This window comes from Colias eurytheme, chromosome 3 (assembly GCF_061535395.1).
Source record: "Colias eurytheme isolate Ceu_HAF_F1 chromosome 3, ilColEury1 Martin Lab GWU primary, whole genome shotgun sequence".
NCBI classification, from domain to species: domain Eukaryota; kingdom Metazoa; phylum Arthropoda; class Insecta; order Lepidoptera; family Pieridae; genus Colias; species Colias eurytheme.
This window is the reverse complement of record NC_142982.1, coordinates 4667542-4739630: the sequence shown is the minus strand read 5'-3', so window position 1 is coordinate 4739630 and position 72089 is coordinate 4667542. Positions and strand designations below refer to the sequence as shown.

At 33.7% G+C, this 72089-nt stretch overlaps 5 protein-coding genes and 1 long non-coding RNA gene across 7 annotated transcripts in view; 4 read left to right on the top strand and 2 right to left on the bottom strand.

Moving 5' to 3' along the window:
- NaPi-III (Na[+]-dependent inorganic phosphate cotransporter type III) overlaps positions 1–4079 on the top strand; it is a 7797-nt gene extending 3718 nt beyond the window's left edge. Inside the window, exons 8-10 of the mRNA XM_090119537.1 lie at positions 1–143; positions 426–572; positions 3417–4079. The exon at positions 1–143 is cut by the window's left edge and continues 43 nt beyond it. Coding sequence (XP_089975663.1) covers positions 1–143; positions 426–572; positions 3417–3507 — 381 coding nt within the window. The 3' untranslated portion in view covers positions 3508–4079. The remainder of the gene's footprint in view (positions 144–425; positions 573–3416) is intronic.
- A 1274-nt stretch (positions 4080–5353) lies between these two features.
- LOC149909519 (uncharacterized) lies at positions 5354–9880 on the top strand. The gene is made up of 3 exons (XR_016458579.1): positions 5354–5474; positions 5846–5976; positions 9744–9880. It is a non-coding gene; the product is annotated as an uncharacterized LOC149909519 (long non-coding RNA).
- Positions 9881–9903: 23 nt separating this feature from the next.
- Positions 9904–15051, bottom strand: IntS8 (integrator complex subunit 8). Its single transcript, XM_090119536.1, has 9 exons — positions 14776–15051; positions 14494–14700; positions 14190–14287; positions 13779–13909; positions 12098–13691; positions 11715–11877; positions 11255–11603; positions 10771–11014; positions 9904–10279 (listed from the first exon to the last, which is right to left on the bottom strand). The coding sequence occupies exons 1-9, from the start codon at positions 14891–14893 to the stop codon at positions 10040–10042; spliced, it is 3144 nt and encodes a 1047-aa protein (XP_089975662.1). The 5' UTR covers positions 14894–15051; the 3' UTR covers positions 9904–10039.
- A 124-nt stretch (positions 15052–15175) lies between these two features.
- On the top strand, positions 15176–25982 carry LOC149909517 (lipopolysaccharide-induced tumor necrosis factor-alpha factor homolog). Of its 2 annotated transcripts, none has more exons than XR_016458578.1 (3): positions 15176–15319; positions 17609–17801; positions 25741–25982. XR_016458578.1 is itself a non-coding variant. In XM_090119535.1 (3 exons), coding segments are annotated over exons 1-3 (315 nt in total). In that variant the 5' UTR covers positions 16761–16893; the 3' UTR covers positions 25862–25982. The 2 variants fall into 2 exon arrangements, 1 of the variants encoding a protein (XP_089975661.1); XM_090119535.1 differs by lacking the exon at positions 15176–15319 and adding an exon at positions 16761–16894.
- Positions 25983–26322: 340 nt separating this feature from the next.
- LOC149909516 (lipopolysaccharide-induced tumor necrosis factor-alpha factor homolog) lies at positions 26323–30833 on the bottom strand. The gene is made up of 3 exons (XM_090119534.1): positions 30601–30833; positions 29241–29529; positions 26323–27006 (listed from the first exon to the last, which is right to left on the bottom strand). The coding sequence occupies exons 1-3, from the start codon at positions 30611–30613 to the stop codon at positions 26901–26903; spliced, it is 408 nt and encodes a 135-aa protein (XP_089975660.1). The 5' UTR covers positions 30614–30833; the 3' UTR covers positions 26323–26900.
- A 3849-nt stretch (positions 30834–34682) lies between these two features.
- On the top strand, positions 34683–68792 carry Mid1 (calcium-permeable channel component Mid1). The gene is made up of 3 exons (XM_090119533.1): positions 34683–35141; positions 66105–66456; positions 67201–68792. Exons 1-3 carry the CDS (start codon positions 34683–34685, stop codon positions 67527–67529), a joined length of 1140 nt encoding a protein of 379 aa, XP_089975659.1. The 3' UTR covers positions 67530–68792.
- Positions 68793–72089: the final 3297 nt, after the last annotated feature.

Here is a 72089-nt window from a genome sequence, read left to right as displayed (position 1 = left end):
GAGGGAGGTGCGCACGCTCGTGCGGAGACGCCGCTAGGGATCCTTGTGTTTGGTGGCGTTGGTATCGCACTGGGCTTGTGGCTATGGGGACGTCGCGTTATCAGAACCGTTGGCGAAGATCTTACAAGCATTACACCGGATACGTAAGCTTTATTAGATTGTTGTGTTTATTAGATTTTTTTGTATCTATAAGGATGATACACAATGATTCAAACACAGGTTGATTTTTTTAGTTATTTGTTGTAAATGTAGGTAACTATAGATTTAACATATATAGGTATATATATACTTTTGATTAACACTATAAATTTAATTTTCAAGAAAAGCTCTAAATTCACCTTTCTATAAATATTTTAATTCCTACCTTTGTTGGAAGTTGAAGTTGATATTCGTTACTAAATTTATACACCCAAAAAATTTTTCAGTGGTTTTACCATAGAACTAGGAGCAGCTCTCACAGTGCTGGTAGCCAGCAAGGCGGGGTTGCCCGTATCCACCACACATTGCAAAGTTGGTTCGGTCGTTTGTGTTGGATACTCCTCAGAGAAGGCTGTTGATTGGAGTCTGTTCAGGTATGTAGAATACAGGAATATTTAGATTGTGAATTATTACAGTGAATGGAATAAATTAACATTTGTAAAAAAAATATGGAGTTGAGTTTTCGTAATACGCAAATATAACACAAGACTTCAGAAGATAGTACCGGTAAAACCTGCTAGCTTTGCCAACGGTTGCAGACTTTGCCATAGCCAACTTCTGAGGGAAAAAGTGTAGTCACATCTTAATATCAGTTTTTTGTCATTTATGCATGCCTGTATAGTAAAATTTATGAGTTAAATGGCAACACCGAATGAGATGTGGCAGCCCAGCTTGTTTTTGGGATGTCATTTTCGGCGGTTACTTTTTTCGAATGTTGGCGGTATGAAACTTAGTGCTCCGGAACTTTTACAAAAACAAACGGGAAAAGCATTGCCTACGTAAGTATTTTTTTGACTTAGATTACAAAATAAAATACAGATGGAGCATGTCAATCATTCATCGCCCTTGTCAAAGAAAATACGAAATCAAAAACGAATACGTTCCTCCGCTAGTGCTATAGCGATTCTAGTGTCATGCAATACGTCAAAAGGGGTTTGATATTTTAGTAAAAAAATGCTGTCTTGTGATATTAAAACGCTGTAAAACTTGTTCCCGAAAACAAACAAAAAGATAAAACATCGTTTTACAGATTTTCTGTAGATTATTTGGCTTATTTAATTTTGTATACAAATAATAATTCTACAAATACGAAGGAATTCAAAACTTCAACGTATGCTGCCAGTATTTTGAAAATGAATTTGCCATTTTTAGGGGTAAAATGGTTAAAAGATATTCGGGGTAGTGCTGTTGGATTTTTCGATCGTGAATGTGATTATTTGTATAGTGCAATAAAAGTTCATGGTCATTATTAGATTATTTTAAAAAGCATTATACATTTTTTTGTTACTTTTATAAAAAGCGTCGTTTTCGCTTGCGATTTAATTCATGTGAACTCCATGATGGATATGATGAAAATAAAATGTCCCGCATTCTCGACTAAAAACTACCGCTATTCGCATTCATATGTTTTGAAAAATAAAAACTTTTTTTAATGTAATTTATTTAATAAATTTAATGTAATTTATTTAATAAATTTAATGTAATTTATTTAATAAAAATTGAATAAAATTATTTTGTCCATGTATAGCTGATAACTTTAGTAGATACTAGATAGGTGATAAAATAATTTTTACAATATTATAAAATAATATCAAAAACCCGAATTTATATTAAAATAAAAATTAAAACATGACTGCTAATAATTTATGTAGCCTACGTCACTACCACCACAGCTACCTTCATAATTCAGATGATTGCAATGACACCTCACAAGTCACAACTCAAAATCGATCCAACAGTTTATACTGCAGGGCGTGTCAAAGAAATATTATACATACATACCTACACTCGAAAAACATAACCCTCTTTCTTCCGTAGTCGGGCAAAAATTTGGGAAATTTTTCATTATCTGGTAACATAACACGCACACAGAAGCACCGTGTACGTACAGTGCAACGGCGAAATGACAGCACACATAGCTTTATGGAAATGACGATAAATTATTCGGTTTAGTTCGGCAACGCTCCATCTGTCTTTTATTTTGTAATCTAAGTTTTTTGATATTATGTTAACATAATGTTCTTTAGCTAAATAAAAGCTGATTTACTGTGCTACAAGCTACCTTTACTTCGCAATTGGTATTGGTAAATTCAACAACCCCAATCACAACGTCTGTGATGGTGACTTTGCCATGTTTTGTTGGAGGTTAGGGCTGCCACAAAATTTCTGATGAATATTTTAATTAAATTGTCATTGTAAGTACCTACTGACTGGTGAAAAAAAAATATAAATAGTTAGGTAGCTAGGTATGAAATACACAGTGCATGTGCTTAAATGAAGGTTGTTTTACAAAAGGTATTTATTTATTTAATTATTTATTGCACACACAAAAGAAATAGAGACACATAAAGTACAGCTAATAGGAAATAATGTGTACAAACGGATTTTAAAACTTGATTGGATTAGTTCCTATCAAGTTTAAAATAACAACAATTTTTATATTCAATCAAGATCATATAAATAAGAATTTGTCATTGTTTAAATCTTTTAGGAATGTCGTGTAATGTGTGATATTAAAAAAAAAGTTAGTTAGTTTAATGAATACTATTTTTTTGTTTTATTATGTAAAACAATTCAAAGTTAAGAAACTAACTAGAAGTAATTGATTATGTTTTTTTTTTACTTTTACTAAATTGTTCCTACTACGAAAACATTTTTATTTGACAACCCTAACCCTAACTTCTTCTTATATAGGAAATATTTTGGAAAGGTTAGTGAATTTGCCACCTTCTTAGAGAGTTAAATTACCAGTGCTAAATAATATAAAGTTTTTACTTTATTTTACGGGATATAGGAAGAGTGCAAATATATTACTTTTTAACCTCATAAACTCCAAAAATTTCATTTTTTCTTTCATATGGCAAATTTACCAGAAGTGACAGCTAACTTTGCCATAAATGTTTTTATGCTTAAAATATTATAATTTACAAAAATGAAATAGATATTTAGTAATAATGTAAATTTTCATGAAATTTACTACATCTAGGTGCAGGTTACTCATTACGTTTTCATACAATTATATTTTTTTAAAGCGAATCAAACTTTTTGACACATGAAAAAGTGGCAAAGTAAGCAGGTTTCACGGTACCTAACTATATTAGTGAATAACTACTTACACAAACTCTTGTAAAGTAATGAACTGGACAATTCAAGTTGAAAAAAATATACATATAAAACTGTATAAAATAAAGGAACTTACTATTTCTATTGTTTTGCAGGAACATAATTTTCGCATGGGTGGTTACGGTTCCCGCCGTCGCGGCCATGGCGGCGCTATCTATGCTTGCGCTTGAAGCATTTGTTGTTTAATATTTACAATAATTTGCACGGAAACAGTGAAGATTAAATAAAAACATAAGTGATATCTGAAGATTAGAGTCATTAAGATTACGAAAATTACATAGTATCTACCTATTTAGTTTTTTATTCAAGTTTAGTATCAAAATTTACATCCTTTATCTTAAGCTGAGCTTTAAAGGTTCAACTTAATTAATTGTTTATTAAGTGACGTAGTTAAGGAGTACGGAATTCTAGCTATAAACTTTGTTAGTAGGTACATAATTATATACCTACAATCTACATACACAATGTATAATATTATGTCTAAATACAAGTAGTTTTTCAATGACTTTACCTTCATAAAACTTTTATACTTTCATAGAATTGAAAACTTCTTCACTAGTTCAATGCGTCTTAAATAAGGAAATTGTATGCAGTATGGGCCGTGTCACAACACTTAGCCAAGAATTATGATGACACAACACGATTCTATAATTTTTCCAAACTTATATAGAATATAGTCAACACGTCTTGTATAAAATTGACTAAATGCCTACAATGTAGTTGAAAATGTTGTTAAATAAAAAATGCAAATTGCTGTTTTTCCGTTTTTTATTAATATCCTATGTGACAAAAAGCTATACCTATCTAAAAATATAATGTACCTAAGTTATGTTGTACGTAAGTAGGATACGTATAACTTCATTGCATAAATGAATTCAGGCTAGATTCTGGCTTCTCTCGGAAATAAAATGATGTCTAGGTATCTTGTTGGTCCATTTTTTCGAATACTTTTAGTTTTTACATAAAAATATTTTATTTATTATCAATTATAAACCTAAACACTAAAAATAACTTACTACGAACCTATAATTCATTAAAATTATAAAATATTATCTTTCATATCGACAATTGGTTCAATATCCATGTGCATGTCGCTCGATTACATCGATGATTGACAGGTCCGGGATCCGACAAGTGGAAATCAGCTCTTAGTCTCTCACTCTCTTTCCTCTTAGTCTTCACCTCACATTGCCATACTTGATACCAATACGACGAGATATTGGCATTATACCTACATAGTCTTTGTTTAAATTCATACGTGTACCTATATTTGATAGTAGTTCCTTTGGTTGAACTAGCTCTAAGCCTAGAAGTCTAGGCGTATCTGACCGTGCAACGAAATATTTGCTTATCAATGCTAACGCGCGTAACGTCTCACAGACCATAAGATATTTTGATTCCCCCTTAATAATTCTGCGAAGTGCGATTAGCACTTATAGTCTGCCTCTGGACAAACTAAGTATGTAGTAGAGTATACTCTTTTCTACTATATATATTTTTGTTCACGAAAAGGTAACCGTTGAAAGTGTTTTAGATGTTTATATAAACATCATGTATCTATTTACACATAATTATATTACTTTTTTATACACAGATAATGAGTTCATCAAATTCATCCTCGCATGAGTTGCCCTCTCCTCCCGAAACTAGTAAGGTAGTTAACTTTTAATATTATACAAGTAGGTATATGTATGTCACAGTCATCTGGTAAAATCTGTTATTTTTTATTCAATTTAGGAATATCTTTATTTTAAATAGCAGATTCAACAATGTGACGGCGACATGTACAGTATATTTAGGGATCATCCTATTTTCTTGCTCCACTCTTATAAAGCGTTTACTAAATTTAAATTGTGATTTAAATAATTTTACATGTATGAAGGTTTGATGAAAAACTATTCTCTGAAAAGACTTCATCAGAGAGGTTTTCATTGATATCATATTGATTATATTTTTTAAATAACCGGTTTCGTAACATTATCCTCCTACCTGACGTCGCGTCGTAGGTATGAAGGACGATGTTATTGCCAAACCGGTCGTATCTTTTATAATTAAATATTTAACTATCAAAGAGTAGGTAAATAAAACTGGAAAAAGTGAATTGAGTGCTTCATTCAAAAAAGCAAAACTATAAAATGCAATTCTATCGAGAGGTAACAATTCAAATTATCAAGAATCATAATAGTTAATACATATAATAGGTAATTGGATCTAGTAGTTATTTATTATAGTCAACTTAACCCTGGCTTTTCAGTCGTACCTATAACTATTAAAATCGTCAATGTTTGTAAGAATGTATGGATGTATACATTTTTACGCGAAAATCCACTGAACGGATTGTCATGATAATAAATTGGCAACGATGTAGGTACTAAACACATAACCCATAAAAATATGTGTACCTACTTGTTTTTGTCCGGGAAGAAACGAGTTTTATGGCATAGCTAGTACATATAATATAAATTGTATGACAATTATTATAAAGACTGTAACTAGTTATTATAAGGTTTTTAAAAATTTACAGGTACCATTACTGTTAGGTCCAAAAAATGCTCTAGTAACGTGTTTGTTTTGCAATGTGCCAGTAAGGACTACCATTAAGCTTACGACAACTACAAGAACTCATATAACAGCGATACTATTTACATTGGTCTGGTAAGTTAATATTATTTTCTCCATCAAAGCAAAATGAATTTCCTAATTTAGATAAAATGACATAGTTACAGGTATTTTAAAATTGTTTTGGATTGCTAATAGGTATGTAGTTACATACAATATTTGCTTCATTATCAAAAAAAGCTTATATATAAGAGTTTAAGGGCTTGGTCTAGTAGTGCAAACAAATGCATCCTGTCATCCTATATTATGTAAATAATACAAATGTACTAAGGGAAAGTTGCTCCACTTAATTTTTAAAAATTAAATCATTCGTATAATTTAATATTCGTAATAAGTACCAAAAATGACAATTTGAAACAATTTTCGTGAAAATTACACCGGGTGATTTTTTTTATCAGTACACAAAATTTGCGAATACTTTCTATTGATATCTTCAACTTCATGTTTATATAACTGATCAACTTTTACAAAGAAATTTGGACGAAATATAAAAATAGTTTGGAAAATCCAAAAGTGCACGCCTCATAATTTTTTTTAATAATTATTTATTAATTATTATTTTTGTTTATTTAATAACAATTAAACCACATCGAATCAGACCCTGAAAAATGAAAGGGTTCTATTCCTGAGCATACTCAAGCGTAAGAGAGAAAAAAGGACTCGATTAGTAAAGTATTTCGGTCGCTATCGTGTTAACAAGAAAATCCTCCGCACATACAGACACACGGACGTCCAAGACAGAACTTTTTTAAACTGTTTTTTAACTAGTTTAAATAACAAAAATGACTTCAAAAATATCATGAATGTTAAAAATAGTGTTTTTTCTTAATATGTGTGTGTATGTATTATCTTACAAGTACAATGTATGATACATAAAGACATTTTAAGTTTGAAAAATCAGATGTTTTGCGCGAAGCGACAGTAGTACCCACCTCAACGCTTCGCTCATGAGGCGTGCAAAAATAAGCTTTCCATACAAAATGCATAACTCTATACATTTTTTTCGACCTAAGTTTCTTAGTGAAAGTTGTTCAGTTTAACTAATAAAACGGATAAACAAATTTTGTATTTAATAAAAAAAATGTAATGTTTGTGTTAAAAAATTATAAAATAGAAAAATACGCAAATGAAAACAAAAGATATTTATTTCTGACTAGCTTCCGCCCGCGACTCCGTCCGCGCGGATGTCAGTCTTCGCGTCTTCTACAGATTTATTATATTATGTATAATATATAGATTTATATTGATAAACCTAATAAATCTTTTGCTAGCATTCTGATGCTTTATCGGTTGCACTGGATTTATCTCTTTTTTTTCAATCGCTTGAATGAAGTCTCGAATCAATCAATTCTGACAGTAGGCAATTTATGTAAAATCCAATAATGGTCCATCATTTTATTTTGCCTAAACGTTACATACTTTTTTATATATTCTATTTTATATATTCTATTTTTAACGAATGATTCACTCCAGTCCAAACAGCAAATAAGCAGACTTCTGCTTCTGCAACGTTTAGTTGTCCCCACAGACATGCTTAAATATACATGTCTGTGGTTGTCCCTGAATTTGGAAAAAATAGTCATGATTCTTATCTATGACAAAAGTGTTATTTTTTGCATTGTATTTCAAATATTAAATTTTTTTTTAACCGCATCTTACGCATTCATGTCTTTTGCCGGAATTAGACATTTAACTTCTACTAGTCCCATTTTCCCTTTTTGATATGGGAGTGTATAAAGTAAATTTTTTAGATATTTCTCGTTATACTTTTAAAAAGTTATTATTGTCATTTTGCTCATTAGGTAAAGTAATTTCGATATCAGTTTTAAGTTTTTTGATACCTGCAATAATAACGTCATAATCGCCTGCACATACTTATCGATTACACTCTGTATACAATCCACCATCCATATTCATAATGTTTTCCTGTCCTCCTCTCCTTTACGCTGTTCACCGATACATTTTAAATGAGTAAATCTGCTACCACTGAAGGATGTTTCATTGTGATCAGCAAATTTTCACCACCTTTGTCGATTATTTGTTTTTCATTTTTAATCAGCAATTGGGAATCATCAGTTTTGTTTTTGCAGATTGGTGATGTACCCTAACAATACGTCGAAAAGGGAAAGCATCAACGAATTATCGTTTTCGTCCTCTTTTTTTATTCTTCGCGTCTCTGTTACTTCTGTTTGTTTAGTTCTCAACCCCACTGAATTTTGATGATGTGATGATAATCCATTCGTTTTAATATTGGTACTTAGAGTTTTTTGGTAGTTTTGTAGTTAGACTAAACTAGAAATGGTGGACTAAATTTTTCAGCGCGTCTGTAAGATCAGAATATAAAACCAACATCCTGTATTTAAGTTACAAAATTAATAATCAAACAACATGCCGCTACGTTGAAAATTACTAGAAAAAATTAAAACACCTCGGATCAATTTTGGAGTAAACAAATCATTTTCCCCGTATGGGGATTTCCCCGGATGAACTTGGGAAGTTCAAGTTCTCAATACAAGTTTATATTATATTTCGTATTTCTCAAACGAAATATAAACATTTTTGGAACTTCAAAAAAATTATATTATAAGAAAATTTATGAGCTTACTTTAGTTTTAAAGAAATATACATCCCTTTACTGACTCCCCGTAAAATAAAGAAATTGTTGCCAATCACCTTTGCAATCTATTTGGTTTCATTAACTTTATGTTCGAAGATAATTTTTTTCTAGTAGTTACACGCGTATTTTTTTTCGTTTATTTTCCATATCGAAATCAAATGTTTAAAAATACGAATATTTGCACAAAACTAAGATAAAAATAATCAATTAACAAAAATATTAAATTTAATGAAGTAGAGCAACTTTCACTTCGGTATGAAGGAAAATCGAGCGTAGAGCACACGTCAGAACGCTCCGGCCCAAGGAGCGCGACTAAAGAAATTCGCTAGGATTTTTCCTTATTATTTTAAATATTTTTTTAATATTTAAAGAATTATCAAAATTCAAAAAAAATTTTTTTTAAAGGATTAATACTCATTGGTCTTCAACCAACTCGAATAAATTAATGGAAAAAATAACTTTTAGCAGTATTTATCAATCGATTTTGTAAGGCAAAAAATGGGAAATTTAATGAATTTATAACGCTCTAATTAAGAAAATCATAAGTTTTTCGGCAATTGTATTCAGCAGTTTTTAATAACGACTATATAAGGATAATAATGCGCTGATCAGATTTTGTAAATTGTAATCGGTTGCAACGTAGTGAGTGCACAAACTTAGCTCGAAATGATTTTGGGGGAAAGAGACTTATCTTGAAGGCCTGATTAAGGTAACATAAAGTAACTTTATAAATGTGAAAAAATTCACGCGCATTGCGTATATAACACTAATTGATAAACAAGAAAAAAAAATTCAGTTTATCATTTCATTAGCCGGGAAAAAATTGTCAAATAACTTGTTGAAAACGCAATTTTGCTAGACTGCAGCCTTAAGTCCTATGTTCAAAAATAAAATTCAATTGTTTATCAAATGATTCGCATTATTATACATATCTAAACAGGTTCCTAGTTTGCGTACAAATTTGTTGAATTTTTAATTTGAAGAAATAATTTACTTAGGTACGTACTACGTAGGTATAAAATAAGACTCGGTCACGTTATTAAAGGTTTTTAAAAAATAATAACATACTCATATAAAAAATAAGGGAGCAGGAGAAGAATATACAGGAGGGAAATTTTCTGAGGGCTCTGGAGGAAAAGTACTATTTCCCGTTCTCCACTCTTTTATTTTTTTTACATATTTTCAGTTGCTGTTGCTGTATACCGTACTGGTGTGTCGACTCTGCAAAGAACACGGACCATTACTGTCCCAAGTGTTACAGATATCTCGGTACTTATGAGCGATAGTGGTTTCAATAATATCATTATTTTTATAAAAATAAAGTACATATATACATAAAAGGTTATTGGCGTGCAGTTCGACCCCGCGGTTCGTTTCCCGGCCTCCCCGCGCCGAGTGTCAAGCGATACTGCCACTTCCAGAGTTCCAGCAATGTGGCAGAATCAAATAAAAAGACTATTGTAACTAAAAATATTATATTTTCTAAGCAACATATTGGTTCGTGAGCGCTCTGAGTAATCTTGCGCGTCTAATGGCCGCGGCTTCGCGTTGTATGTCTTCACTGTTATTTGCGTTCAGTTCGAGTGCCCCCGCGGCTTTGACCGCGCGAGCGCGTCGCCCGCCCTCCCCGCGCCGCGTGTGCAGCGCTACTGCCACTTCCAGCAGTGTGCCGTCCCATAGACACCCGTAGTAACCGTCCATTGCATCTGCTGCGTTGCCAGTCTATAAATATATGACAGTGTCAATGCACTTGAATTCAAACACAAAACTTTTTTATTCCTTAAAAACTTTGACAAGTGTATAGACGTATATTTTTAAAAACTACAACTGCACATATTTTAAGAACTCAGAAGGACGTTTCTACCAAGAAGAATCGTCAAGAAACTCGGTAGTTACTATCTAGGTGCATTTTAGTGACAAAAGTTAATACTTATATCTGTAATGAAAGAAACTCTGTAAAAACAAGCTAGTTTTATTACGTATAATTTAACAAGGGAATAAGCCGTTACAGGCATACATTCGCAAATATTAATTAAAAATTGCTGTATTCTAAGGTCACTGGAAATAATGCAGAAGCTGATTTTATTAGGTACCTATAGTTTGTACAATGCATGTTGAATCTACGTATGTATATACGCGGCAAATTGAAATGGTAAAAAGGTCTTTAAATAAAAAAAAATGTAAGAATTCGTTTTTGGCGGATAGCAACTAACCTTTTCAGCGAAGCATTTGAAAGCGGTCGTGTAATCGGGTTCCTCTGGCAGCTGGCACAGTGCAGCGGCTTGAGACGGGGAAGATAGCGCTTGGCAACATCTGGCAGCCCGTCTCGCGATACTGCCCTCGTCTGGCATTCGCTTGGCAAAGTGCCAAGTGCCAGCCGCCAGCGCGCACAAGTACCGACGGAGCGCGGATGACCATCGCCCACCCGCCATTTCGACGTCACCGTACAGACGCAACCTAAAATGATGAAAGAAATTTATGATATAATACAGAATATACAATTAAAGAGATATTATATAAGAGTACAGAATATAAGTTGCAAAATACTAACATGTAAATAATTTATTTAGGAATAAAGTAATATAAAAAAAAACAATGGGATGTTTTATTTATTAAATATTTTCAATTCTTTTCCAATTATAAATCAATGTAAAAGAGTACGTCTTAAATTTAATATCAATCTGGTCCACAACTCACCATGATGTGTTATAGGGATAGAACTTCAAACTTTTCTCCAATAACTCCGTGACCGATTCCAGCACATGTTTGCAATTATAGTTGTTCATGTTTGAAATATTTGAGGGCCATAGAGTCGTGTACTCTATGACGAGTTCCAAAGAGCTATCATCTGTAAGGAGGTTGTATATTCTAGCCAGCAACGATAGCATGACGCTGACCGCTAGAGGTTCTCGTAGGGTTGTCAAAAAGGCATTAAACGCGTTTCTTGCTTCTGCTGCCGCGTTAGGGGCATCCCTAGAGTGAGATGGCATGCCACCTGCGTTCCTCTTTACTGGGCCGGTAGTACCGTTGTTGTATATAGATAGCACTGTAAGATTAACTTCGTTAAAAAACCCAAATCAAAAATAAATTAAATGTGGTACAGATACCTTTAGACAAGAGAAACTGTCTCTATTTTTAAATAGAAACATTTGCATACCATAATCCCATAATGGTCTTGGGAACTTTCTAGACGCCTTGCCTCTCTGCAACTCGAAGCACGCCGCACAGAGTGCCGCTGCCAATTCGCCCGGACCATTAATAATACCCGCGCCTTCCCACTCACAGGCGTTCACTAAACATATCCAACAACCTTCTACCACCTGCGAATAAATAATACATTTACTATCAAGTCTTACTCGTACGATTAATTAATAAAATCTAGAAATTTTTAAGATAATATGTTTTGTAAATTTAATATTTGTAGAGTACTTTAACTTGAAATGTTGACAATAACGAAAAATATTTGCCAATTATATTAAATGACTGGACTTGTAATCTCTAACTTTATAGGGATATTATAAATATTTATTATTATAATACCTGTGCTCGTGGTATAATGGTATCGCCCGAAGTAGCCGCAGCGATACACGCCTTACATTTATTCGCAAGCGCTGTTAAGTTAAGGCGATGATGCGGCCACTCACTCAACATCACATTCACTTGTAAGAAGAGAACTTCCCAAGATAATTGACGGCATATGCGATATAATGTCGGATCTGATCCGCTGCCTAATTGACTTCTGGCCTCATTCTCTAGAACCGAAAGCAAAGATAAGGCTGTTCGAGAGCATCCCGACTCTGCCCTTGCTCTTGATGCACCTGACACAATATAACCAAAATCTTGCAAAAACCCTCTGGGTAGTGAAATAAACGTGTTTCCTAAACCTCCAGGAGGCTTCCATGATGGGCTCAACTTCCACAGCGGTGACGATGGTGTTGTAATAGCTAATTTCACGAGACACATGCGCACATCGTCTGCCGTTGATGCCTCCACGAGCCGTTTCTTAATTCGACCGAGTTCTAATTCAGGAACAGATTTAAATTCGAAGTTTGGCATTTCCCAATCGTCGGTCAGCAGTTCCCTTGGTATATCGATATTTTCATCATCAACAGCGTTCGGGTCGTTTAGAATGTCATTTAAATATTCGTCACAGATTAGTTTCCTTCGGATGCTTTCAGCAGATGCTTCTCCGACATATTTTTTAAAATAGTCATCTATGCGATCTATCGGTATTCGACAATTGGACGTTGCTAGATGGAGAAAGAATATTTGTAGATTTTTCCAGTCATTTTCAGATAAGTTACTTATCAAGACTGGTCCAAGTGCCCAAAAAAGTAGATCAAAATATTTGATTCCGATTGTTTTAAATTTATTAAGGAACTCTGGATGCGTCGAGGGTATTCCGCCTTCTAAAGCATATCGAACTGCGTTTAATACAGAAACTCTGTTTAACAAATCTCTAGCAACTGTGAATGCTCCACTTGAAGCAGATCCCTGGATATCAAGTTCTACAACTTCTCTATGAACGAGAGGTATTTCTCTCGTCAAATTATCAGCTTGAAGTATCGCAATAATACCAGCATAGTGATTCGAAACAGATTCTTGAAGTTTTTGCAAGAGCGATGGTTCCTCATTGAGAAGGTCATAGCCCAAATTTAATGCTCTTATATACCCTATAATGTCTTCTTTAGTCATACTAGCGTAATTAAAATTACCCCATGGCATTTCTTTGTGAATTCCATAACCATATGTCGCTATCTCTTTCTCCAAAAGATTTGAGTTTTCCCTACATCCCAGTATGTGTTTCTTAGCCAAATCATGTTGTCCGTAAAAGAAGTAATTATAACAGAGATCAAAATGGATTTGCATTGCTAGTTCATACTGGCTTATAAGTACATCACCAGCATTCCAATTGTGATTCATATCATCTGAGTCTTCAGTCAGATGAACAAAAGTTTCCATAACAGGTACTCTTATTTTTCTCGACTCTCTGCGTCCAAGAGTGGTTTCATAATATGCTAAAATACCTTCTAAATATCTAATAGATTGCAATCGGGATGTTTCACACATTCTTAAAATTCTTTCGAAACTTTGATTCATAGGACTATAGGTGCTATCGGTTTGGGATCCAGGCCTAGAAATTAAGTCTTTTTATTAGTTTTTTGTAGTATGGTAACTATATTTTTTATTTATATACACATTTATTATAGGTAGTACTTACACATGCACAAAAGGCAGTTTTGAAGACTTTAAAAACAGTGCAGACTTCACTGGGAATCTGAGGATCCAGCGATGATACAGCGTCAGTGCAAATTGTACATGTAATTTTTGCAAAATTTCTGATGGGATTTCCTGTTAGATAACAATTTAATACTTTTAATATATAAATAAAACAATTATTTCTATTGATAGATTTCAAATGTGCAGACAACACAGAATACATTCTGATAAATGGATAAAGATTGTAAAAAAAGAGTGTGTGCGCCAAGCACACATGTCAGAAGTGAAACTTCTTCGGCAAGATACCAAAGTCATATCCTTACATGACGGTTTTGCCATGCCGCAACAATAAAGAAGTTTCACTTAAAAAAAATTCAAAAGTAAAAGTAAAATATAATCGCATAGTATATACCAGAGGAGGTGAATTGAATGCTGAATCTGTAGCCATATAAACCAAATCTTGCATGAGCTGTTGTTGTATGTGGGGTGGCAAGTTGTTCTCCATAGTATCTAAAAGTATAGTTTTACAATGAAATCATTTAATTGGAAAAATTATAAGTAATATATTTTGTCTGTGCACACTAAACGATTACACCCTGTATACATATACATATACTATAATATTATGCAGCAATAAGAAAATTGATGTTTCACATCTGCCAGGTGTCCCGTGACGGCTCCCTTTTTTACGTTTTACAAATTTAAAATACATATACCTAAATTCCAATGTAGAGAAGGTGCTACTTTTAACGCAAGAATCTTTAGTGCCAATTGCTTTTTGGTGAACTGTAGAGTTGGAGGTGTGGTGGGTGCAGGACTTGAAGGTCCATCCACATCTACTATCCTTTCACTATTTAGTTTTGCATTCTGATTTTTTGTATCCACAGACAGAAATTCTTCTATGAGCTGACATCCTGATGGTTCTGTAAGAAAAATCAAACTCATTTTATGTCAATCAGACTGATACACCAAACTGTAATAGTATGGAATATTATTACCTGGATTTGGTTTACTTAAATGTCTCTTAAGTAAATTGGGGTCGAGTAAAAATTCAAACCATAACACTGTGTCAGGGGAGATAGGTACTGTGCCCGGTCTTAGTAAGTCAACATCCATGTTGATACGTTGTAACTTTATTAATATTTTCAATTACTCTCACTAAACCATAAAATAAACTTCACTGATGCTACTATACATTTAAAAATCTTTCTTATTTAATAATTATCCTAATGTTTACACTACACACACTCATCACTTCACCAGACTCATCATCACATCAATGATTCAATGATTGTTGCCTAATGACAATTGACACGCGACAGCTGACAATTATTGACCTATGACAAATGACAACTGACAATGATTTTTTTTGAAGTATTAGTAGCTTGGTTACAAGACTTTTAGGCCAACTGATACCGATGTTGTAATCTTTTAGGCCGCTTATTCATCTGCAAGAAAACTTCCACAAGAAATGTCCGACAGTCTGTCTGATAGCAGCTTGCAAGTCTACTTGCAGGTGGAAAAGGCGGCCTTAGTGGTAAGGTAAGTGGTGGGTTAGTGGTAATCAGTTTGTTCGCAGGCAATTAATACTGTGATAATTTTAATTAAAAAAAAACACGGGGCTCCTATTCCTGTGTAAATCGAATAATTCTGTTTCCTAATTATTCTCGACCTAGATATTACATTAATATTATACATAAACAAAATAATTAAAATGCCATGCGTTTGAAAACTGATAGATATACCTATAAATCGAGACCTCTGCGACGCAGTTAACTACAAGACTTCCTTTTCAATCGACTTTCAAACTGAAGGATTTCAATTCGACAGTTTTATTTTGATTTGATCTTATTAATTATTTTTAGATATCTACTGGCTCATAATTTAAAAAAATACTTGTCAATACACGATTAGGATAGCATCTGCAAAATATTTAAGTAAAATCACATAAATAAATAAGAAAGTACTGCTCTATTCGATATTGATGGCTTCTTTTAACATTATGGGGGAGATAATAGAATTAGAGTAATTTTACAAATAACATGGTAAATTCAATTGCGTTTAGTTCTAGGTTGTTGTACCTATCTAAATCGTATAGGAATTCTAAGGGTAGATATAAATATATCTATACTAGATTTCCGCCCGCGGCTTCGCCCGCGTTTTCAAAGGAAAACCCGCATAGTTCCCGTTCCCGTGGGATTTCCGGGATAAAACCTATCCTATGTGTTATTCCAAGTTACCCTCTATATGTGTGCTAAATTTCATTGTAATCGGTTCAGTAGTTTTTACGTGAAAGAGTAACAAACATCCATACATCCATACTTACAAACTTTCGCCTTTATAATATTAATATTAAGATATATCACAACAATATACCATTTTAATGGTTAAAATAAAGTACTTACATTAAAATCTAGCTATAAATATTAAATATGTACCTACTTATATAAAGTGTATAATTATAACACAATTCTGATATAATTAAAAATGCCTATTGATAGTGCATGGACTTGGCGAAATCTCGCAACTGATACCTAGCGTAAATTATAATATTGTAATATTTAGCTTTTTCTTAGACATTTTTTTTTCATTTTCTTTATATTATAGTTTTCGCAGTAAGTAAACTGTAGGTAAGTATATTATTAAGAAAATTTTTAATTTTCACTCAGAGAAATGACATAATAATTACTATATAAACAATGTTTACCTCGCTTATGTGCACTTCAATATTTTCAATTCAAAACATACAACAATAGATAGGTAGGTAAGTACATATGTGATAAGACCAAAATACACCGAAATAAATTTATGGAAACCTGTATGCAATGTAACATGGACATAGAAATGAAATTAGCGTGCTAGAGCGATATATTTGAGGAAGAACTTATTTCATATTATAGTATTTGATCTATGCTCAGTGTTATCAATTTAAGTGTATACCCGATAACCGACGGCTATCTATTTTTAATATCCTTCACTTGCAATAAGCAATTACGATGTATTGGTTAGAAATATTTACAATATTATAGACAAGATGAAAAAGTAATATTCAGTAAAAACAAATTGGTAACAAGTGTGGACACAGTATAATTGGATTACCTAAGTTATTTAATAAAAGTAAGTGTTTTGAGTTTAATTCAACGCTTTAAACGTTAAGTTAGTAAAGTAGGTTAAGTAGTAGGTATCAGAAAAAAATGTAATATGAAGTGAAACGAGTAATTAGGTTGAAGATGTGAATAGAATATTTAAATTCATTATTTCAAACCATTTTCCCTATAGATAGTGTCGCACTGCGTTACTTTAGATTAAAATGCTTTTGGTCATTGAATTGAGAACATAATATGAAATAAAAATTATGACCAATGTTTTCTGTACTATTTATTTCAAATAGGTATACTGGCTTTAAATGATTTTAATAATAAATAAAAAGTAAGAGTGGAGACCATTTCAAATACTGCTCTCTTTTTACTAGGTATGTTATATTATGTCCAAAATAATACAGTAGGTAATCTTTTAGAGAATTTGAAAGTGCGCCGACCTGTTACTTTGTTATTTGTTTTTAGATTTATCTTGTTTCTTTCAACCACTTTCTTTTCATTTTCTCGTTATGAATTTTTCGATTAAATATTTCTTGAGGACATTTTGAAAAGGATTATACCTAATATGCAGTTTTGTAGAAGTATCACGATTAAAACAAGATTTAAACTAACCTACACTGAAGTAATGGACAATTAGTGTTCATTTACGACCTTAATAATTTTCAGGATGTTTATTGGAGAGTCAGAAACTGTTAATATTTTTAATGCATATGTACACGTTTATAAATTTCAGTGGAGTCGAATAATTACCAGCAAATTGGAAATAGTGCGAATGAGGAAGGTATCGAGATGGATCTGTTACAAGTCGGCTCGGAGCCGGTGGGAATGCACTGTCCGTATTGCCATGAAGAAATTATGACAAAGGCCAACTATAGAAACAGTTCAACGACACATTTAATTGCAATAATTCTTGGTATATTATTTTGGTGAGTTGTAATTTTTATAAGCTGGACTATTGCATGTTCCTTTTATTAAAGGTAAATGGCAATCAACGTATAGGTATCCGTATAATATATTATGATCTTAAATTATAATACACAATGAGTATACATATACTAGTGGTCCGCCCCGGCTTCGCCCGTGGTTCATATTTAGTATCCTATGTCCTTCTCCTGGCTCTAGACTACCTCCCTGCCGATTTTCAGCTAAATCGGTTCAGCCGTTCTTGAGTTATAACTTATAAGTGGAGTAATTAACACGACTTTTTTTATATAATATAGATTTTCATAAACAAGTTTTTTGTTTCGGAGATGATTTCGGTTAATATTTTTTGTTGAATAACTATTAGTATGTGAGCGATACATAATTAATAGATTAATAATTATTGTTGTATGTAAAATAACTATTTTAAATATTATGTTGCGGTTAGTTAACAGCAGGACAAGGTTAGGAAGTGGGTACTTAGTTATCTCTCGATAATTAAATATACCTGTTTGTTAATTACATGTAATATCATTTTAGTTATATATTTATAGAAGTAGGATTTTTACGATCAATTTGCATTGAAACATAGGAACTTAATTTTAAACAGAGATGATGTTATTATGATTATGTACCTACCTACCATCATTTATGCAGTAGATATCCTTTGCTCTAGACAAGATTGGGTAGATATGAAAGAGATAAATAGATAGATACATAATAGATAGATTGCCTATATTATGTTCAAATATATGCTTAGGTATATTTTACGTAGGTTTACATTAGTGCTGATTTTTGATAAAAGTAATTATGCGGCTGGTGATTATGTATTCTGCAAATTAATTTAAGAGGTAATTGGTATCAAACATGTCAGGAACAAGAATATAGCAAATTTTACAATTACTTAATGTTTACGATTCATAAGTACCATAGTGTAGTGTATTTGCATTATGAATTATCTGTGCGTGATAATATTTACTAAGTGGGTATTTGAAAAATAAAAAGTTAGTCTTGATTCTAGCCGGCGTACATTATTTATTCCCGCATTGATTTCCTCATTCATCTTTTAAATATAACATATTTGGCGACGAGGATGGCGAACGACATTCCTTTATCCAATTTGAACATTAAAGAGTTTAATAGTACAACATGTAAGTGGAATACATACGTGAGCCAGTTGGAAGCGTGGTTCGACATACATAACCTAAATGCTGCATCACGTACTAAATATTTGATCGCCGTCGTGGGTGCAGAAACTTTGGATTTAATTATCGATTTGTGTTACCCTAAAAAACCCGAGGACCTAAATTTTGATGAAATCGTGAAGAAAGTGCGCAACCACCTAATTCCAAAAAAATGTGAGATCGCCGAACGGATGTCTTTTCGCGCTTGCAAACAAGAAGCCGGGCAATCTTTGAACGATTTCATGGCACGGTTGAAACAGATGGCGAGGAATTGCAATTTTGAAGGAACTAAACATTTGGAAGAAAATCTGAGGGATCAGTTTGTGTACGGAATTCGTAGTGATACCATTCGCTTTCGATTATTAACGGAAGAGACTTTAACGTACGCTCGAGCGACAGAGATTGCGTTATCTTTGGAAGCCGCCGATCGAGACTCGCGGGCGGCAGCGGAGCCGCAAGGGCAGGCGGAAGCGGTGCACGCGGTGTACGGCTCGCGGCGGCGCGGGCCAGCGGAGGAGCGCGCGGCGGCGGCGCGAGGCGGCGCGCCGGGCGGCGGCGGCAGGCCGCGAGGGAGCGGTGCGGGCGCGGGCTCGCGCCGGCAGCGCAGCTCGGCCGCGGGGCCGACGTGCTGGCGGTGTGCGGGCCAGCACGCTCCACATTTGTGTAGTTTTAGTAAAGTGTCGTGTTATGTGTGCGGCCAGCGTGGTCATATAGCCAAGGTCTGCAAAAAGCGTAAATGTGAAAGGGTAAATCACTTGGGGAGTGATGAATCGAGTGTCGGTGAAGAGTTTACGGACAATTGTGAGACTGTAGGTATTTATACGATGGACATATGTGGCGAGCAGTACGATAATAGTCCTTGGTATGTAAAATTAAGCATTAATGGGGTTTTAATTGATATGCAAGTCGATAGTGGCGCAGGAGTGAGTGTGATTCCTATTTTGTTGTATAAGAAATATTTTTCTCACATGTCTATAACGCCTACTAGTGTTAATTTGAAAATGTATAACGGGCACAGTGTTAAGCCGATGGGTAAAATAAAATGCGATATTTTGTACAAAAATAAAAGTGCTTATGATTTAGATTTAATTATTGTCGATAGCGATGCGACGTCCGCTCTGTTAGGTCGGCAGTGGATGAAAGCATTAAATATTAAATGTATTAATATTAATAGTTTAGAACCGAATAAATCGCATGACGACATTGACGCAGTTCATTTAATGCGGCACGATGACATATGTAGCCAATTAATGCGTAAATATCCGAATGTATTTAAATCTGGAATCGGTACCTATAATGGCCCAGAGGTTGAATTAAAATTGAAATCAGACGCACGGCCCATTTTCTGTAAAGCTCGTTTGATTCCATACTCACTTCGTGACGCGGTCGATAAAGAATTAGCCCGTCTCCAACAAGAAGGTATTATCTCACCCGTGGACACCAGTGAGTGGGGTACTCCTATTGTACCGGTTATTAAAAGTAATGGAGATATTCGTTTGTGCGGGGATTTTAAGATAACATTAAACCCGGTGTTGTTAGACGACAAATATCCGATTCCTAGAATCGAAGACATTTTTTGTGAGTTACAGGGAGGTAAATTATTTAGTAAAATCGATTTAAGTCATGCGTATCAACAATTGAAGCTGTCGGATGAATCTAAACTCATGTGTTGTATTGTGACTCATAGAGGTATATTTTGTTATAACCGATTACCATTCGGAATTAAAACGGCCGTGAGTATTTTTCAACGATTTATCGACAAATTAATTAAATTAAAGTTTGTTACAACATTTATCGACGATATTTTAATAACGGGTGTTGATGACGCAGATCACATGAAACGATTAATGAGAGTGTTTGATATTTTATCGCAAGCGGGCCTTAGAGTAGCCCCTAATAAATGTAAATTTTTTCAGAGATCTGTTTCATATTTAGGACATGTTATTGATGCGCATGGACTAAGAACGGAAACAGTGAAAATTGATATAATTAAATCAACGCCTGTACCGTGTAATGTGTCACAATTAAAAGCGTTTTTAGGTCTCGTTAATTACTATGCAAAGTTTTTACCCAACCTTAGTACAGTGCTATATCCTTTGCATAATTTATTAAAAAAAAATGTTAAATTTATTTGGTGTACTAATTGTAATAACTCTTTTAAAGAAATCAAGAGAATGTTGTCAGATGACCTGGTATTGGTCCATTATAATCCAAATTCACCGTTGCGCTTATATTGTGACGCGTCGCCGTACGGTGTCGGCGCGGCCCTGATGCAGCGCGACGCTAACAATGCACCCGATTCCGAGCGTCCCGTGGCTCACGCGTCACGTACCTTGACTGCGTCCGAACGTAACTATGCTCAGATTTGTAGGGAAGGCTTAGCGGTTATATTTGCTGTACATAAATTTCATTGTTATTTGTATGGCAGACAATTTACTCTAATAACTGATTGTAAACCGTTAGCAAATATTTTTTATCAAGAAAAAAGTATTCCGCGCATGGTGGCGGGGCGTTTGCAGCGCTGGGCGGTTATTTTATCAGAATATAATTATAGAATTGAGTGCGTTCGATCAGATAAGAATTGCGTGGCGGACGCATTATCGCGATTGCCGTCCAAACAATTAGACACTGCGGTATGTAACAATGAATCATTTGAATTTTTAAATTTTGTTGAAAGTTCTTTATCGATAACTTACCGCGACATAGCTCAGTCGACAAAGAAAGACATAATTTTATCTAAGGTACTTATATTTTTAAGGCAAAACTGGGAATTTTGTTTAGATGATAAATTTAAGTTATATTGGAAAGTACGTGACGCCCTTAGTATTGAACAAGAATGTATTATGTTCGGATTACGAGTAGTTATACCGAGTGATTTACGCGAGCGGGTATTATCAGCTTTGCATTCAACTCATCAAGGTATCGTGCGTATGAAATCATTTGCGAGAAGTTATGTGTGGTGGCCGGGGTTAGATAAGGATTTAGAGCGTATTTGCAAGGATTGTCGTACGTGTGCGATGGTTCGGCCGGCACCGGCGCGTGCGGCTACCCATCCGTGGGAGTGGCCGCAGATAGCTTGGTACAGAGTTCATGTAGATTTTTTAAGCCCAAAACTGAACGTATATTATTTTATTCTCATTGATGCATACTCTAAATGGATTGAAGCATTTTTGGTTAAATGTACAAGTGCCGATGTTACTATTAACTGTCTTAGAGGGATTTTCGCTCGTTTCGGTTATCCTTATGAATTAGTTTCGGACAATGGTCCACCATTTAGTAGTAAACAATTTGCTGAGTACCTAGGTGTCGTCCATGTTAAGCATATTTTAGTTTCTCCTTATAAACCAAGTAGCAATGGGGCGGCTGAGAACTCTGTTAAATTAATTAAAAATTGCCTTAAGAAAGCGGAATTAGATGGCGTAGATTGTGATGAAGCCCTGCAAAATTTTCTATTAATGTACCGTAATACTAAACATTGCACCACAGGGCGTTCGCCATCTGAGTTGTTACTTAAAAAAAATGTTAGGACTGCGTTTGATTCACTTAGACCCGATTTGAATGAAATGATTCGACAGAAACAACGCAAACAAATAATATCGTATAGACCGACTCGTGAGTTCTCACTTGGTGATAAAGTACTATTTAGAAAATATAGAAATAATAAATCATTTTGGGTAGAGGGAGTTATTTTAGATAGACTAGGACCTCTTTCCTATAAGGTGGGAGAAGGGAAAATGGCACATAAAAGACACATTGATCAACTCAGAGTTTATAAAAATTATTCGGGATCCGTGGAGCACAGTAGCCAAGAAGACGATGAGTGTGAAACTGCTTCTAAAATCGTTACTACCTTTCCCACCGAAGGTGGCTTAATGTCATCTCGACCTGATACATACAGTGTCTTGAACGATCGTCCAGTCCGGGCTCGCCGAGCCCCAGTTAGGTATGGTTTCGAGTAAAATTTATTGCGTTAATTATATGGACTTTGTTTCATAGCTAAGTTATTTATAAGATGTTCTACTAGCATAAGTTCAATGTTGTTTTAGTTTGTGTAAGAGTGCTCGATACGGCTATGTAGTTATATTTTAGTTATAAATACTTTACATTTATATTCTTATATATATTTCGATTGGTGTCGGGGAGATGTAGTGTATTTGCATTATGAATTATCTGTGCGTGATAATATTTACTAAGTGGGTATTTGAAAAATAAAAAGTTAGTCTTGATTCTAGCCGGCGTACATTATTTATTCCCGCATTGATTTCCTCATTCATCTTTTAAATATCATCTTTTAAATATAACACATAGAAATCAATAAACCGTAAATTCGTGCGTTAGGATACAAATTAAAAAGCTGAGTTTAATATAAAATCAAGCTGTCCAATAAAAGTAGGTATAGTTTACTTGTGTGTACTGTTTAGCTATCGGTTTAAATGTGTTGATTTTGGCTACAGTGGTTTTCATACTAATTATTATGACATTATAGCAGTTCTTGTTATTTAGATTTCTATGATAGTTACTTATAAATAACAACGATTATAGTTACTGAGACAAACCTTACAATTCCATAGCTTAGGACATGTTACAAAAAATACATTTGCGTTGTAAAAAACCCTTCTAATATGATAACTACGAAAGTTAACTGTATGTGTATTGTGTATGTTTGTTACTTTTCACGCCTAATCTACTGAGTATAGGCTATATGGGGTTAAAAATTGGTACAAAGTGTAGTTATCGTTGAAGATAAAAACAAGATACTTTGCATTTTGGGACTGGATAGGATAAAATAAAATAGAAAAAAATAAGACTCAAAGTCTGTCGCTAGGCCACGGGCGTCAAGCTAGTTCTGTCACTGTCTATAAAACTAGATTAGGTACACTCTTGGGTACACTAATTATGAAATTCAACAGATAAGTAATTATTTTTTTTAATATCTAATATAACTACTTAATTACGGAAATATAGTAAATCACTATAAATTAAAAGAACGCAACAATAATCTTACATATTAATCGAAGGCAATTATAATTTTCCGATAGCTAGCTGGAAGGCTATTTTTCCAGTTTTCCTATGAACTAATATGCACATAATAGCGCACATAATAAATATGTACGCTCTAATACAAGAACCTGTCAAGCTTTATTCCAATTAGGTATATATCTTGAATAAATCATTAGAGAAAATGAAAATAATTGTTACCTAAATTATTTATCTTTTTGGAGAGAAATGTTATCTACCAATATCAATTGTATTGTATGTCATAATGGCAATTGTCTTTCAAAGTAGGAAGCACGGACACTGTGACTGACACTTTGTTATTTTTCTATAAGAAAACACTTCTAATCTGAAAGCCAAAACTCTATCCAATAACTTCATATTTGGAATAAAGTGTACCTACCAATGAAAAACATTATGTAGTAGTGATTCCCTGGAGTATCGTTGTAATTATAAATTTACTAGCTGCTCCACGCGGTTTCACCCCCGTGGCTCCACTCCTGTTGGCCGTAGAGTGATGATATATAGCCTATAACCTTCCTCGATAATTGGGCTATCTAACACCGAAATAATTTTTCAAATCGGACCAGTAGTTCCCGAGATTAGCGCGTTCAAACAAACAAACAAACAAACTCTTCAGCTTTATAATATCAGTATAGATTATAAAGTCCCATAAATTTAACTAATCTGAAATTTAGGATGAACGCGTATCATGAGATACTTTAAGGAAAATGTGGGGTGTTATAATGAGCATGATGATTGCAGATTTTACACGCTTCACCTGTATATGTTTGTTTGTTTCTAACCGAATTCTTTGGGCGCGATTTCGACCCACTTTAAACGGCCAGATTTCGTTCAAACTTTGTAGATTTATTGAGGACCGATGACAATACACTAATTTGATAAAATTATCTATTTTTTAGTTCGGTTTTCTATAAAAAGCGTATTTTTTAGTTTTTTTTTTAACTATTATTATTAAATGATTCAATTAAAACGTGGAGGACAATGTAAAAATATTTTCCAAAAGGATTGAAATAGAGATTTCCCTCGTTGATAACCCCTGCGGGTTACCACCGCACAAAGTATCGATTAGGGATTTAAGAACTTTGTTGTCTTTATTATTTACATTTCTCGAACAAGAAATGTGAACAGGTGCCGGCCGTGGCGCACATGTAGAGCCTAATTAACGAGCTTAGTTTGAAACTTTTATTCCTAGAATTTAGTGATTTTAATTTCATGACTTTTCTGCTATTTACCAACAAGATAAACGAAATGCATCTTGGTCAATGAATCGACTCGTTTGCTTTATGCATTTTGGCGCTCCTTACAATCTATAGCGCCTAAAGCCACCTCGCCAATCGCTCTGTCTCAACCGGCACTCTACAAATATGCATATTATGTTTCTGAAAAGATATAATATGATATTATGAAAAGGGTTTTGTCGTTTCTTTGTGGAAACTTTTACTTGATAATTCATTCGAAAATATGCGTTATTATCATCAGTAGGAAATAATTATGTAAGCCTCGGTCCTCCACTCACCTTTTTTGTATTATGTACCTAATACTATATTAAGTAAATTCTTTTGGAGTTCAGAAAGCTGTTGAAGGTAGTAGATAAGTAATTGGAAAAATCGGCGTTAAAAATGAAATTAAACACGTAATGAACCGTGCTTCAAATCCTTTATATAATTATTATTATACAACGCAACATTGTGAGGCCATTTTCACATACATACATATTGAACTAAATTATGTTATTTTTCAGGTGGCTATGCTGTTGTATATTACCCTATTTATTCAAGAGATGGAAGAACGTGGAACATTATTGTCCTAACTGTAGGAGGTTTTTAGGCGTTTTCACGAGGAAGAAAATATTTAGCATTTAATGAATCTTGTTAAGACCGTGCACTTTATTCATTTTCCTTTGACTATTATTGCACTAAGGTATCTAATCTGTGACTAAGGCACCCGACAAAGGTCTTATTTCTTGTTCCTAGTTTAACTAAGTTATTAAGTATTGTAAATGATGAAGTCTGCTTTCTGAATAATAATTAAATAATAAAACAAAATTAGTCAATTAATTGTTAATTTTGTCTAAACGAACATGTATTGTTAATATTACTAAAAATATTTTTGTTAGTTCCTACTTCCTATGATTCATCATTTGTCGAGTTAGTTTATTCGCACTTACACAGTTAATAGGATAATATTATTATAAAATATATAAATTATTTGAACAATATTGCCACATTGCCAGATAATATTATAATAATATAATGCTTAATTTATTATTATACTATTAAATATTAATGACTGTTTGTTAGGTAGGTAATGAATAAATAAATCATTTTAAAATGTCTTTAACTTTTATTTTTACAAAATGTTTATAAAAAAGTATCCAATTCCCTAGTTACTAATTACAATTAAGAAAGATAAAAAAGCATATCACAGTAACAATTCAAAAATATATCTAAAATTAAGTATTTTAGTGAAATCATGTCCCGCACTTTGGACCCTGTGGGAATTCCAGTTAATTTATATATATAAGTACCTACAGTAAAAATAACTTACTAAACATTATAATGTATATTTTAAATTTTAATAGGCTTTCCAATGCACAGCGTACATTATAAATACGCATTTATTTTAATCCATTCACAAAATATAAAAAAAATCTATAAATTTACAGATGGGTTATGGAATTAAAAAAGTATTTGGTAAAGTGTAGTCATATTAAAAGTTTGTTCTACATTAACAGCTATGTACCTGAATGTCCTGTACGTAGGTATATTTTGATAGTTTAGCTTCATTTTGTATTTTAATGAGACAGTTTCTTATCTATTTAAAATTAAAGATTCGATAAAATATCCGCTCCACTATTCTTAGACGGACATTTTAAACATATTTCAGGCAATAATTCATTAGTTAAGAGGGAAGATAGGAACCTATGAAAGCTTTACACTGAGGACAATAGTGATTTGCAGTCTTGCACGATTTCATACAGTACGGAACGAAGCAGCCGCAACAACATCTGAAAGGAAAACATTGGAGATAAATATTGTTTAAAACATTATTTTAATCTACTTATACAGTACTTTAATGACAGTATTATTTTATTAGGATATCTATTGAATTTGGTTCTTCATAAATGGAGTTACACTGTCAAAATTATTACTTGGCGCTTAAACGATAACATGTAAACATTAAAACATAAAACAATATTATCGTGTTCCTTGTGATGATAAATAAGGAACCAAACATTCTTTTATTTGATGATAGATCATAGAAATACAAGAAAAGTTCTGTGGTTAAAGCCTGCAAGTTTGTTCCGAATCATAAAAAGATAAAGTAGGTATCATGATTGTAAAAAATATGATTTCGCACACATTCCATCATAAACACACTTATTGTTATGTATGCATGCATATTGTACATATGTTAGTGAAACGTGATTATTAAACTATATTATTATTATTCTAGACCGGGAGATACTGACACAAAATTTCGAGTCATTTGTAACAGGATGGCGGTTCTACAGGGGTCTTAGTACGCAATGACAAGAAGAAAAACGATGGCGTGAACGCTGGTACCGGCGGCTTAGTCGCGTGGGCGTTAGTCGAACTCGTCGGAAAATAGCGAAAGTCAAACGATTTGTAACAGTATGGCACTTATTTTTCCTGTAAGTTTGAGGATCAACAAATATAAATACAAAATTTCAAAGATCTATGTGTTGGAAATCTTCACTTATATAAATTAATAATAAATTAAGTTTTCAAGTATGACAGCACTTTTTCCCCCTACTAGAAGTATGGCAAATATAATAATGGTCACATTTTATCAAATACTCTCCAAAAATCCAAATGCAATACTGGTACAAAAAGTTTGGCGAAATAAAAATTTTTTGCAGATTTTCGGCGGTATGGCGACCATTTGGAATCGTCCAAAAAGTATGGCATGGCGATTTTCGTAAATGGCTGCACGACGATAGTTACCTGTGCAAAAGTTAGCCTGGTACAAATGGTTGAATGATTGTTTTATTTAAATCAACACATTCGCGTCGGTATGGCGGGCTGTAAGACACACCGGAAAAGTATGGCATGATACTACCGCCTACTACTTTTTTATGGGCTATCGGTAAATTCTAAAATTTTTGTGTTACAAATCGTTTGACTTTCGCTATTTTTCCGACGAGTTCGACAAACGCCCACGCGACTAAGCCACCGGTACCAGCGTTCACACCATCATTTTTCTTTTTGTCATTGCGTACTAAGACCCCTGTAGAACCGCCATCCGTGTTACAAATGACTCGAAATTTTGTGTCAGTATCTCCCGGTCTATTCCTCCTTCAATGACAATTAATATGCCGATCTCGTTTGTCATATGATGCTCATGCGTACGTAAACTCTAGGATTTTATTTATATCCACTTATTATTATAAGATATTATGTTATGTAGTTTGAATGTAGGTAGTACTCGTACGTTAGTTCGTGACATATTATGTGCTTAACAAATAGTGTCAGTGTAGAGATAACTCTAAACATTAGGTACATTATCGTGGCGTCAATATGAGGCAATTATTACACCAATTTAGATAAAAAAAGATAATACTATAATAAGAACGTCGAGTCGACAACATTTACATAAACTTAATTTATTAGATACAATAGATTCAATGCTTAGAATATGTCAATTATAAAAAAAGCTTGTGTGCCGAGCACACGTGTCAGTACTCTCAATCGTGCCTAAAGAAGTTTCACTTCAACAATATCTGGATGACGTCTTCCATAACGGCATCCTTGTATAGATTTGAGAAAAAAAAAATATTGTTTTAGTTTCGAGTTTAAATTCATTCCAACGCATTTCCAACGATAGCCATTCCCCAATGACGTCATAATCAAGAAGTTTTTATATAAAAATCTGACATTCATATTAATTGCTGACGCAAAACGAGCGAGATGTGTGTATTTTCAAAAGATTTAAAATGATTCATATATGCCTATATGGCATTACATAGAAATAACGTTAAATAAATTGCAATAATAGTGATACTATAGTTATAAGTTTATTAATTTACTATATACGTAAATGAATCGCAAAATGTGTTGGTAAGCGCATAACTCGAGAACGGCTGAACCGATTTCGATAATTCTTTTTTTATTATATTCCTTGAAGTACGAGGATGGTTTTTATGTAGAGAAAACGTAAATATGTACCACGGGCGAAGCCGGGGCGGTCCGCTAGTTTACTATATACGTAAAGACTTACCCAGCTAGAACGCACAGTGCAGCGGACACGATGTGTGTTCGATTGTTTGGCACATAATCGACTCTTGTTACTATGGATTTGTTACAAGTGGGACATGAAGTGCCTGTGGGCCCGGGGCCCATTTTTGTGGGAACGTTGGACGCTGCTCTGTTCTCTGAGCCGGGAGTGACGACGACTGTACGGGGATGTGCCACGGGCTGTGGCGGGTTGTTCCCAAAATATGACGGCGGTGGTGCTGGATTCGGCGGCATTTGTTCGTATGGTGGTGGCAAACCCATCTTATTCTCCACTGAAATGGACATATTGGTTAATTTTTGGCAATTTTCGTACCTAATAGGTACTTATGATAAATATTGAGTTCGCCACCTTCTTCCGAGTATAAACATGCGATACTGTCATAATGTACCTAGTAAATAACTGTAATTTGAAAGAGAAAGCGGATATATAAGTTTAGGGCTATTTTAGATATAGGTAATTATAGGATGTTCTAAAGGATCTATAATGATTTTCTAAAACGTTGTCCACTGACGAATAAATTAAAATGAGTTAGGTATCATCTTCTTAACTAATACTTAGTGGATTATGATCGTGATTCAGTTTCATTCTTTATTCTATAGAGATGGAACGACTACATACGATTGATAAAACACGTTTAATTTTTTTATGTTTTACTTTATTTCCTCTTTTAATGATAGACGTAAAATTATAATATTATTATGTATGTACATAATAGCAAAATGTTTCGTGCTGTATTTATGATTGTAAACATTTAATTGTAGTAGGTATGTACATTTAATTGTTTTTTTCGTTACCGACCCAGTTTAAACTGGATATGAGAATAATTACAATTTTTTTAAGCCAGTTTTCCAAATAGGTATTTGCCATACCTACATGAAATTGAATTCACAGTTGTAAGATCCACCCACAAAATGACATAAAAATATGTAATGTTCGGTTTTATATTAATTAATCTCGATCCGTGATTTCGTAATAATTTAAGGCTTGTACAAATTATTCAGTGCGTGACTAAACCACAAGGTTTATGAAAACGGAAAGTGTAAAAACCAACTATAAATAATCACTGTTATAATATTGTTTGATGATTTAAAAAATCACTTACAAAACGAACAATGCTATCAATACTGTTAATTCGTGAAATACAATGTTATCGTTAATTTTAATAAATATGGTTTAAACTTTAAATTATAAATTTTACAGAAGTCGCAACTTAATTAACTTTATTTTTATAATAATTCATTGTAGAAATAAATGAATAAAACCATTTAACAATTTTCGAAATAAATTTATATGACTCAGTTGTTGTTGATGTGAAATATAAAATACAATATAGTTTACTTACTCGTTGCGTCCATTATGATGAAACTTAACCTTCGCACTTGCTCTATTAAATATTCTGACTTAAAATTCACGTCAGTTTACGCGTTATGTTATATTTCTGAACACTATTTTCACAAATTTTTACCAGTTATTACTCAAATATGGATTTCTTTTCCGTAAAGTTGCTTACGTAGCCTCTAAAGAAAAACTTGTTTACTTCGTGACGCTGGTCGTGCTGTCGAGTGAATGCACTCCGGAGTCATCGAGATATATTACTAGAGGGGTTATTCCAAACAAAAACATTGCGCGCGGCCGATGTGGTGGGGTACGTGTGGAACGAGCGAGGCGTGGCTTCAAGTTCAAAGATTAAGCAATGCGTGCAGATGCGACACATTGTGCAATCTGTTTACTCGGTACTATCTGGTGGTACTGATACTAGGGAATTAATAAAACGAGGATTTTATATTAAACTATGTATTTTAATTTCCTTTAAATAATATCAATTTATTAAGCTTTTGTCGTTTTGTGTAGTAATCAATAGTTTTATCAGTTTTTGCTTCATGATGTAATTTAAATGGATACGATGATTCAATGTTGATGGCGTTTACGTATAAGAAACTCACATTTTGAAAAATCTCACGCGAGATTCGAGGATGGGGGAGGGGTTGAATAAATACTCACGAAATCTCACCAGGGGGGGAGGGAGGTGCAGAAAATTTAAAAAAACACCTCACGTAATTTATGGACGCCCCCTTACTCGATCACAATTTTTGTAACTTTACTATAAACGGAACTACATTTAAAAATATACTTTATTTATTGAGTTATAAGGTTGCTTCCATTCTGTTTATTTACATTCTCAAAAACATCAATCGCTGCAGAGGTGGCTTGCGACAAAGGCGGCTTGTGTCAAAGGCCTCGGCGATATCATTTAAGAACATAATATTATGTACTTTAGGCAAACTTGTTATAAGATCTATTTTACTTTCTTATTAGTCCATTTGACAAGGATATTGGGTAAGATACCTATTGGAATAATTTTATTATTATGTATGTACTTATTAAATCCGCGAATAAAAAAAATTTTTAGTCGTGAATATAGAAATTGGGTCGCATTTTTTTAATCCGCGAATAGTGAAAACACGAATAAAGGAAGCGCGATTAAGGAACTTTTACTGTATTAGTTTCTGTGAATGTTGTGTTTATTTGTAATTGTTGTGCATAATAATTTATAAATCCTATTGGAACAACTATTGATTAGGCTTTTTTTAATAAATAAAAATAGGTAAATAAATAAATATTACTTAATATAACCTACCGTTTTACTTTGCGTAGTCGGGTAAAAGTATAAATATTTAGGTACTACACCACGGTAATCTTTCCTAGTAGATATTGTATATACATAGTTAAAAAAATCCAGTTACATTTTTATAACAGACTCATCGATAGTGTCACGTCTGTGCTGTTAGTCTATGAAAAATGGCGCGAAACGCAGAACGCGTGGTGATTTTTCGCAAAATGATAACAATATTAGTAAAATGCATGACTTACTCATAATAAGGAAACTTACTGGTGAAAAGTCACTCCTCGGGCTTTGTTTGTATTATGGGAACTGTTAAAACAATATCTAAGCAAACACGAAGGCATTTTGAACAGAACAATAACACGTGTTGACGCGGCAAGCGGGGGGCACAGTCCGACACAGACTAAAGAGACTTGTGATTCTTACCTCTAGCTCGTGTTAAAGAGAGTGTAGTAGCGATCGCCTCTCTAGTACGTAGTACATTCTATCTCGATGTCCGGAGTCCGGGCTCCGGCAAGCAGCGCTGAGCGCGCGCGCATCGATCGGTGACGAAAGAGCGAGACAGACGATACTCGTTCGTGAGGAAAAAAGTTAACACAACTCTGCGTCACGATTCACGAATCAAACTTGTTTTACAATGCTTACTTAATCACATTCTTACTTATAAATTATTAATAATGGATTATTATTGTATACCTAACTTAATTTTTTGTACTTTACTGCGAAAGATCTGTAGAGCAGAACGATTCATTAGGATTAAATGTGTGCATGTACCTACTAGTGTACACACGTAAGAAGTGAAACTTCTTTATGACCTTATTTTTCAAAAAATAATTTACTATATATGCAACTCTACAGAAATACGTCGAATCACGCGTGGTAGGGATAAGAAAAAGATGGCGCGTAACGGAAAAATGTCACGCGTAACGAAAAAATGTTACACAACATTTTTTTCCAACCCGGATAAAGAAGTTTCACTTCAAAAAATAAAGTCAGTAGTCAGTACCTACAACGTCATTTTACATTTAAGTATTCTTATTTTTAAGATATCGTTATTATTTTCGCGAACTTTATTTATAGCTATGTATTATATCAAAGCAATTCGCAAGCTTCACAATGGTCAATGACGCATACAAATGGCTCTTAAATAAGACCACACGCAAGTTTAATTGTGGTAACATTTCTGCCCACTTGCCTTTATTGTTATTGTTCTGCTATCTATCATTGTCTACTTTAAGGGTATTTAGCAAATAAAATATTGTAGGTACATAGAGTTTGAGGGGTTTGAAAAAATTGCATAAGTATATGTATGACAAAGTATCAAATTAAAAAAGACAATTATATTTTTTATTCGAACTATGCTAATACCTACGAGTACTAGGTCGATAACACAATTATTTTTTCCTTTTCCATTTGCATTCTCAACTTTCAAATTTCACACTTCTTTAATAGGTACGGTTCGCGTCTTAAAAACACGGTTTGGGAAAGTGATGGCGCTAGAACCAGGTAGGTAATAGGTACCTATAGGTGGCTATCATTTTTCCACAGTAGAATTCATACTGCTTTAAGACTAGTTACTATGGTGTCCCGAGGGTAGAAATTATAAAATCAAATACCTACATAAGTAATCTAGAGCATTTTACATTAATTCTAAAAAAAAACTTTTTCCGTTATCTTGAAGTCAGAAAGTTTGAGGTTTCATAATTATTTTGAAAGAATGAAAAAGAGAATTGCAAAATGCATTCATATTTTAGCAAAAGCTGGGAAGTTGTTTAGTGTAGGTGCGGCGTAAATAGTTGACTACAAGTGTACTTCATGGGAATAATCTAGAGTCTCAGTGCAATTATATTCTCTACGGCTTTTAAAAGGAATAATTGTTTGACACTAATGAGAAAAAAATGTGTGCGTGTACTAGTGTACACACGTAAGAAGTGAGACTTCTTTATGACCTTATTTTTCAAAAAAATAATTTAGGTACTATATGCAACTTTACAGAAATACGACGACGAATCACGCGTGGTAGCGATAAGAAAAAGATGGCGCGTAACGGAAAAATGTCACGCGTAACGAAAAAATGTTACACTAATTTTTTTTCCAACCCCGATAAAGAAGTTTCACTTCAAAAAATATATATATAATACTCGATTCATTGTAACTAGATTTATTTTTAGATTCCATACAAAAAGTTTTTTGCATACTGTGGTCGTCAGTAGTGGATTCGATCGACTTGCAAGCTACTTCTAAAATGCGGCTGGATTGGAGGTCTTAATTTTTCCACGAAGTTGAAAAAAGGTGAAGTTTCAAATAGGTAACACACAGTAACACATCCATACCTAACACAGTCAATATAATCTTTAGTGTTATCACAGTTGATTATGCAAGATTATCGTTAGTTGCAGAATGTTTTTAAAGTTTATTATCATGCCATCTTCACCGATACGATTTCAAACAAAAAAGTTTTCTGTTTTCGAGTTAGGGCGGGCGGCACTCATTTGTCTATCAACTACGAGATGGCGCAGTATTCGTGTTGAAGTTGACGGCAGGCGGGGCTTGGGGTGCGCACGCAGGTTACATAACGGCAGCAGAGGCTGTAGGGACGCGCGCAGCGGGAGCGGGGAGCGGGGCGATCGATGTGCGCCCGGGGGGTGTCAGTCGAGCGGCGAGCGAGCGACATGGCGGCGCGCCCACCCCGCGCGGCGGCCCCGCGGCCCGGGCCGCGCGAGTAGGTCGCCATGCGCGATGCGGTATGAGGCAGCGCCGCGCCCGGCGGGCCGGCCCCCGCTAGCGGCGCCGCCCCCGCCATGCGAGCGCCGCCGCTGCTGCTGCTGCTGCTGATGGCGGCCGCGGGCCTGGCCGTGAGTCCGCTCGCGCGCCTCAACCCCTGGCTGAGCGCGTGCGATCTGGAGGAGGAGGGCGCGGGCGCCGAGTGCGGCGACGGGCACGCGGCGTGCAGCGGCGGCGGCGCCGACACGCTGGCGGGGCGCGACGTGCCGTCGCTCTGCGCGCTTGGAGCTGGTGCACGAGCGCGTCGCCTGGCCGAGCTGCGGCTGCGCGCCTGCTGCGAGCGGTCCCCTGCATCCGCACTGGACCGCAGCGCGCGCGCCGACGTTCTCGCCGGTGGAGAGCGCTGCGAACGCACGCTTCGCGACCTCCTTGCCCTCGACGCCATGGTGGCGCGCGTGCACTGTGACTTCGTCAGCATCCTCAATCGCTACGACTGCGACCAGTCCTATTCAGTACACACCTGTAACGAGTGCCAGGTGAGTGGACCAGAAGAGCGCAGCAAGTTTACCAGCAGCGTAGGTAGTGATTTTAAGGTTGAGTAATGATGAGAAAATAGACGTTACTGTAGTTTGGGTTCGTCAGCCCGTCTATGCAGTAGGTAATAAACATATACAATAAGTTGACACATAATACACAAACACAGTTTATAAAACATTATAAACTTTACATAAAACTCGTTAGGTACTTTGAAAAAAAATTATGTCGTTGATAATGGAATATTTTTTTAAATCCTAGCGAACCAGAAGAATTTTAGAGATGCTCTCGGTTTACCTGATTTTTTTGAAATAATTACTTTTATTTGTTCGTGAACTTCTGAAATATAAGACATATCATTGATCTGATCAGAGATTCTCCCTAACCTCTTGAATATACGCGTGACCCACGTCAATGGTTAGATTATATGCGTGTATCGATCGTGTTCCACAGGCCACGCTGCTTAACCTTAGATTTCATAAGAAAAATACAAATCTTCACCTTGTTCAATGAAATACCCGAAATCTAAGTTAGGATATTTCGTATTATATAACCAGAAATATGTACTAGCAATCTCCTTCTTATGTACAAAATATACGGCGATGTTGAAGGCTATTCATTATATCATATGAAGATAATTGATTTTTCCGACATCAGGTGTTCATATAATATGATAGATATACGTTTTTAAACATTTAAAATGATTGAATGCGACATTCAACGGTTTTCGAAGTCGAACTGATGTTTCTATACATTTTCACTTATTTCTGTGCCATTTTCTTTTTATTTTTGGCTTTAAAGCTTATAAATTGTGATGATCAAATCAAGATTTTTTGTGTATTTACACAGTACAATGCTTGAATATCTAAAAATATATAGATTTTCAAGGATTTCAGTTGACGAAAAAGTCATTTTGTTGTTAATTATTAATTTTATTATAGTACTTTATATACTTAACGATATTTATAAATATAAAAGGGTATTAATAATAAATTAATAAATATTAATATAGCATGAACATCGTAGTAAGAAAAACAATTGTAAGAACTACAAGATTATGGTATAATGTAAATTAAATGCTAACCTAAAGAAATTACATTGATTGTTTTGATTTTTATTGTGAAATAGGTAATTAGTATATTTTTGTTTCAAATGAGCAATTAATTTAGAATATAGACTATTTTATTTTTTAATCGTCAACCGCATTTAATCTATCCAATATATTTTAGGATAATTATAATTCATATTAAAGACGTATAATGAGTTATCTACATTAAAACGTACTCCATGTAAATAAATCACTCGACAAATGAAGGTTCGGTTTGAATTTTCACAAAATTATAAAGCCAAGAACATTTGATGTTGTCTGTTATTAATTTAAAGAAGCATTGAAAAATATACCCACTTCTAATGGAAGCAATATTCAGCGAGATCAATTCATCAACGGCTCTAACGATTCAAATTTATACTTACAAATAAATTTTATGATTTCTTTCAATTATTATACTTTTGTTTTAATTATTTGTTACTCATAAATGCATGATTATTTACACAGATACCTTCAGTTAAAATTGTTCTGCTTTAAATTAAAAATACTGATGCATGTCTTAAAAGTATTGGTTTATAATAAGTTATGTCTGGGTCTACATATTTTAGTTTCCATAAAAATGTACACGATCGAACTAACTTAACTGCCTACAATTTTACCTTTCTCTCAATTGTTATGTTCTACGTTTCATTCTCTAGTCAGTTAGACCTTAGCTGTTACCATATACTTACAAACCCTTTACTTTTTATTTGGAAAAACTCAATACTAATGATTTGTTTTGAGATTTTTTTAATATAGTCACACAAGTTAAGGTTTAGTTTAATCCTAATATTATGATAAATCAGAGTCAAATTATGAGAAACAAAGTACATATTATTGATACATATGAATCTCTTTTATAAAGAATTATTCAACCTACTCGTATATGAGTTAGGTTAGGTTTAGCACGAAAATTTATATATTACCTTCACATTTCTGTTGGTGACACACAAACATTGTTGTATAAATTGTGCTGGTGTAAAATGAATTGCACTCATTTTACTGAAACATGTGATAATGGAAACAAGAATTTTGTTTATAATATAACAAAAAGTAAAAGCATGAATGGTAGAGTCAGCTTCTCTTTCTCGTAGCAGTAGAAATATAGTAATAATTTGTTTGTTTTTGTTATGAGTGATACTTTGTAGTGAATTATCTCATTTATTTAATCTAATTATTCATAATAATTCAATAAAAAATTTATCAATATGAGCGTCGAATTATTATTTAAAATGTCTGTTTACAATACTACGATGCAAAGAGACTACGAATAAAATCTATTCAAATATCAACTTATAATTGGCTATTACATGAAAACTCTCTAAGCTTTATTTAATTAATATGATTACCATTACTATTCCCATAGATGTCATAGCATGTTAATGGAATCACAGACTAATAATAATATACTAGATACGTACAAATGGAATGTTAATTAAAATTTTACCATTTCCATTTTCCACCTATACTAACAATTAAGCAAATTGCTTTATTTAAAATAAAAGGACAGGGTACAACAAAGTTGTTGGTAAATAAGATTTTACGAACATGCCATTTTCATTATATTTACAAATCCCAAACCTGCACCCACCTTTATGAACGCATTTAGAGTCATAAAATAGAGAAATGACGCCATTGCTGAGGGATCCAAGCGGCGATGATGTAAACTTTTTATAGAACTTTTCTTGGTATTCTACACAAGTAACAAGTATACGTATATTCCTGATATTGCTTCCATCATTCATTACAGGCTTTCAACATTGTATCAATGTTTGTGACAACTTGAATAATAATATTGTTGAGGCGCATAACAACATGATTTATCTTTGATATGTGAAATACAATAATAATATTATAGTGTGTTGGCAAGGATAGGTTTATAAAAAAGAGATAGTGATGTGTTTTTGAATTCTTAAAGACTATAATACATACCACATAATACGACGCCTTTTAATATCGATATCTATTGGATGTAGTTTTTATCGGTGACTTCGTTGACGGGTTGGTAACTAATTAGTATTTGCTTGACTTTTTGCTGAAGCTGTTCGTTCTCAGAAAGTCTTTTCTTCTACGATCATATTTTGTAATTCATACCGGCCAGGGTATTAATACGTGTACCAATAAATGTCATGGGCATGATAATAATCATAATCATATGTAATATCGTGAGAGAGTCGTGATAATTCTTGTTATTTTTACTACTTGTTGTTATTTTCGCCATACATACATCGTTTAAAAACTAAATAAAAAAATCGAGGAAGTTATAAAAGATGGAATAAATAGGTCGGTAATAGCTTAAACTCCTTACGTGCCTGAGGTCGTTTTGTCCTCAATCGCATGTCTTTACCCTGTCCACGACAGGATCTGCGAATGTACCTGTGTTTTAGACACTTGAAAGCTTTTAAACGATTTCCACATTGTTAACTTTACTCAGTTGAATTGCAAGGGACATGTACCTACAATTGATGTTATTTCTTACAAGCAATTCAATAAAACATCGTGTACCTACCTATGTAATAGATGATTTTAAATTTTATTAATATTGCGAATTAATAATAAATATGTATTAAAACTACAGATCGTCCTCATAAGAGCGTAAATATGAATATTACTGAAAAGGAGAGAGTTTTTAAATGAAATTTTTCATTACTCTACTTTTCATTTAATTACTCTACTATCGCAAATGCAGAATGCTGTGACTGTTTTGATCGATTCAATCATCAAAGATAATTATGTGAATGTCATATTCAATTAATGGAGCATTTAATTAATTTCCCATAGTGCTTTTTATGCCACCATACTATGTCATACGTTCAACATTTGGAAATGTACCTACTCATTTTATATGCAAGGTGTCTGTTTCACTACTTGCACTATAGGTACTGAAATTTTTAAAAGGTAGATCAGGTTAAAACAAATTTCATTCATAAAATATTACATTCAATTTGCTTATTTACTCTCCATGTTCTATAAACCCGCAAAGGAGCTAGTGGAATGTAATTTTCATATTCAAATAAATGTGATAATAAATCATAGTTTTCTTTTTACGTTACTACTTATTAATTTGATCAGTTAAAAAAGTTATTTAAAGTTAAGTATTTGATAAGTAGAGATTAAAACAAGAATACATTATTTAACAAGGTTACAATTAAAATAAGTGAAAAATGAGGGTAAAAATGAAAATTTCAAGTGATAATCTCATATCAATTTGATTGACGTTAGTGATAAATCACCATATAAAATCTTGCCGATAGCTCGACGCGCCTGAAGCGTGTAACCGTGATATCAGGTATGAGGTTGCGAACTAAAGTTTCATTCAAAAACACGCCTAGAATTGAGGTTATAATAAAATACGCATGCGTACAAATAGCGCGCATGCGAGCTCCTACCTTGTCTGACTTTGGCAATGATATCATCCTGTTCACGTTTTAATTTTATTTCGGAGTAAATATATTAGAATATTCACTTTCGGAAAATGTAATTTAAGAGAATAGTATTACATAATACTGTAAATAAATAACGTAGCATGTATAAAGTATATAGTTGAATTTATCAAAGACTAGATAAATTTACTTTTGCGTATGATGTCAATAGTAGAATTGATAAAAATATTATTATTAATTCCACAGACGCGTGTAGATATATAAATTATATACTACCTACTATAATCCATTTAATAATAATATAATCTAAGAATATAATTATTAATTTTACATATCGTCTGACAGTTGTTTCATGAACGTTTATATTCACAGATTAGAATCATACAATATTTTAGATCCTTACTCTGAATAAATCGTTACGTAAAAGTATGGATCTAAGAACAGAAGCTCTATCCAGATTGTATATATTCAAGAGTGCCATTAAACAATGCGTTTACCCAAAAACTACCCGGTCTTCGCACATGTATACGTTCGTTTACATATCCGTTAGCTTTTTGGGATGTATAAATGTGCAATTTTATACGTCCGGTGTAGGTATTGGTAGACAAATTGGTCTCGGCGGCGCGTTGACGTCCTCCGCCGGAAAGGGCGACAGGGGAAAGTTTCCCTTAAGGAAAACGATCCGAGGCTTGCTCGTGTCGTAGTAATAGCACCAATTTATTTAACCCGTAATTTTAAATAAAAGGGTGCGGGCCTGCTAAGTATTTCAAAAGTATTACGGTGTGGCGGATCTGTTATGATTTGTTGAGAACGTTTTCAGTTTTTTTTGGTTTTACATTTTCTTTGGCTTCTATTGATTTTGTGGGAAACTGTGTTGACTTGTAGCTTGAAATGTACGATGTAATACGCAGAGAACTCTTTCTGTAGATTTGGAATACCAAATCTTTTTTGGTGCAAAATTTGAATTGATTTGCTGTAGGTATGTACGTGATTAATAAATACTCCTACGTTTCGTTACGCAAATACATACCGAACACGTGTATGTTATGACCTCGACGTTTTTATGTTATGATTTTATTGAAGTGAAATTTCGGTAGGCGCGTTGAGAGTATCAAGGTCGCGTCATGGCAAAACCGTAACGACACGGAGTAAGGCGAAGATTTTGGTATCAAAATACTTATTTAGCCTTACCAAATAAGGCACACACGCTCTTTTTATGAGTATAAAATTATTTTAACAACCAAATAAGAAATCAAAACTTTATAATACAAACAAAATTGTATACCTACTTTTATAATATTATATTCTACCATCTCTTACGTACTTTCGAAGTCACTAATTGTTACTAAGTAGAAGTTATAAATTTGAGATCACCTTCGTTTCTTTATTGTCTGATAAAATGAATTATTTATTAAAAAAACGAACACATTCTAGTGAAATTATGATAAAATCAAAAAATGTTGAAGCGATAGAGAAAATATTGGTAAAATAAGTCAAGGTTAAAATTAAATATGTAGCTTAAATATCAAGATGTAGAGCCCTTGAGTTTATAATCACAGCGATATATTCCCATAGATTCAGGGTTTGCACCCACTAGACATAATACAATGAAAATTCAAGTGGCTCTCAGTTTCTGCATCTTATTGCAGAGGAACGTTACATAACAACTATGTTGGATAGAATAATAGGAATCAGTTTGTGTTGAACCGCAAAATGGAGTAAGTTAAGAGGTATCTTGTCAGAAGGTAAAGTGTCACTTGGGGCTTGTTTGCGCGCACGAGCGTTCTCGAGCGCGATGGTAACTGTGGCTAAAATATTAATTTATTGCGCCTCACTTGCGATGTTTTGCACGTTTATTATTTAAAACTGAAAAATAGGTGAGAAGTAATTAAATAGATCTAAGTAGAGCGGTTAGTGCCATAGATTCTTTAATATTTAAGGCGGAGTTCCGATTTATGACGGTTGTTGAAGTATTTCCCAGGCTCGGGACTTTTTGTTGTGTTTGTACTAGCTGGAGGCCGCGGCTTTACTCGCGTTCTGCTCAGGTAGTCGAGCTTATATTATGTGAATTCAAACTATATTCTACCTCTGTATAACATTTCATATAATTCTACTCAGCTTTTTCTTGGTGAAATAGAAACAAACATCAATTCTAATAAACCTCACAAATTAACACGTTCCTACGATATTTTTTTATCTATTCACCGTGATATGAAATAAGCTTTTAAATATTGTAGCTCATAATTCTCGTTAAATTTACTTCGAAATGAGTATTTAACATTTTTAACAACTAATTATAAATCAGTTTTGTAGTTCTCATGTGAGTAGGCTCACGTTGAGTGTGTATTAAGCTTGTTACTAAAAAAGTTATTCTCGATTGCGAAATGAAATATTGATACAATTTGTTTAAAATATTTAAATGTATTCGAATGCACGAATAAACAATGAATAGGTAATTAATCGACTTGACGTCTTAAAAAGAAGTACCCTTCCGATCTGTTCCAATTCACTTTGAGAGTAGCTCGTAGTCGCACCAGCATTAATCACAGTCCGCTTCTATAGTCAACCTCTTAAAGCCTTCATTCATTATTTTTCTTAGTTTTTAAAACAACTCTTTTCAAGGCTTTTAGAAATCCGTTCTTTGTGATGTTTAAAGAAGCTAATAGGTAAACTACAGATTAAATAAAAACAAAAATTTCAATTAAAATTATAATTTTATAATTTCATTTATTCCACAGTAATTTCATCCTTAGTATGAACACAAATCATCACTTCCATAGTAGTCGTGCTGTTGACAGCCGGGTATACTAATGTTTGGATCCTTTTGAAGTCGAAACATCGAGAGACCTTTTGCTAAAGATGCGTGCACTGCCGGCCTCAATGACAGCTACGAATTTTGCGTTCAGCATTATTAAATTATCAAGTAATTTCGACGCTACGCCGTATTCGGCGAGCGTAGCACATCGCGCGTTCGGCCAGTGGTTACGAATGGTTACGAAATGATGATGAGATTCGTAAAACTTGATTGTCTGCTTCGTGTGGCTGTTTTAATTCAAACTCATCCATAATAATAAATCAGAGTAATTGCATAAATGACATTTGAAATGTTAGTTATGTTAGTTACATATTATGTTAGTTATAGAATATTGTTAATATGCAATATATGTCAGTCAATGTGTTTGGAAGAAAGTAAAACGTTGTCACCGTGTGCATAACCTGTCGTTAAAATTGTTCTTATTAATCGTGTTAAAATAAGAGAAACGGTGAAATACGATTATATAATAAAAGTATACCGTCTTAGCAACAAAATCTGTTACAGCGCGTCACATTTCCATTCTACAATCGCCGCCGTAATTGTCCTTTTAAAAGTTTAAAGTAGCAACAAACTTCTCAATTGCGGCCGCTACACGCTTTCCACGTTCAAAGCGTTGGAGATCACTCAAAAAGAAGTTTAAATTGAGTAGACTAACAGTATGTAACATGAGCTGAGAGTCCGAAAGTTGTTCGTCATAATTAAAGGCCGGCTCGCGAAAATTAATATTTCGTTTCTGCGGTAGCGAATTACGAACTCAAACTTATGTGGAGCGCCCTGTCAACAACGGCTATAAGTAGTATTGCTTAATGGCTGTATTTTATTATTTGTTGTATATTTGTAGCAACTACGTTAATTAATGTAAAGCACGAATTTAAAATTTATTCGTTTTATTTTGGTTTGTGTGAAAATGTTGCATTTGTACAACAAAATTCATTTTTTAAAGTCTGTGAAATGTCGGATAATGAGAGATGTCAGGCTACTCACATTCTTAATTGGAAAATACACGAAATATTTGGCTAAAGAAAATAAAAGTATGATTAAATAGTTAAAATGATCTGTATAGAATATGTTTATGCATAATTACGATGTAGTAGACCCTTTTGCAGACCCCAAAACACGAGGTTAGTCCTGTATTTCTCCAACGACTATCTCATAACTATTAGCTGTTATAGTGGAACATTCAAAGGCGAATGTGGAAGGGTTTGAAAAAGCACAATCTCAGAGACGGGTCGGCAAAACGAAGTAATTATGTAACTACGTCAACGAATTAGTGTCGGTATTGGCTACGTGCCAACTGCATGCGGGACAGACGGGGCTAAGGGCGTGAAATATAGACTTAGATTATAAACTTTTGTTGTTTGTGGAATTATTGACAAAAAGGAGTCATTGCAATAATTTAAATTAACCTAAGTAATTATAAAACTTGTGCAACTAGGTGACAATTTGATTGAAAAATCTGAATCTAACAAATGTATTGTCGCTGACGAGAAATCCATTACTTATATCATTTAAATGGTTCAGAAACTACTTATATCATTTATATCATGTACTTATATCATTTAAATGGTTCAGAAATCAATTACTTATATCATTTAAATGGTTACTTAAATACAATGAACTTTGTATATTAATATAGAATAGGTGCCTTAATGATAAAACAATTTTTGAGTGAAATTTTTTAACCACCAGCGGGCCCTTCAAAAATGTTTGTGTATGCTAAAACCGGTGTAAAAAAGGCAAGCCTAATGGTGACGAATAAGGGTGCTCTCAGGTCTCGCCCCTGCTCTCTCACTTTGATGTAGACACACTTTCCTTAAAACAACGTGTCTGAGTGTTGTGTATTAAATTGCTCGTCCAATTTCTACTATCTTTTGTTGCTTTAACGTTTAAAGTGATATTGTTATTTCGATCTACATAATTAATTATAGATTACGTTGCTTGCTCCCGTTTACTACGCGCTGATAAGATTTATTCTCGCTTTCCTTTATTTTGCAGTACTTAGTAGTGAAATCCTTTTTCTCGGCTATTTGCCAAATTTAGATAGATCGGTAACATTCTCGCAGGCTCTACATTCATTCAACTTTTGAATATATTTAACGTTACGTAATATGGTTTCATCACAAAATATTTGCTATCATTGCAGTTAAATATCTGTTCTTTAAAATGTTTGTATAATTTTTATGAATTGTAAATAAACACAATAAAAGGTTACTGGTTATAATTTTGTTGGCATGTAAACTTTTAAACAGGCCTTAAAACACTAAACCAACCCATCACACAATCTTTCAGATAGGTGTGCACCAATCTTCAGTGAGACATTTTTTGTTAATTTTCAGTTAGAACAACAATATAATATTTCATGTTTATAGATTCATGGAAGGCCTTACGTGAAACATGAAATCTGAAACGTGTTTGTTGTTGTTGTTACATGGATGCTAAAAGCTTCGTGCTACAAGAACTTTCCTGGCACTGGCCTTTGAGGTATCTTCTTCCCTTGCTCTTTGCTTTGAAAACTAATTCATGTTCTTTTATATTTTTCATATGAAATTTAATTGATTATTTCATATTCCAACATTTAGGTATATAGGTAAAATGAAACTATGGAAAATAAAATAAGTATAGACTAGCCTAATAGATACATTGTGCTAGGCAAAAGCAATAATTTTCATTTAAATTAAATGCTGTTGTTATTGGTATTGTATTTATTTTAATCAGGTATATCCCAGTATAGCTTGGGTTTTACTTTTTAGATATTTTATCACAAAAAATATATTGTGCCTCATTATGATCGCTTTGTTCTCATTGTATTGAATACTAAAAGTCTAACATTTATTCCTTCAGTTAAATATCGCTTGAGAGCAATCGTTAAAAGCCGACCATTGTATTGTATGCAGGGTAATACCGTCCACATAATACTCAGATACTTATATATACTATGTAAATTGTATACTCTGTTTGTATGAGGTTTTTCTGTATTCAATAAATTATTTAGAACAAGAATTTTCCTGAATAAAATCCTAGCAGTGAATTATTATAAAAGCGGCTTAATTAGTATTGAAATGAATAGTTTATATCCAATTGCCATAATTGCTATTATTAAATAACTGAGTAATGCAGTCTTCTATTTTGTAAAACTTCTATTTGAATGGCAAAATCCACCCCATCCCATTCAATTTCGCAGTTGAGCTAGCTAATAAATATGTCAGAAGTGTTCAATGTAATTATATTAACACAAGATTCCCACGGACGTGTAGCGAGTGTGCAACAAAGCTTATCTATTGTTCTATCCAGGACAGTTTTTTCCGTTCCAACAATTCCATTGGAACTAACCGTCAAGGAACTATCCGATAGTATCAGTGTCCGAACATTTCTCGGTTAATCGCTTTCTCTTTGCTGTAACGAAGTGTAATAAAAGAAAACTTACAGACTGTCTTTTGTTTTTGATTTAGTTTTAATTTAAACGGACAGCTAGCTTCATTTTGAAGTTAAAAAGTGTGTTTGAGTTTTTTTAGTTTTTTGAACTAAGTAGGTAAAATGGAAAAAAAGTTTATACCAAACTTTAAAAAACAGACATAGCGTAACCTACTTCATATATTTAAAACTCAATTCAAGGTTTTGTAATGAATGAAAACTTAGTTGGCTGGGAACAGACCGTAGCATTCACCTTAAATAAACGGAGCAAAACAAAACAAGTATTCGATTCACAACTCTTTATGGAAAAAAATTGAAACGAATATAGGTTGCTTATATTAACACGTTTTTATGCACGATACGCAGTATACCGCGAAATGTCGAGATATATTATTGTCTGAGTTGAAATCATAAAAGTTGTTCTCGTGTTAATCCGTAGCGCGGCAGTGCGCGGGCGGGCGCCGATCAAACAGGCTCAGAATCAATATGGCCGCCGCCCAGCTGATCCGTGACCTCTGCACCCCGCACCCCTTCGCGCCCGCGAGTCCACGCTCCACGAGTCTTAATTCATATTCCAAGATTTTATAATTTCTGTTTCCTATATTAAGAAAACTATTTTCTGATTTATAATTTTCTTAATGAGAATTTCTACATAAAGTTTACTTTCGAAGGAGAGTGATGAATTGTGTTCAGACATGAACTAAGTAGACCAATGTTTAATTGTTCATTGGAATTGGATTAAGCGATGAAAGCGTCGAAGTACACGTGTTGTCGTGTGAAACAATATTGCAAATGAAATCTCACCACAAACATTGCAGCGCGTAATTAATTAATAGGTGTTAACAGTGATGCTTACGTAAACCGAACATTCTGTTGAAAACTTTTTGTTACAGATGTGTGATTTTTTAAGGAAAAGAAATTAATGTGAGTGTAATTTTTTCCGTTAATGGAAAGTAACCAATCTATTTAATAGACACCTTTGTATATTCTGTTCTCTTTGGAAATTTGTTGATTGCTTTTTAGACAAATAATCTATATAAGGTCTGGTAGACCTATTTATTACACTACTTGTACCTACGCCTCGAATTAGTTTGAGGACGAATTAAACATAACCGTTTACCGCAGCGCACGCAACGGAAGCTTTCAAAAAGGAATATATTTTCTCGCTTTTGGAAGAATTTTCATTTCTGCTACGCTCGTATTGGTCGTAGCATGATATAAATACAAGTCTCCAAGCACTACCTTATTAGATTATTATTATTTTTTGTATGAATTTTGTATGCATTAGTTTAGATGTGTTCAAATCTAAGGAATTGTTTTATTGTTGAATAAGGATATAGAGATCTCTATGTATAACTCTAACTACAAATATATTAAATACATGTATAACATCATATATACCTATTCCGTAAACTAGATACACGTGCCGTAACGCGACAACCCTGTTGTCTCCGCTCTGTACAAATATTCCAACAATGTACCTGAAAATGAAAAGGCGATACAAAGATAACCAGATGTTTAATGTCGACTGTCAAAGTAATCTGCAATGCAACTTGTAAACCAAAGCTTTCGGTGAAATTCCGTAACTACAGCTGGTTTGAGTCATTCACTTTTTGTCCAACTTCATATCAGTTTTTCCGGCTCTAAGATTGTGGTGTTATTTTTATTCGTCCTTGTGATGTGTAATATGTATCACATACTTGTAAGTTATAATGATTTATACAGGGTGTAATCGTTAAGTGTGCACAAGCGATTATTCCGTAACTATTGCAGATATCAAAAAACTTTAAACTGATATCGAAAGTACTTAACCTAATGAGTAAGATGGCCATAATAATTTTTTAAAAATAAAACGAGAAATAACCAAAAATGTTACATTAAACGCTCCCATACAATTTATTTCCCATACATTTTGTATTCATAGTAGATTTTCGAAGTGACGTCCTTATTGTGCAATACAATGAGAAGGTCTATTTACAGTTTCTAAATGAACTTCCCTCCAAATTTGCGAAGTAATTAAAGCAGAAAACCAAAAAAACAAAAAAAAAGCTAAAATCTTTCATATTAAATGTATAGGTTGATCCAAAAGTAATGATAATTGGGTATTTCCTGTGCACATAAAAATATAAAATAAATGTTTTATGCTTGCTCATGTAATCACTAAGTTATCACAAAAAAATTATATCTACAGGCCACGTTTCCAAGTATTAACATTAATTTTAATGTGAACAGTGCGAGCCAGAATGTTTCCCGACGAAAAGAAGAAACAACGATTCGACATTTAGAGGGTGAATTTCTAAATTTTTAATGAGATCAGGATAATTTTTTGTCACGATTTGTGACCATGGGCGTTACCTGGGTTCACCATGTTTATGCTGAAACCAAGAAACAATCAATGGCCTGGATGCGAGCTTCCAAAGTGACGGTGAAGATTTTCAAAGTGAAAATTAGTGGGATAGATTAAAGCCGTAGTTTTTTGGGACGCTGAAGAAATGTGGAATATTTTAAGAAGGTAGCCACTACTACACAGGGCTCTTACTACAAAGACCAAATTAAAAGATTGCGGGTAGGTTAGTAATAAAAAGAGACATGGCAAACTTCTGTCTTGAATGTTGGTTCACCAAGACAACGCACCAGATCACAAAGCGTCAGTTGCGATGGCTGCCAATCAAAAATCGGCATTGAAAATGCTTGAACACCCACCCTGTTTGTAAGATCTAGCTCCTAGTTAATTCTATCTCTTACCTCGGCACAAGAAACACCGTCGATACAAGAAATTTTAAGACGACAGCGAAGTGATGGCCGATTTTGAGGGGTTTTTGTAGATGAAGTCAAAGTTTTTTTTTTTCTAAGTTAAGGAAAAAAAATATCGAAGTATATTATCTAGTTAGAAGACTATCTAGAGAAATACATTATTATTTTAACTGTAATGACCTTGTTTAATATTGATTATCATTACTTTTGGATCAACCCATGTACATGGGATATTCATGTCTCATACTAAATGTATGGGAGGGTTTAAAGTTATTTTTTTAGATATTTCTCGTATTATTTTTAAAAATTTATTATGGCCATTTTACTCATTAGGTTAAGTACTTTCGATATCAGTTTAAAGTTTTTTGATATCTGTAATAGTTACGGAATAATCGCCTGTGCACACTTAACGATTACACCCTGTATACTGCCTTCTCATCTATCTGAAAATATCCATTTAAACTTAGTTTACTGTTACTGTTAACTTGCTACAAAATTCGATGATGATATTTTGGTTGATTGGTTCATATTATAGTGTTATTAATCAAATTATGGGTACCAATTGATTAAAAAGTTACGTGCGGCTACAATCTACATAGAGCATTTCATAGCGTTTTCTAATACAGGTTATGCATGAGATATTCCAATACTTGTAGACCGTAGCTGTAGTAGGTACTTACATACTATGAAAATTTTCTGAATATAATTAATTCGAAACTGAGAATATAAGAGATAATTTCTTCTTCTAACCTATTGTAATATTACTGTTTCTCAATATTCGATACCGTTATCCAGATTTTTTAATTAATAATTGATTGATATTTAGTTTTAACACAGTTAAATTATTTTTTCCATGTGTAGAATTTAGTTTTTTAAAAACGTCATCATCATTACGAAACTGGTATAGCTTTTGTATTTGATTTGAAAATTTCTGAATAAAAGTGGAGCTAATGAATAAAGTCATTTTTATTTAAAAAATCTAAAGCCTAAAATACAGATTTCATCAAGTGGTAGCAACAATACAAAGTGTAACTTATACCTATATTTTAAAGTTAGCAAACATTCTGTACACATGAAATCAAAATACCTAAATAGTAGGTTTCCACGTAGATAATATTACGTGAAAGAAGAAAAAGATACTCGCAATTAAAAGGAACAAGTTGTAAAATTCGCAGTTAAACTAAGACATCTCACTGTTATCACTATGTGAAGTTTTTAAGTGGATGTTTTTCCTTTCGAGTTGGCTGCAAGTTAGAAATTACGAGTATGAGTATTAAATGTGTTTTCGCGTCGTGCCAGTCGCCTTTATTGGGTTAAGAGGTGAAATTATAACAAAGTGTGTTATTTGTACCTTCTGTTGGGTTTTGAATTAGTCATATTAAGAAGTACTACGAGTACAAAAAGACTCTTCTTTTTAAAAAGCTGTGTAAGGCTGTAAAGCTCTAGGTATATAGCGTCAAATAACTTTTAAATCAATTGGCTTTTAAATTATAATGTTAATGCTGGTGTTTAAAGTGTAACTATTAAAGAGTAAGGCTTGGAGTAGAAAGTTCATAGCATCTTCAATAGCAAGGATGTAAGGAAGTTCGCGGTATTCCACAAGGTGTGATTAAACAATGTCTAACGTACGTTTTCACTACGAAGTTAATGAAACAGAGTCTACGTAAATTAGGTCCTTTCTTGAGACTCGCTCTAGGTTATTTACCTATTAGAAAATATATACATATTTTTTAAGTGAAATTTGAGAGTAAAATTTCAAGGTCGCGTTTCATGGAAATATCGTCACGTTATGGAGTAACTGGCGAGGGTTTACCAAAACCTTTGAATCTTGCCAAAGAATTATCACTTCTGACACGTGTGCTCGGCACACACGCTCTTTTATAATAATGGGTATGGTTGCATAGCCTAATCAAAACACAGTTTAAAATTTAGCGATGTTAAGCGAGAGGCAAATCGATTGAATCAAATAAATTTCAGACTAAGTAAAGTGACAAATTTGTATGAATTAGGATCAGGTTTTAAAGCAGCATTACAGGAATTTGGGTCATATTCGCGCCGGGGAATTTACCACTTTTCACACCCATCTGACATGGGTGAGAAATGTTATTTTATACGTTTTTATTAAACTAGTTTCGCAATTCATCATCTTAGATCTTTTCGTGTTGATTCAAAGGATGACCGAGAAAAGAACCGGTTATTTGTTTTTAAAGTGTAGCTTAACTAGAAGTTACTTAAAAGTGAATACGGTGCCTATTACTTATCATTTAAAGATTTAACATTTGCGTTAGTAATACTGAATAAACTTATTCAAGTAATGTCACTTGAAAAAATTTCAAATAATTTAATTAACGAAAACTTAATTTACAAACAGCCCAGCGTTCATTTTCTACATAATTAGCCCACAGAATCGTCTAAAAGATACTCGGGCCTCATTAAGTTTTCGCTCAAAAGTCCGTTCTGAACTTTGTAAAGCTGAAAAGCTGCAACATGTGAAAAAAAGGCATCATTTTGAACTGCGTAGTTACACCAATATACTTTTCTAAAACGTGTTATAAGCTAGGGCGGCTCTCGCGTCGCGTAATAAGCGTGAAGCTCTCTTGAGATCGTTCCGCAATGTGCTCCGATGAGTCCGGATTACTCGTCAAACAACTCCAAAACTCGAAATCCATATTACTCACCTTTTTGATACACCGCTCAAGGGCTTGAGAGCCACTACGATGTGCTGCCTCGTGTCAAACGAATTCATTCACAACATTACAGATACCTACTGAATTGTGTTCCGAGATTTCCACTTCCACATAAAATTAATTTATAATTCATAATTTCAATATAGAAAAATATTGCAGTCATCCAAAGTTCTTCTTTACGTAATAATTAAATTAATTGTATTTTGATAAGTGTACAGCTAGCACAGAACAAGAAACATAGTTAACTTCAAAATTATTAATAGTATTTATAATAGTAATTATAAATACTATTTTTAATTAAGTACGTTATTTTTGTATATAAATATTGACTACGTATTCTTCAGATTAAACGTTCACAAATGGGCAATTAAGATACAAGTCTTGTATATGTGACGCTATATAATAAATTAGTGTATTGAAAATTATACTCCTTATAAAATTCTAAGAATGATCGCTGTAAGGCCGTAGCCGGACTGCTTGACCCAAAAAGGTTTGAAGAGGGCGATCGCGCCGATAGCCCGCGCCGTGTTCCCCCCTGCGGCCCACACTATCCATGCTAATTATCTCTATAGCACTCACGACTAACACCCACTGCATATTATAAGAAGTCTTGTCTAGGCTGGCCAAGGCGAAACATGATTTTTCAACCAACTTTTAAGTAGGTCGGCTTTCAAACTTCCCTCTATTTTTCTTTAATGCGAGAACTTTTTTCTTCAGATGTAATTAAAATGTACTCAAAATTCGTGAACAATGATTTATGCTTTACTGTTTGTTTAAATTAGGTTGATTATGTGGTATTGTAGTGAGATTTTTATTCTATTTGTATGAACATTCTACATTTTGTAGTTTGTAGATTTGTATGAGTAAACACTCTATGAATATAATATTAGGTAGTATATATTGATTGGTACACATGTTAGTGCAATTTGAACGGTAATGGAATTCAAGTAAAAAGATTAGATCATGCATATGGATAATGGATACCTTATAAATTCTGAGATACTTATCAATTCAAAGGCTGAACATCGATCCCCTTTTCTACTTATTTAAAATAATGACAGGCATGGCATCGTGCAGAGATTTTCAATAAATATTTGATTTTGTCATGACATACGGTCGCTACGGCGCGCCGGTTTCCTTTCGGAGTCTGAAACTGAAGCCGGGGCGCGGGGGAAGGGACGTTGACCTACTCCCCACACAGTTACCGCCATCCGCTGAGCGACTGTCAACCTTAAACACTCCCCGTAAAGGTAATTTTGCTTTACAAAATCTGATGAAGGTTTATTGGAAAAATTTGTTCTCTACATTCGAGATACGGTTGAGAAGCTGAGTGCGAATTATACCGTTCTAGGGCAAGACAATAGCGAGATCTTGCTGCAAAATTTTTCTGACAACGGCTAATTGTGGCAATATAATTAAAAATTTTATAGCTACGATAAGTGTTTGCCTGGTTTTAGATTTTTATTTGTGACTGGAACCAAGCATTTGCGTCAAACATTTGTGGATTGAATAAAATTTTACTAGCTGTTGGAAATTTGTATCTTACTTATGATTTAGTTTTTTTTATAAATACATAGACATAGACACATACGTGCAATTAAGCGTTTTCATCGATTCCAACTGAACTATGTGTCAAACTTCATGAAATTTACATTAACGGTACTAAAATTGACATCTCCACGTTCAAAACTTCAGCACGTTCACAAGAATTCGGTCGTTAGTGCTCTTTCATCAAAGGTAATCAATAAAAATGTAAATCCTTGGCAGCATAGCGCTCGTTCTATCATTTTGTTACATTAAGCAGTTAACAATTTCCCGCTGCAGTGGCTCGACTGCGGCTGCAGGTGGCCCTGGGCTGGATGTTTGCCATCTATTTAGATTATGCAAGTTTTTCTACGTACAAATTCATCTCACATAAATTTAAATTTAAAATTACTTTGTTTTTACACCAATTATGAAAATGACTTGCGATTTAAAATGTATGTTTCCTGTTGTGTGTGATGTTTTAGGTCACTTCTTTATAAGGAAATAAATTTAATCACCTATTTATGTCCATTAGGCTGTAATGATTCATTTTGCTTTGATTTTACAATAATTACTCAGGTCTTTACAAAACACAATTTACTAACAAAAAAGTTTAACTCTTGCAATAAAATGAGAAGTGCCTTAACGATTAAGGTTTTCGATTTCAATGAAAAGACTAGGATTCATTCATTTGACGACGTGCAAAAGAATTTAAATTCATATTTTCAATTAGCCAACAAATTATTCTTATTACCAATGCCGCAATGAGTGAAGTATCAAAATAAATATTTGTAAAACCATTTGGCTTTTGCGCCACCCAGAGATATCGATTTAATTTAGAATAAAAGAGCTTTGCGAGGGCAAATCAGTCTTGGTAAGGTCGTTTTGGATTTTTAAGGCAGAAGCTTTTGAGTGAAACTACCTTAATCATTTTGTATTGATTTTATCTGTGTGAATATGTATCTTTAAGCAATTTCTTTCAAAATTTGATTACTGTACCTAAATTAGGATCTTAATTAGTTCAATTTTTGCATTTATTATTCATAATAATAATCCTTAGGTATTCTAATTTTTAGTCATATTTCTATACAGCATCTATATATCTGAAGCACAAAAAAATTTTGCTATTGAAGAAAAATATATTTAATTTATATAAAAGAGGATATATTCTCAAAGTCATAGATCCGTAAACGTGAATACCTTCGCAGTTTGCAGTCCTCTATAAATCGAATATAAAATAGCCCTTTGGATCCAGGTCATTGAGTCCAACAATAAACAGAAGGAGATACATGTAGGTCAAATATCTAATGAATTGTAAATAAACAGATGAATATAGTGGATTACAATAAGCGGCCCGTCACGTGCGTCACGTGGGAGTCACGTGGAGTGCACGGGCCTCTATCGATCCACCCTTATTTGCTGCAACCCTAAGAACGCGTGGAGAAATATATATCCGATAACCCTGTGTTGTGTTACTGCTAGAATTAGCTGTCTGTAGTACATGATATAAATAGTTAGAGCCAGTTAAAAAGAGCGGACGACTGCTGCGATCTCCGGTTAGACGTCTAGATTCATAGATATTTATAAATAACCGACAGTTAGAAATAGTATTTTTTCAGTATGAAATTCAGTCATCAGATGGTTTAATGCCACATGGTTTAATGAGCAGCCTCGCGAAGCAGTTGCTACGCGGAGCAGCTCGGTCAGTGTGGACTGTGGACGTAGCTCGGCCGAGGAAAATAAAGTATTCTGTCATTTTAATTGGCTGTGGAGACCCGCCAATTGAGACTCGAAGTGAATATGACTAACATTTATATTTTTTCTGTATTCACAATTTATTAAAAACCCATTAATACTGGAGTTCTATAGAAATGAAGTTTAAAAAATTAATTGAAACGGTAGGTTTTTGAAGCGATTGCAATATTTTTTTTTATACATCGAATAAATGCTGAAACTAAGATATTATAGGTAGCTAATTTGCCTCTATAAGGATGTGATTATATCCGCCTAATTTAAGGAGCTTAGCCGTAAATAATGACTAATGGATATATATGTAGTATCTAGGTACCTAGGTAGGTACCTACCTACAACTTATTCATAAATCGCCTGAATGAAAATCTACCTGGAAAGCACCACTTTTCCATTCTAGTATTAACATTCACAATTCGACTTTTTACTTTTTATTCATTGCATTTATGTTCTAATATTTTCACATTCAAATGAAAAGCACTAAATCAAAATATATATCTTTCACGGAAAGAATTATTCCCATTATTCTCGAATAATGCGAGGTTATGGGTCAAGGATTAATCTGTAGTAATCTGTCCGTGCGTCGATTTTAGGATTTCAAGCTTCACAGAGACATTTTCAATGCTTTTGTCTTGTACCTTTTGTTTAAAACCAGCTGGAGTTATCAAATTGAAATGAACTTCAGCAACCGAGAAAACTCCATGTAAAAATAAATTCTTATAAGTACATATTTAGTTCATAAATAATATGCTTTGAATATCTGAATCAATGGAAATCTGTTTTATTGATAGTTGCTTCATGAGAGAGTTCTATATAGTATTTTGTAGAGCTTTTCGTTAAGTAATATCTATCGTAATGACTTTATTTGTTTGTTTTATTGTTTTAAAATATGTCATGCATTTATAAAATTTTGTATCAACAAAAATTTTTATATTTTTCATGCTACTTTGTTATCTATTTGAATACAAAGTAGCATGAAAAATATAACATTCTATGCCGCGCGGCTTCACTTGCGAAAGAACTCGCGGGAAAAAGCTAGTTAATCCTATAGCTTATGTTATTCTAGTCCATAAACTATTAGATCAGTTCGGTTACTTTCGCGTAAAGTAGTAACAAACATACAAATTTAGAAACGATGATGCATTCATTGTCTTGCTGTGAACAAAATTACTCAAATAGTATTGTAAAATATGTTATTGGATTCGAAAATCCAATGCTTGTTCCATAAGTAACTTACTCGATTTCCAAATATCAAAAATGTATGTCAATTCAAGCCAACATCCATTTATAACGCGAACTATATTTCCCGAAGTGTCTGGGAAAGTTCAAATCAATCTACTTTTAACAAATAACTAAAATAGTATCGGGCCGCTGTCTTGTCCGTTGTGGCATTTACGTCGGTCGAAAGTCGCAACACTTCGACTATACTTGGTATACTTACGAAGATAGTTCTTGGGAGGCCCAGGCCTGCTGCATATTTGATGCTAAGGTGAATCAACAATTACGTCGACACTTACTAAACGAGCTGGAGCTATTTAAGCTTAAGTCTACATTATGCAGTGAGCACGTGCTTTACTTTATGTCTGCGTTTTTTGGAGGCGTTACGTTCAAAATGTATATTGTTTGTCTTCGAATTTTTTTTTCCAAATTTGGTTGAGTGTGTGGTTTGTTATAATTTATAAATGCTATTTAATTAATAATATAAATGTAATCTACTAAATATTTTTCGGGTCTACGGAAATCCCCGAATCAATGTACCTAATGTAGTGAAATAGAAGTGAAATGTAAGAATTGTTTGTAAAAATTCTCGCGGTAATTTAACTCGCACATAAAAATTGCAAATCAGTATGAAATCATTTTAAATCTCTACAGCTAACTTCCCTCCTTGTAAAAATTAAACACTACAAAAGTTAAATTGTAAATCTGTAAAAGTAATTCATTAAATATTAATATACTACAGTTTTTGATGAATATTTATAACCTCAGTGTAATGCTGTTGGTATTAATTATGCATCCGATCTTTATTATAAATCCGTGAAAAATATAAAACTCGGGAAATAACGATATGCATGCCCCATTTACGAGCCGCACGTATTATTAAATATCTCGCTCAAACTATTAAGTTCCATTAAATATGCACGTTCTCTATTTAATGTTAAAATTAAACTTATAAAACAATTTATTGTTTAACTTTTTATTTCATTATTTGATATTTAATAAACGTACCTAGCTCTTATTAATATATTATTCACTTAAATATTATACGGAATTAAATTAAAACAATAGTCATGTCTCTAGCAGAGATAAATTAAGGTAGATAAAAGATCCTGCTTTTGGAAAACTTATAAAACATCATTTTATTTTTGTCCCTCCACGAAGATAAAATAGGAGGAGTTTAAGTAACGAATTTTTTGCAAATAATCTCTTAAAAATTAGTTATTCCTGCTAATAAACGAGTAATCAAGATGAATATGACCACGTTTCTAAGATTATATGAGTCACGTGCTACAATTTTAAGCTTTTAATGTTCCGAGTCGTTTTTCTCTCGCTTCACGGTTATATCGCTGTCTTTGCAGACTTCCTTTGTTCTTTTTAGTTTCTTCACTCCACTTTCAACAGTTTAGTTTTGTTTTTCTCGTATAATAGCTGAACGTTTTCTCGGATTTTAAGTTTCCCGGGTATGGATTATTGAGAGACTAGAGCCGTGATTGCATATGTGGAATGTAGATCATTCATTTTTTGTACGATAGAGCCAAGATCATAAGAAAACAAGGTATAATATAACAGCATGAATGATATTTTAACGTTTAATAGTTTATTCGTTACGATAATATTACTTACGCTAAAATATATCTATCTACTCATTTTTTAACTTTTGTCCCGTACCTACAAGCAATCCATATCCTCAAAGAATGCCTTCTTGACTGGTTTACGGTAGTGAAACGGAGGAAAAACTAATCCAGGTATACCAGTGGCTTAAAGTGACATCTGCATTATGGCATCTGATGAAGTGGCCAGGCGAGCAGCTGCTCCTCAGGGAGTGCAAGTCTCAGCCGCACTATTAATCTGCCAGTACATCCATGTTTCAATCACGTTCGGTAGGTATTGCTTGGCGCCAAAATTTCAATTGCTTTGGTGCATATCATGAGGTCGTTTATTTGATCGGGTTAATTATGATAAGCGTGTGTTGTGAACTACACTGACCTTAAGGAAATTTGTAACTAATTTTAAAACCGAATTTTATGTTTATTTCGAACACATTTATTTTTATGTATTTTGCGTAGGTATTTCGTAAATAACAGTGCTCTTCTTAAGTTTTAATTTATTCCCATGCCGCTTACTGCCTAAAACGTAATATTAAACCATATATTGATTAGTTACTTCAATAGTTATTAGTCCATTTTAATGACTTGCCTAATAGTTTAAGCCATACGCATGCAATTTGCGATTTTCGTTCAACATTGTAGCATAATTTCTCTACATAGAAGCATACTATATATATATATTGAAGTATAGCTATATTGTGCATTCCGGTGCACAACTATTTTCCAACTTACGCGCTCGTTGTAATTATTTTACGTACAGAACAAAAGGCCACATTTTTGCACGGGTTGTTTTTTATGAAAATTCTCTTCAATCTCGCCGGGTTTCGTATAAAACCCGTTGCAATAGTCGAGTGGATAAGTGAGGTTTGCACGAAGTTTGTTATTATGGGATGTCGCAGCCGCTGGCAGCAACGCGCCCTGCATCGCAATGATTTCAGTTCGCGGGATCTATTGTTGTTCTACTAATATTATTGATGTTAAAGTTTATAATGTCGTGATGTTTATCACCTACAAGGTTTCAATGGTTTCGGATTTGATATGTATTTTTACTGTTTGCAGTGAACGTAATTATTAAACTAGCATGAATTCTATCATTATTGGTTGAAACGGGATGCTGAGTGTCTACCAATATTAATTTGTGTATTTAGCCTTTATATTAGTGAATCAGCTACTATATTCAGATGACTGGAGAATTTAAGTACATATTATCATTAGGAGGAAATGATTTCTTTAAAAATCTGTGTATTTTTAACTATAAAAAATTCGAAATTAGCACCTCATTCCAAGAAAGAACGATTAATGATAGTAGGGCAACACTTATAAGTTTTTCCTAATACATTATGAATTTGGGACACCCTTAATGGGCGCCCAAGCTCGCAAATTGCTCCCCTTCCTGAGATGCAGTGAACATTAAAAATAGTCTGGTTATAAATATCCTTATCATATAACTCTTCCTATTCCGATTCTACAATCCTGTTTACCAAATCACATTTCACTGCAGGAATACATTTATTACAGTATTATGGATTATCTGCGATATGCCATTTAGTGGAAATATTATAACGAATTTTCATCTATAAAATTATTTTGTACGAAACTGTCCGTATTAATGTTGTTAGTTGCTACCCAATAAAAAGCCATCATCTAATTCCCCGGATTGCCTGCAACGAATTTAATAAAATTATTTATGTTTCAAGGAAAATTACGTGAAAATTTGAATCATTAAAAACGAGGCCAAGTAACGTATTTCAATGCTTTCTGAGGAAAAAATAAAACAGAATTGCGAGGAAATTTGCGCCGGCTACGAAAGCAGCGCCTCTGAATAGCGCTCTAGCCATTGTACGGATCTGCCTGTCGAAGCCTCCACGTCGCTATTTGTAACAATTTGCTCACAGCCGATAGAATGCTCTCACTTTTACTGTCTTTGTTCGCAATAAATGCAACAATTTTATATTGGTTTCCGTAGGTTCCGCCGATAGGACGTTAGGAATGTTACGCACATAAATATTTATATCCGTTTATAGTGTAGACTGCTTTGTATTGTATCGTGCAAGTAAGTAAGGAATGATAGAGTCTGAGGGTATTTTATCTATTAGTTTCAATCTTAAGCCATACTGGTGTTTCACTCGCTATATATTCTCTATGATACCTATACGACATTATATCAATGATTTAGTGGGACATCAAGATTAGTAGAAAAACCAAGTTCAACTATTACTTTCCATAAAATTTCATTCATACAATATGTAAAGCAATAAAAAGTTTGAAAGGTTATAATAGTCAGAATCGATCAAATCGCGGGCAATGAAAATCAAGCATTTCCTTTGATCGTGGTCTCTTAAACTGTCATGTATGTGCTGCTCGTTGGATATTGCATGCAATAAAAATACAACAGCTTCGTAACGACAACATAGAATATTATAAACGATGTGTACGTTTATAATATTCTATGCTTATGTGTAATAGATTCTGTGTTATTATACTTACAAATTCAATTATTTTGTAAAGAGAATAATGATACTGTCTCCCCATATTTTAAACTATATATGTATTAGGAATTAAATGACATAACTGATTATAAGGGCACGTTAACATTCTTGATCTGGCTACTGGCTAGTAGAAGTTAATTTCTCAGTTGAATTTTCATTTACGCCTTGGATAAAGCAGTTATATATTATACTTCTAGCTACTAGAGCTTGATTTGGTTATTATTAATTGTTACTTCAAATCATTCCCCGATTGTTCGTGTACAATTTATGTAAATTGTAATATTAGAATTGTTTCGAGAACTGAGAATAGCTGTCTCTATATATACATAATTCTAAGCAATCTTATAAAACTATTGAAGCCTCTGCAGATTTATTAACAGTATAAGCGCAGCATAGTTAAACATAGTTAAGTACGCCTAATCGCTTGTCAGGAGAAAAAGCTTTCGTCTGATATTAAAAGGCTGGTTTATGATATTAAAATTACATTCACGCATATAATTAATATTGCACGCCTCATAAGCGAAGCGTTGAGGGTACTACTGTCACTTCGCGCAAGACATCTGATTTTTCAAACTTAAAATGTCTTTATGTATCATACATTGCACTTGTAAGATAATACATACACACACATATTAAGAAAAATGTTGTGTGGTTTTATGAAACCACGGTAAAAGTGAAACTGTTCGAACGGTTCCGAACACTGCTTTGTGTAGCGCATGTCGCGTGACGGTCGCGGCTGCCGAGTAGGTATACCTACTCGGCAGCCGCGATACACGCGACATGCGCTACACAGACCAAAAAGTTTGAGACGATGTAATAAAAGTTTCACTTTAAAATCACTATTTTTAACATTCATGATATTTTTGATGTCATTTTTGTTATTTAAACTAGTTAAAAAACAGTTTAAAAAGTTCTGTCTTGGACGTCCGTGTGTCTGTATGTGCGGAGGATTTTCTTGTTAACACGATAGCGACCGAAATACTTTACTAATCGAGTCTTTTTTTTCTCTTACGCTTGAGTATGCTCAGGAATAGAACCCTTTCATTTTTCAGGGTCTGATTCGATGTGGTTTAATTGTTATTAAATAAACAAAAATAATAATTAATAAATAATTATTAAAAAAAAATTATGAGGCGTGCACTTTTGGATTTTCCAAATTTTTTAGAAAATAATGATATACTTTATAATATTATTATTGTATATATATTGCATTATCTATGCAATTTGAATATGAAATTCAATTGCAATATTGTTTTATCAAAAGGGAAGTCCTGTAGTTTTATTTTCACACAATTCAAAACACATTTTTTTCTCTTTATAACTAAGTCTAGATATTGTATTTAAAATTTGCATACGTTAAGCAATCATATGACAATGATCATATTCCTAGTAGGTAGTGCGTGGGTGATGGGTGATGGTACAGATAAATTTCTTAGTTAAGAGACAAGACCACTTTCTATATCCATTTAGATAAAGATAGCTTTTGTTCAATCATTTCTGTATCATTAGTTAAATTTTATCGGGTATTGGTTTAAATTTTCCAAGGAACTTTTTGCTTTTATTAATTTATAAATTGATACTCAATACACCTCACACATATCTTAACAGTAGAGAAAGACGAAATTCCCTATCACTTTTGCAGTTACAATCTTTATATTATTATTTATTAATAATATCTATCAATGTAATCCTTGTAGGTTCTTTTTATCCCTTCAATAAACTGAAATTTGAATTCTTGCTCGCTATTTCTGCTCGCAATAAAGTATACTTTAATGTCCGAGAATTTTTCGCCACCGCAACCATTACGCGACCTATGGCGAATATGTCTATAGTGTATAAGTATGATTCATAGAAGTAGGACATAGAAAGTCTAGCGGATGACAACAGCGTCACGAGCAATGAATATCGAATAAATAGTAATTTCAAATCTCAGTTCCACAGTAGCGGCAGAACCGCGCGATCAGCACGCCGGGATAAGCGATAAGAGGATTACGCGCGCCACTGTTTGTTAGCTTCTGTTTATTTTGTTAATTTTGCTCTTTATTCCCTTGAGACCATACCCGATGCCGCAATTTATGTGTACTCAGTATAATGTGGTCTAGTTTTTGAAATGTTCTACATAATTTACTCGATACAATATAGATTTGGTTTGCATTAAAATCTAATCGGATTTGCAGCCAAATTTCGTGTGGATTTAACACGCAAATCAACTGATAGAGATGAATGTAAATTTATAGTCTGTTTACATGTGTTCATTTCAATTATTATTATGTAATAAGCTCTCAAAAAGTTCGGAAAGATTTTATCAATAGATACCAAAACCTAAGAGATCTATATTTTCTACAAGAAGCATTGATGCTAACAATTTCGACGATAGCTAATTAGTCAAAAAGATCCATCTTTTGTCTTTCAGTCATCATGAGAACGATCTCCAGAGATTTTAAAATGCAAGTTCAATTGAGTAGCAACTAACGAATGGCTCACAGATGACTAAGACTAACAAGCGCCGATAGTCAATATGACTCAGAGCTCAATTTCACTCTACATACTGAATGGTTATTAATCCCGTTCACTGGGTCACAGGGACGATAACCCACACGAGACATCTCAATATTATTGACATTTTATTATTTTTGCGAGCTCGCTTCCTAGTTGGTTAAGAGATAATGAACGCGGGTTTATTCCGATCGTTTTGTTAGGTAGCTATATCTTAGGTTTTATATTAATCTATGTCAATATAAACTTTTATTATAAGGTATACATAATACATTTAAGACTAAGTTTATGACTATAAGAATGAAATTCTTATGCAGATATTATGACATGCTATTATTTTATTATTTAAAATTTAATTGAAGTGAATATCTATAAACTACGTTAAATCGTTTCTCATCTTATAATATTTATTTTTTCCAATTATTAATACCTAGATGATACCTTAAAATTCATTTCTATCTCTATACGATCAATTCAGCCGAAGTCGTAGTTTACAACTCAAATAGAGATCGGTAAATGGGACACATATAATTTATTATGCTCCATAGTATGTGCACACATCTTCACATATCTGATTACACACGCAAGTACTCAAAACGGTCGATTAAGTTACACGCGGTCCAGTTAATGCGTTTTCAATTACATAATAACTAAGCGATTCTCTCCTGATTGGTTTGTTACCTTCAGCCATATCTGTGGTTATCTAATGATACAGCGCTCACTATGATTGATTATATAAGCTGGGAGAAGGGAGGCTGCCAAACCCGTAGGGACATTACTCCCCGCAACTCCATTTGTTCTGATTTGTTAGAACCTACTGCTATTTAATGAGTGAAACTCATAATTTGATTTATCCTAGCGAGAAAGGCAAGTCACCGTCTTCAATTTGTTAAAGCGAATATAAGGGCACTTTAACGTGTTTGGATTACATCCGTCGTGGGAAGTGATGATATAGAAGTTTGATTATTTTTTTTTGGTAAATAATTTATTGTTTTATACTAATACTAAGAGTCATATAAATATTAATAGTGCATAGTCGAATTGGAAAAAGTAGGCCCTTTAAAAATTATATACTGAAAATGCCTATAAGATTTTAAATAGCTGCAAGAATAATTTGTGTACTTATTATAACTAAGCAAACTCTAAAACTAAACACGTATTAAGACATTCACTCTAACCTCAATTATGTTAAACAGGGCTAACACAGAGCACTTATAATTATTTTCACACATAATTACCGAGAGCACGTGTCAATGGGCCATAAGATAAAGGAATGCTCGTAAAAGGACATCGTATTGGCTATTAGCGTTACAAGATGACATTATTGGAACAACCCCCGGGCCCCGCAGTCCCGCGATGTGTCATCGGGCCACAATTAGCGCGGTTATGGCTCCATTGCTTGTCGCGATGCTCGGACATTTGTGGGAAAAAACGTTTTAAACCACTTCGCCCACATCGTACAACTTTGATTAACGATTAAATAATAGTTGGGGGTTTTAAAACCTATTTTAATATTAAATGTATTGATGATTGATTCCTCTCTTTACACTCTATTTATTAAAAGGCGGATTTAGATATTTAAAATAAATAGAACGAAATAGAACACAGCAAAACCGTTCATTAATTAAAAAGAAGTGATTATTTTTCTTATAATATATTTTAATCTAGGTGGTTCATCTCGCGTAAATGATATTTTTATGTAAAAGAATAGAATCAGTTTTACTTGGCATACAACGAATGTTCTCTGAATATTTTTCCGTAGAACATTTTCAAGACTCTTAGAGATCTTAATAGAACAAAAGTAAAGAGCTGCACGGTTAGACTGAGATTTTAATTGTGAGACGTCACTTTGTATTTAAAAATAACGAGCTAGGCTAGCTCTAAAGCTTACTTATGTTTTAATTTTCTAATAAATAACCTGAACAAGTTGCTTGTGCAATAAAACTTTAATGCTGGTAGTTAATTCTGCTAAAGATGTTTTCATTCTTCTTATAATTAATTACGAAACCAAATTTTGATACGCATTCGACGTCAACTTATAAATTACTTAACTGCGTAGTAAACAGTTATTACTTGGTGAGTTTATAGTATATATTGTATATTAATAACACAATGCCATTCTAATATGTCGTACTTGTAACAATATGTCAATGTGTGCGTAGATCGTAACAGATTACATAGATATAAGCTGTTATCAAAGTGAATATATTCCACAAGATATGGCCTACTAACATGATTACTTTGAACAAAGAGGATGCTGAGATTGCATCAATTAACGAGTGATTTCCACTTTACTAAAGTTGTCAGGGAAGACGCGAAAAGAACGTCAAACGACCATTATATTTTTCATACATATAGTAGGAGGACTTTAAGAAAATATGAGTAGTATCGGACGAAGATCACAATAATGTTTGTTGTGGTTATGTGATTAAAGTAGTAAAAGGAAAAATTTGGAAAAGTTCATGCTACTAAATCGTTTAGTTTATTCATGATGATGATTCTTTTCTGCACCGGCTCTTGGCTTGTGTGAGAGAAGCGGTAAAGTCAAATAGCTTGCACAAAATAAAACGACAAAATGGAAGTTAAAGTTTCAAGAGTTTTATAGAAAAATAAAGTTACTTTATACAACAACAAAATCTTATAATGAAAGTTTTAAAAGGTTAACTATGAAAAAACCAGTCGATAATTATATTTAATACAAAATGTTTTATTTAACCTTAGGGCGCCAAAAGACCATTTTTATCCATTGATGATTGGCTACCCTATCCTGTCCTATTAGTATTCCTACTAATATTATAAATGCGAAAATTTTTGAGGATAGATGTATGTGTATATGTGTAGGTGTGTATGTTTGTTACTCTTTCACGCAAATACTTCTGAACCTATTATGTACAATGAAATTTAGCACACATATAGAGGGTAACTTGGATTAATACATAAAATAGGTTTTACCCCGGAAATCACATGGGAACGGGAACTATGCGGGTTTTTCTTTGAAAACGCGGGCGAAGCCGCGGGTGGATAGCTAGTAGTATGCTTATAATTTATAAATTTAGTGCATCGGTACAATTAATATTAAAACATGTGTTCCACATTTCATATTCTGCTACAAAATTGAAAACAGTAACTACACTCTTTTTGCCGTACCTTAAACTCAGTTTCATAATCCCACATTATAAAATCGTCCATTGTTTGAGCACGTACGCCAAACTGTCCATCGATTCCAACAAAAATCCAAGTTTTAGTTGGAAGCGGTGTGTCCCGCTCGTAACCTAATTAATCACTGCCACAATAAACGACGATTTACTGTGATGTTGAAAAATGCCGGGCTACGAAACAGAAGGGTTGAATGCACTAGCTGTCTGGCTTTTGATAAAACTTCTTGTATCATACATTTATATTAGCCAATTTAGTTGTAATTACAGTATCAAATACGTGTAGGTGTAATATTTCCGTAAGTTTAGATACATTCAATATCTAGCCTATGTAAAATATAGACGCACCATGATCATTGATTTATAGGGCCCATAATATCATTATATTGCAACAAAATAATTATTATTCTAATAGTTAATGAATATATTATGTCAATTGACTTTGTTTTGTTACAATCAAATTGCACAAATCAAGCTTTAATGTTGTATTTTTGTCAGATCTGCTCAACAGCCTTTATTTCCTTTCTTCTTTCCTTTTGTACTAAACGTTGCTCGGTTCAGCTGTCCAGTGATATTAACGTAAATTGCAGGAAACGTATCGACGGTGGGCTTGCAGTACAATGGTGCCGCTGTGGGTGGAGGAGGGAGCGGAGGAAAACGACGAGGGCAGCAGGTCTAGAAGGACGCCAGCAGAGCACGCCGCCCGTTGGCACGCACGCCACCTCGAGCGCGTGGGTCACCTGGACCGGCGACGAGGCGGCGGCGTCGTCGGTCGCTGGGTGCGCGCAGCGGCCGCCGGCCCCGGCCGACCCCTAGTTCGTCTTAAGCCTTGCCTATCAGTTTGTCAACTCGTCGAGCAACACTGCCCTTACTTTCTGCCGGCGGACCGCGCTCCTGCTTACCCGACGCAATATGCGGGCGAGCCCACGTTCCTATGTCTCGGTAATGCTTTTATTTTTATCTTTCACTGTAGATTTTATTTATTTATTTTAATTATCTAATATTTGTTTATTGTAATTTATATGAATTTATATAATTAAAATAAAAACACCAAGGAACCCTATTTGTTAACTTAGTTTATTTAAAAAAAATTGAATGCCTATGTGTCATATTAATGATATCAAAACAAGTTACTTTGACTCAGAAGAAATTTTTAATAGGAATATCCATTGTTATTACATAGAGAAAGTTTTCAGAGCGCTTTTTCTTCGAACAAATGTATGCTGAATGCATGTGTTGTGCTGGCAAATAACAGTAAAAGGGACGTTTTAGGCTCGATTAGCTCTCCACCGCCGCTTGGCCGCAGTTCAAATTGAGAATACTAGTGACAAATGGTGCTTACTGTAAACTGCACGCTTTTTATATTTCTTTGACCAATTGTTGCTTCACTTTTCTTCACATTGACCCTTTATTCTTTTGTACAATTTCTTTGAACTAAGTAGCTTGCGGCTAAGGCTTCCTCACAAAGAGGCTACTTTTAATATTTCTGCGCTTTGAACTGATAGTTAACTCCATTTTATAGAGCTATTCATATTGAAAATGTTTTGAATTATTTACTTTTTACAGTCTTTGAATTCATTAAGCTTTATAGTGATTCACGGCTCTACAAGTATCTGTCGACGTCTTTTACACCATTATTTATATGCGTTTATAAAATGGTTGAGTTAAAAATGAACGCTTTTCCAGATCCACGCATACCCGAGACCGGCGCTCAGGCGAACAAGTCCAACTACGGCCCCGACGACTGCTGTTACTGGTACTGCGAAGGCCGCCTCTGCTACCACTGCGAGTCGCGGCTGAGCGAGCCGCAGCGGCCCGACGCCGAGCGCTGCAGCCCCGTCGTGGAGCGCACCGCCACCTGCTCCGTGCCCTACCAGGCGCCCGCCTCGGCCCCCGCGGCCTCCCCGCGGCCGGCCCTCCTCGCCACAGCCCTCCTTATCACACTCGCCTCCATGGTGCGGACTTTCTGGACGTCGTTTTTACCTCTAGTGAATGTGCGTGAATCGAGGTTATAGTTTTACGTTTACGTGCGTCGCACCATCGTGTACTGCGACAGCCGAACCACGATAGAAACTTTTACTAGTGATGTACTTATGATAATAAAAACGCTTCGGTAACGTTACCGAAGCGGCCGGAGACCCGCGACGCCGGGCGCGATCCGCCCGCGCCGTCGTACGGCATCGCGGGCCCCCGGCTCGTATAGACTCTAAGTTAATATTTGTGTCCGATCGTTCATTGATAAACGAAAAAACACCAATAGTTCTATATCGTTACTAAGATGTCTGAAGAAAACTTCGCCGTTGACGATGTTCCAGCCAGTATATGTATGTCGAGAAGGTTTTTAAAATATTTTGTTGGAGTTATTTATTACATTTTTAATGTTGATTATTTTGTAGCCAATATTGCAAAAGTATTTACAGGTTTTAATGAAATAGTAATGCATATTTTGTTAATGTTATAAATAGTAATTTTGCAAGTAACTATTCACTTCCCGATATATGAGGTGGTCTTTTTGCACAAAATGTGTAACCGTGTCAGCCAGCAGCCTGCAATCTGCATGGTTGTAACGAGTAGAAGAGTTTTAAGTCGCACGGCACTCTTATGTATAATTATTAAATAATTGAGCCGGGAGTCGGAAAGTTGTTACAGATAAGCAATTGTTTTGCATTAGTGGAGGAAAAAAAATGTTGGCATTTGTGCGGCTTTAAAAATGTAAAAGTCACATATAACCATAATGTTTAAATTGTATTCAATCATTAAAGCACACATAGAATAACACGAGTAATACCAATATTAAGATTATTTTAAAACAGATTGACAATAGTGTTACATGAATGGGTTTTAGAAAATTATTTTTGTAACGATATAGCTTGTCGCGCATAGAGCAAAGGGTATATATAATATTAGGTTAAACGAATTTGAAACAATGCGATCAGTAGTTTTTGTTTGTGTGTTAGGTAACAATAAATACTTAAAACCAATATACAGGGTGTCCCATCGTCGGTATTCTAAGCTCAATGGAGGATATAGTTTTGCATACGCTGAGTACCTACTTAAAAAATTCCAGTTGCATTTTTTTTCAAATGGATGAATTCTTAAAACTCTTTGTGTACACCCCTAACAAACAACTCGCCTAACTTTGCCACCCGCACGTGAGCTACCGTTTAAGATTATGTTTTCATACACAAAATGCTCACATTATAGCGAAGCGTTGTATGCCGGCTGCGCGGAGCTAGAGAAGAAAAAATGAATTTTAAGGAAAAATTTAGCAAAAAATTTTTGGGTATGCAACTCTACAAGTTCCTTCGTGCTTAGTATACAGATAGTGGGACACCCTGAATATTAAAAATGGATTAATTTTATAATCAATAAGGTTTCTTTTAATAATTAATTAATCACGATTCCTTTTATTATTTTTGTAGAGAACACGAATTCATTTGCTTTAAATAATAATATAAAAGGTCATTGTTTCTATGTCCATCGGTCAAAGAATGCCTAACACTGGTCTATAATATATAATAATATGTATTAAACATTGAAAGAAATGAATATTAGGGTTAAATAACGTAGTTGTTGTTTTGTAAGAAGTAAAAAAGAATAAATTATATGTAATAATATATCCGTCTTATGAAAGTATGATATTCAGATTGTAAACGTGGTTGAGCATGATTTTTATATGATATTTGTTTTATAATATATATAATGTACATTTATATTATGTCTTGTATATTGCAGTGACTGTCACCATGTTAATGGGTGCAGTCCTTTTGAATAATTATATAGGTTACTACAGTGTTTGTTAGTTTTCTTATTTAAAAAGAAATAATATGATAGTTGCGTCGTTGAAGATTATGTGATCAAAATCAAAGTAAAATTAATGATTGTAAAGACTTTATCGAATGAACATTTGTTGAGAATATTATCCTCGGACGAGGATGTAGTTGTTGATTGCAAAGATAATGATAATAATATTAAGTAAGTTATTTTTTACGTTTTTAATGTGTGTGAATAAAACTAAAACGGTTTGTTGTTTCCACTCCCTGTCTTTGAAGAAAGACCACCGAGGGTGCTAATTGTCTATTAAAGCTTATTAGAATTTTTATTTTCTACACTTTAAATTTATCTATCCACTTGCACACTTAAATTTTACATACTTACATATTATTTACATTAAAACTCTTGGGTTTTAAATTTACATTTTTTTATTATTGCTTTGCTTTATTTCATGGAAGGATATACTCATTTATAGGTACTCAGTCTCATTTATTTAGAAAAATTATATTTTAATTGTATTCTTAAACTATAATTTGAACATGTCTGAACTACTTACCTATTTGTTAAAAAGAAATAAATGTTAAATGTAGTTAGTAATATCTATGTCTCAGATTGATCGATTTTAATTCATACCCGTTACGAATATACTTCTTTATTTTGCAAAAATGTCTATACAACGAATTTAATTTCCATTAAAACGTTTAGACATCTGAATACAGGTATGACCTCTATTTTTTCGGAAATCCTTATACATAGAGCAATTGAGTTTTTGAGTTACACACCTCCAATCGAGTTTATTCAAACGTGATGCCTAGTGCCTTCACTCGTTTCGAAGTGAAAGCGGTTGCAAGGTTAGATTAAAGTACGGAATAAACTAACTGCCAGTTCTGCCGCCAATATAGAACAATTCAACTTATGATGCTGTTCATATGATGTCGAGTCGTAGGAAATTAATTGAAAGTTATTTGTAACTAATAATAGTAACTACATAGCGTTCACAAATCAGTTATAGATTTAAGCCGTAAGTATGTAATGATGAATGAGTAATCGTTTAATTAACGTTGTAATGAGTAATTGTTGTGACGTCCGTTCATGTTTCATTTTATATAAAATCAAGTAAGTATGAATTAATGAAGAAATGCACAGAAAGCGTCATAATTTGGAACGGATAGTGATACAATTTGGTATCTTGAGTGAAAACTTCCTGGATAGTGAACCAGCCCCAAAATGATACAATATACATAATAGTTAAATATTTGAAACTTTAAGCCAAAAACCCACGTTATTTTATTATCTTATTCTTCACGTTTACTTAATATTGAAACATTAACAATTCTTTGGACGTTTTAATTCGTTTAATTTTCTCTAAATTTCACTTAGCAACCTCATGTGACTTGAATGAAATTATAAATTTTAATAATTATCAAAAGTGAGTTATAATAGGTACAATAGGTAAATAACGACCCAAATAGCTTGGGCATTTCTCACGATATCTATGTGTAAATTATCAAAATTTAGAATTAGAAAATGAATTACTAGTACATAATTAGTTGGATCAATTTCGAGCACTCGTTAAAACTTACACATTGACCGTACATTCCTTCTTTTTGGATATTTCTACTCTCACTCTTAATAATCTTCTCTTCTTGTCCACTATTTTAACATTAGAGTAGAGTATTAAAGACCAAAAGCGAGGAGTTCGGTTCGAATGTTGTTTGTGATTATATGACATGCCTCATTTTTTATTTACAATTTCATATATTTTTCAACGAGACATATATTTTGGAAATTAAATAATCACAGAATTCCATTTATTGTGCAACTGGTTAAAAGCACGCGACGATAAGAAAGAAATCGGGTTTTAGTAATTTTTTAATTTTTGTAGGAACACCTTAGCAATAATTGGTAGTGTTTAACTGTTATCCATGTAGAAATCACATAGACGAGGTCCGCTCATGAACAAATTCAGTGAATAGTGTCTTTAGTAGGTTTAATAAAATAAGTGTACCTATTTCGATGTTTATTTTAAATCTAAAATTTGGTGTATTTTATGTTTTATATTTTAATTAAATGTATGTTTTGATGTACATAAATAACGTGTAAATGTTTAACGCACAAATATTATGAAAGAAGTTGCTAACAATGTATGAATATTATGTACTTAGCTGTAACTATAACTGGAAATAAATAGCATAGGAATATGAATGTAGTTACTTTGGTGCGAATTCAAGTTCAGTATCACGATTTATGTATTGAGTGTTTTCTGAGTTCATGTTAAAAATTGGCCGTAATTTTATTACCAGATCTTTTGTATCTTGTTCAGTTTATGTTTACGAAGGAATTTTGTGTACACGATTTATCCGGACACGCACAATAAAACTATTTGCTTTCGGGGTTATAAGTGAACTGTAATTACATATTGCACAGTATGTATAATAGGATAATATATTTTTCTTCTTCGTAATACTACTTAATGTAAGGGAAACAACACCAAATGTTAGCCTTCTTCATACTGTAAAATGGATGTTACATATTTTATACGTCGAAATTTAGGAATTATGTTATTGCATACTCACAAGATAGACTAACAAATGCGCTTATGAAAAGAAATATTATATAAGTCGATAAGTGTCGCGAAGATACCTCTAATAACCTTGTATTGCATGACAACGAAAAACTTCGTAATAGTTTAATTAATGTCTGTCAAAAACATCACCATCTTTCATCTGTTCAAAACATTTGAAAACATAAGGTTAAAATTCATAATCGCGATATTGTAGGTACATGATATGTGTCTCACA

Coding starts and splice junctions, on each gene's coding strand:
- Mid1 (XM_090119533.1), top strand. CDS start 34,683: ATGCGAGCGCCGCCGCTGCTGCTGCTGCTGCTGATGGCGGCCGCGGGC. Junction 35,142..66,104: donor ACACCTGTAACGAGTGCCAG/GTGAGTGGACCA, acceptor CGTAAATTGCAG/GAAACGTATCGACGGTGGGC. Junction 66,457..67,200: donor GCCCACGTTCCTATGTCTCG/GTAATGCTTTTA, acceptor ACGCTTTTCCAG/ATCCACGCATACCCGAGACC.
- LOC149909517 (XM_090119535.1), top strand. Junction 17,802..25,740: donor ATTCTTGGTATATTATTTTG/GTGAGTTGTAAT, acceptor GTTATTTTTCAG/GTGGCTATGCTGTTGTATAT.
- LOC149909516 (XM_090119534.1), bottom strand. Junction 27,007..29,240: donor GCACTGTGCGTTCTAGCTGG/GTAAGTCTTTAC, acceptor TTTTCCTTTCAG/ATGTTGTTGCGGCTGCTTCG.
- IntS8 (XM_090119536.1), bottom strand. CDS start 14,893: ATGGATGTTGACTTACTAAGACCGGGCACAGTACCTATCTCCCCTGAC. Junction 14,288..14,493: donor TTCTCTACATTGGAATTTAG/GTATATGTATTT, acceptor CTATACTTTTAG/ATACTATGGAGAACAACTTG. Junction 10,280..10,770: donor TCAAATGCTTCGCTGAAAAG/GTTAGTTGCTAT, acceptor ATATATTTATAG/ACTGGCAACGCAGCAGATGC.